Source organism: Oryza sativa, chromosome 2, assembly GCF_034140825.1.
Source record: "Oryza sativa Japonica Group chromosome 2, ASM3414082v1".
NCBI classification, from domain to species: domain Eukaryota; kingdom Viridiplantae; phylum Streptophyta; class Magnoliopsida; order Poales; family Poaceae; genus Oryza; species Oryza sativa.
This window is the reverse complement of record NC_089036.1, coordinates 18318715-18379662: the sequence shown is the minus strand read 5'-3', so window position 1 is coordinate 18379662 and position 60948 is coordinate 18318715. Positions and strand designations below refer to the sequence as shown.

At 47.4% G+C, this 60948-nt stretch overlaps 4 protein-coding genes, 1 long non-coding RNA gene and 2 pseudogenes across 6 annotated transcripts; 1 reads left to right on the top strand and 6 right to left on the bottom strand.

Moving 5' to 3' along the window:
- Positions 1–3205: 3205 nt before the first annotated feature.
- On the bottom strand, positions 3206–8089 carry LOC107277447 (uncharacterized). The gene is made up of 2 exons (XM_015772146.3): positions 7634–8089; positions 3206–3419 (listed from the first exon to the last, which is right to left on the bottom strand). Exons 1-2 carry the CDS (start codon positions 7958–7960, stop codon positions 3378–3380), a joined length of 369 nt encoding a protein of 122 aa, XP_015627632.1. The 5' UTR covers positions 7961–8089; the 3' UTR covers positions 3206–3377.
- A 1348-nt stretch (positions 8090–9437) lies between these two features.
- Positions 9438–13477, bottom strand: LOC4329429 (uncharacterized). The gene is made up of 6 exons (XM_015772147.3): positions 12897–13477; positions 12588–12780; positions 12420–12500; positions 10528–10635; positions 10181–10450; positions 9438–9920 (listed from the first exon to the last, which is right to left on the bottom strand). Exons 1-6 carry the CDS (start codon positions 13397–13399, stop codon positions 9825–9827), a joined length of 1251 nt encoding a protein of 416 aa, XP_015627633.1. The 5' UTR covers positions 13400–13477; the 3' UTR covers positions 9438–9824.
- A 15313-nt stretch (positions 13478–28790) lies between these two features.
- LOC9268274 (uncharacterized) lies at positions 28791–32088 on the top strand. Of its 2 annotated transcripts, XR_010739532.1 has the most exons (7): positions 28791–28906; positions 29009–29300; positions 29377–29460; positions 29653–29715; positions 29879–29956; positions 30525–30627; positions 31828–32088. It is a non-coding gene; the product is annotated as an uncharacterized lncRNA (long non-coding RNA). The 2 variants fall into 2 exon arrangements; XR_010739533.1 differs by lacking the exon at positions 30525–30627 and having other exon boundaries at positions 31828–32053.
- A 76-nt stretch (positions 32089–32164) lies between these two features.
- LOC9272472 (cytochrome P450 81Q32-like) lies at positions 32165–37804 on the bottom strand (annotated as a pseudogene).
- Positions 37805–42701: 4897 nt separating this feature from the next.
- Positions 42702–45210, bottom strand: LOC4329427 (cytochrome P450 81Q32). The gene is made up of 4 exons (XM_015767699.3): positions 44244–45210; positions 43838–44168; positions 43390–43751; positions 42702–43061 (listed from the first exon to the last, which is right to left on the bottom strand). Exons 1-4 carry the CDS (start codon positions 44864–44866, stop codon positions 42803–42805), a joined length of 1575 nt encoding a protein of 524 aa, XP_015623185.1. The 5' UTR covers positions 44867–45210; the 3' UTR covers positions 42702–42802.
- Positions 45211–47309: 2099 nt separating this feature from the next.
- Positions 47310–50705, bottom strand: LOC4329426 (cytochrome P450 81Q32-like; annotated as a pseudogene).
- A 775-nt stretch (positions 50706–51480) lies between these two features.
- On the bottom strand, positions 51481–56566 carry LOC4329425 (cytochrome P450 81Q32). The gene is made up of 4 exons (XM_015768740.3): positions 55778–56566; positions 55359–55704; positions 52084–52442; positions 51481–51991 (listed from the first exon to the last, which is right to left on the bottom strand). The coding sequence occupies exons 1-4, from the start codon at positions 56395–56397 to the stop codon at positions 51739–51741; spliced, it is 1578 nt and encodes a 525-aa protein (XP_015624226.1). The 5' UTR covers positions 56398–56566; the 3' UTR covers positions 51481–51738.
- Between the last annotated feature and the right edge of the window lie 4382 nt (positions 56567–60948).

The window sequence follows — 60948 nt, the reverse complement described above, 5'->3', positions numbered from 1 at the left end:
AGGTCACGGTCTGACCGGTCGTCAGGCCCGGTCGGACCGACCGTGTGCGCCGCTCCATCGGTTCTACTACCCGTTTGATCTATAGGAGGTTGGTTAGCAGTGGTAGAGGCTTTATCTTTTGACATGTAATCGGCCATAAGAGGGCCGAATTTAACCCTTAAAAATTCATCAAATTTACCCTCAAAAGTTGCATCTAACTTATCTTTAAAAGCAATTATAGATGAATCTATTGTAGATGCTACTTGTTGTTGGATAGATTGTGTTATCTCACCATTACTTACCAAATCGGGGGCGAGCTTAGGACGTGGCCCGGGCTTGATGATCACGCCTTGACGAGTCCTAGTGCTTGCCCTCATCAACGCCTCCCGTGTGAGTTCGTTGATGTATTCCTCCATAGCTTTGCGGTCTTCTCCTTCGAAATCATCCAATGTGACCGGTATCATATTGGATGGCTCCACCTCCGTCTTGGATGGCGGCTTCGTCATGGCGAAGTCGAAGTTGAGTTGACGATGAACGGATCTCGTCCCTAGTGGAGTCGCCAAAAATCGTGTTGGCAACTTTTTTGACAAGTTGACAAGCACGATCACAGCACCTTAAGCCTTGCGGTGATCCTAGAGTCGCCAACCACCTCGATCTAGCAAAGAGCTAAACCTAGATGGTTTTGATAACTAAACCGGCTAGCGGAGCCGATTTCTAGATAACTACCCGTCTCGTGGGCAAAACGGAAGGTTTTCAGGACAAACCTACAAAGAGATGTCGCACTCTTGCAACGGCGGCAGACGGTTTACAGCGCAAACCGACAAAGATGGACAAACTAAGAGAAAACTAAAAGCAATATGAAAAACGATTCGATTGATTGATTGTATATTGATTTTTACAATGAACCGGCCATGTCCCTTATATAGGGGTTGGTCTTGCCCTCTACAGGCCCTTCTCCACGTCCAACTCGAGGTAGAAACTAAAGGAAACCCGAAACATGCCTTCCCGAGCAAGGAAACCTCGAGACCCGACGAAACACAGTCGGACTCGGACCTGCCAGTCAGACCGGCCACACACCGCCGATCTGACCGGCCCTGAACCGGCGGTCTGACTGCCCAACACACGGCGGTCAGACCGGCCCACTAAAAGAAAACCGGCAGACTTCCAAATTTTGGCAATCTTTCCTATTTTAATCCTAGGTGCTAAATTTGGGTGTAAACACCCTGCTTACCACTCTAACGGTGAAGAACTTTGCCACAATTCCTTCAATCTTTTTCCCAACTTATGTGGGCTTATTCGGATTACCAGATTTGCACAGGATTTTGGGGAGAATACTATTCACTAAGAAATTTTCATTTCCTCCCATTCGGATCGCACTAACCGGCCATAGGAAAATCGAAGGAAAGTTTCCCTCACGACCGATTTCACAGGAAAAACACAGGAAAGCCACCCAGATCTTAGCTTCACGATGGATTTTTGGTTGGACCAATTTTTTTCTAGTTTGATTCCCCTGTAAATTTTTCATTCCCACGGCCATTTTGTGATTCAGATTAGCAATACTCTGTCAAAATAATTAGTATCAGTTTTTACTCCTATAATGTGTATTGAACACATTAGTAAATACATTACTACATGGTGGCTACGAGAACATGGGCTATATTGACAGGAAGGTGGCAATTGGTTTACTCATAGACTACAAAGTCTAAACAATATTTATAACACTGGTTAAAGACTTACTAGTGTTGTAAGCTGGTAGTAATTTTTCGGCCATCTAAGAACAGTGTCGAATGATGTGGGAGAATTCATACAAGTAAGTACTTTTGAAGGGGGGCATCCATGTAAGTAAATTTATTACTTTTCAAGGTGCAGAGTGGGAAGCTGGGAGCAAATAGAAAACTCAGTAAATTTGTTACTTTTAAAATATGGGGAGACACTAGGAAAACAAAAAATTCAAAAGAAAAACTAGATGGTAAATATTTTACTGAAATAGGAAAAAAAATCTAGAGAGAAGGAACCAGAAAACATGAAAAATTTAGATGGTTAATATTTTATCGGGCCCTTTGATGAAACACAAATGAGAAAAAAGAAACACATAAAGTAGGGTGGTAAAAAACGAAAAAAACCAGACGGAGAAAATGTGGGGTGGTAAAAAAAAAGAAAAACTAGATGAAGGGAACATTTTGTGGTGCTCGAACTACTGTTTCACGCGCTAAATAGGAGTTTATTAGCGCGTGTCAATTAATAAACTCCTATTTAGTCCAAGTAATACTATATTTCTTTCTAATTGAACAAGTATGTGATTTTAAAATTTAAGGGAGCCAATGTGAAATGGATGAGGACTTTCAAAGTGGTGTAATAATATACATTATGTGGCCCAAATGTCAGTGGTAAGGGATGGTGTGAGACAGTGAGAATGGACATCACCACTACTACATTTTAAGTTGTCTAAATTTCCATCTCTTTTTATACAACACCAACAAATTGCCATGGCCTTTCAAGAAAAAAAAAACATTGTTGTTGCTAATGAAAACCGTCCTTATGTGGAGTACATTGTAGTATAAAATTGAAGATGTTCCCGCTGATACTTTGGTACGCCATTTGTATTTGAGTCGGCTTTTAAGTTTGTTCACTTTTGAAAATACATAAGGAGTTGTATAAGAAATCTTTTTTAAAAAAAACTCACATGTTAACTTGGGATGAGAGTCGGACTCCTAATTGCTTCAGAATTCTTGCATGACCACAAGAAAACAATGTACATGATATGGCTATCATTCCAATAAAAGTTCCAAATTAGATATCAATACTATCATTATAAAAATCCCATATAATTTTTAGACAAAAAAAATCTAACAATAATTAATATGATTAAAATAGCTTTCACCCGTTGCAACGGATATTTTATCTAGTTAACTATAACAAATGCAATGCTTCGTAGTCACTTTTCCATGCACACATAGAATTGTTGTCACCGTGACTGCAAGTCTGAAACCCTTAGTTCATCAGGCAAACCGCAATACCTCCCGGTCATATTTACAAGGTTATGCAGCAAGAAACATTAGCTGAGTGAACTGAGCGAAGAACCATTACCTACTCAAGACCAAATTTTAAATAAAATGACCAAACTCATGCAGTTAAGATACAAATATTTACAAGAAAACCTTTTATAACAGGAATGTGTCAAACCACAAGGTAAACTCATGCAAACAAAAAATGTGAATACGATGAATGCAAGGGTAGAAATATTGAGCAGAATGGTATTTATCATAGAGTGAACTATACCAAAACCATGGCAGAGTGCCAAATTAACTGCTGGTTTATGAAATTGACATTACAGTCCGTGAAATGAAGTACACAGTGGATTATGAAGATTAAGAATTAATAGCTTCTCCGTGTTACTGTCACCAGGCAACTGAACTCAAGCTGTGGTTCCAATGGAATTCCTACAAGAGATGTAAGGAATGCATTAGGGAGTACAGAATGAACTGTCATCACCTTCGGAAAATACTGCTTGAGGTAACCTAGTGATCCAGTCAAGAGAGAAAATAAATGGCACCACAGATGGAATCAACTTAAACTGTTAGACTAAATTTTAGCTATTAATCTATGAACCATCTTCATGGTAAACATATAATTTTCACAATATGCACCTGCAACTTAGGTGAAACAATCTTGTCTAGCTAACCTTATCCGGAAAGCCACTAAGCCAGTATTACTCTTACTGTTTTTAAAGTGTGACGTACTCTTATAATGATTCACTACTTTACCTTTTCATTTTTGTCCTTTTCAATTTTATTAGGATATTTTCTTAAGAAAAAAATCATTATAAATAGGTACTTATCTTACATTGTCATGTAGAGTACTGGTTGAAATTTAACATAGAAGTGAGTTCCGAGATGGTTATATTTGATATTAAAATTCTAATCCATATGTAGCTTTGCCAGAACTGAGAATGCAAAGTACATTCCTAGCAATTTAGGCTAACAAAATGTTAGTAACAATCACAAAGGTAAGCTGTAATGATGACAGAGAACTGAAAAGTTTGAGAAAACTCCATGCATTGTTCACATATGCTCTGCTGTACCAAATCCCATTCCATGTCATGTATCATATCTCAACGAATGTCGGCATCACTGATATGTGCAATCTTAACCCAATCATGGCCTACATGTTTTTGGCATCTCTTCTTGAGCTCAGAGCTGCAGCCATAGATGTGCAGGCTGGTAAGAGATGCTGGCATATCTGGAAGTGTCTGAATCTTAACTGCATTGTTTATATGCATGGACTGCAGGGAGGTCAAGGTTGTCACTGCTTGTGGTAAACATTGCAGATGAGAAGCATTAGTCAGAACTAGTTCTTCAAGGGCATGACAGTTATGCAACAGATATTCCTCAGGTAAGAGTGCTAGGTTAGGTCCACCAGAAATTTGAAGCCTCTTGATGGTAGTGACGCTTCTCAATGGCTCTCTAAGTAAGATTGATGGGTGGTCAATATCAAGTTCACTGAGATTCAGAGATAGGCCAGATGAATCAGCATCCTCTGGTGACAGAATAGATGAATCTTCAACAAGCTTGTCACAGCTAGCGATTGTCAATGACATGAGCGATGCGAGACCTTGGATCCCGATAAGTGAAACCAGCTCTTTGCAGTCCCAAATGAAAAGGTATTCAAGATTTATCAATCTTGCAAAGGCTTCCACTGTTGGAAGGTGTGCGATTGAGCAAGCATTTAACACCATATGAGTTAGCCCTATCAAACCTGCAAACAGTTGTAAAGGGAGTTTTGACATTGCACAACCATCTAAAAAGATCCGTTTCAGATATTTAAGACCTGTCAATGAGTCTAGTAACGCAAGTTCAGCATTAGCACACAATCCAAAAGTGATGGTTCTCATAGTATGGGGCAACATGATCTGTCGTGCGATCAGATTTGGGCACTTCACAATTTCAAGGGTTTTCAGGGAGGAACATGAACTGAATGAATCTTCTGGTAGACATGATAAACTTGCACATTGTTGGATGGACAATTCCTCGAGAGCATAAAGAGAACACCCATGCCATAAAGTTGTTATATACGGGCAGTTGGATATCATTAGCTTAGACAGAGAGAGGTTGAACATTGATGATGAACTTCCATCACTGCTCACAAAAAATGTCGGCATAGCCTGTAAACCAGCATGATCAATTTCAATTTGTCGAATGCTAGTAGGTAAAGTCGGTAGTCTTCTCAGCTCCTGACAATCACGCACTGCTAGTGTCTCAAGCCGAGGAAATAAGTTTTCACCCTCCAATCCAACCCATTCCGTGCAAACTGGCATGTTCTCAATCTCTAGTACCTTAAGGGATTGCAATCCAGAAGGCTTCTCACCACTTCCATAAAATGATGAATCCACACACTCTACCGACTTCATGTTAACTATGTACAGATATTGAAGAGAAGGTAAATGCCCAAGATATGGAAGGCACTGCATGCTTTGACAATCACGTAGATAGATGTATGTCAAGTTAATGAGTATGAGATCTTGCAGCCAAAATGGAGGTCGAGAACCAGGATATCCTTCAAGTTGCAATTTAGAAGTGTTGGAGTGTGGTTGAAGCTTATCGAGAATTGCATCAGCTTTGCTTGGATCACATGAGTCAGATGATCCTGGAGCCCAAACTAATGTTACTGCAGATAGATGCTCTTTCTGGTCCAACATGATTTCAGCAGCCTCTTCTATGTTGCAAACATTCTCAAGACCTGAAACATGTAAATGATGAATGTCTCTCAGATTCTTCAGTTCGACAATAGTGTAACCAACCTTTTGTTGGATGCTGAAACCATATAGCTCATGAAGAGAAGTCAGCTTTCCTATAAAAGGAATCATGGGCCTTATTACAAGAGTTAGATGCAAATGGCGCAGATTAACCAGCTTGCACATTCCTTCCATTTGTCCTTCCATAGGGACTGCGGGTCTCGGATTATTGAACTTCATTGTTTGCAAGTGATATAGATTGTATACAACTTGTGGGAACCAACAGGAATGTGTCGTGTTTCCTTCGCCCCACATGAGAGAGAGAGACAAATAGCGAAGGTGCACTAGATCACCCACTGCATCAGGCAGCTTAAAGGGATAATTTGCGGTTAGGGATAATACCCTCAAGCTTTTTGTGACAGCCAACACTTTTTTGAGCATGTGTTCTTGTTCTGCCTGATCTTGCTCTTGAAAATGCATGATAAGTGTGCGTAATTTCTTTGACTGGGAGATCTGTTCAACAACAGTGAGACTTATCACATCAAGGCATAAATGGCGAATAGTATTTGGAATCTTTTCAGAACTTATACTAACTCTGGCACATTCGTTCACTGAAGCTGACCGTGCCAATTCATGCAAAAGATCATGCACAACAAACCGTTCCTCGTAATATTCTTCAAATAAACGACATTTTATATCACGACTAGACCGAGGTCTTGATTTAATCTCAAAAAAAGACTTTCTGGTTAGTGCATCTAAATATCCCATTCCAACATCCTCTGGTGTCATGCCATCTACCGATTGTTGGATTAGTCCTGAGCCCATCCATAAATACACTAATTCTTTCTTTGTGAATTCATAGTCTTTATGAAATAAGCTGCAATACCTGAAACATGACTGCAAATGGGTTGGTAAATGCTGATAGCTCAACTTTAACACTGTCATAATCCCTTCCTTGCCCTGTTGTATATTATGAACACTTGATGCCAATATTCTGTTCCAAGTGTTACTATCCCTTTTGTTGTTCAACAATCCACCTAGAACCTTTGCTGCCAATGGAGAACCACTGAGTTTGCTTACCATTTTCTTGCTGATGTGTTGCAAGTTTCTATAATCATCAGGATTAACTCCAAAAAAGGCATGTCTTTCTAACAGAAGAAGAAGTTCAGTTTCTTTTAGCCCACTCAATGATAAAGACTGGCATTCTCCTTGCATCGCTCTTGCAGCAAGATTAGCTACTGATTCCATTCGAGTTGTCAGCAAGATCTTGCTTCCGGTCTTCCCATATCTTAATGGACTTACTAAAGTCTCCCAACCACGCAGACTCTCATCATTCCACACATCATCCAGTACCAAGAGAAAGGTTCTGGAACTCAGTTTCTCCTGAAGTGCCTTGTGGAGAGCATCTAGGCCAATCATACCTATTTCTGTTCTAGTCACACCTTGGAGGATCTTTCTCGTTAGTGTTTCAACATCGAAAATGTGAGAAACACAAACCCAGACGAACAAATCAAAATAATCTTTTACCTTGTTATCGTTGCATATAACTTGAGCTAGTGTTGTCTTCCCAATACCCCCTAAACCAACTATACAAAATATGGGGATGTTGCCAACAATCTGTTCAGATGCACTGTTTTCACGCTTGGTCAGCCACTGAACTACAATATTGCTCTCCTCTTCTCTTCCAAGTACTAGGCTATGAGGCAATGAGCTTGTCTCACGCAAATTCTTGAATTCCACCTCTTGTTTAAAGTTAACCTTATTGCCAAACTGATTCAGAACTTGGATAAATCGCTCAACACCAGAGGCAACATCAGCTAAAGCCTTGACAGCATTTTTCAACCTCTTCAGTGACCCAGTGTTAAATGTGTGATTAAAACGCTGAACAATCTTGCCCTTATACTGATGCAGAGAGCCACTCACCTTGCTACCCGCTTGTATTTTTTTGGCCTCCCTCTCAAGCTTGTAGTACTCCAGTTCATCAAGCGCATCCTTAGCCAATTCAACAGCATCTCTGAGCTGCCACAACCACGCATCCAGTGCATCACTTTGGTCTCCGATATGCTCCATGTCCACAGCATCCAAGACCACCTTGATCTGAGGGAGGAGTTTCTCCAGCCTCTCTCTAGTAGGCTTCAGCCCTCCAGCTTCCTTGTTATCCTTCAAGTAGTCGAATGCCTTGTTGATGACATAGGTGATGACTGATGTTGCAATAGCTTTCCCTGCAAAAACCGCAGCAACACCAGCCATGTTTGAGTCCTTGAGAGATCAAAGAAAGAAAGCTTTGGCACACAAGCTGAAGGCCTTTTTGGGCAGAAATGGAGAAATCTACTTAGAAACGCATGTGGATCCTGCTAACAAACTAGAGGATAACGCTGCTAAACCACACAGGTGGTGAGCTTGACTAGTACTCCTACCACAACTAATAGTACTTGATTAGTGACAGGAGTATTGACTAAATCGACACATTCGTGACCCACCAAACAAACAGTTCTTTAACTTTGGATGAAAAAGAAAGAATCACACTTTTCGCAACAGAATCCTTCTATTCTAGTCGAGTTGGGTAAATTTTCCACCCTGTGAATTCGACTGTGGCTGGTGTTAAAGATTGCATTACGGCACTGCAGGTCTGATTATCCCATCCCGTTGTATATTTGTTGCAACAACGCAACATCCCAAACCCTATTCCTATTTCCCAATCATACAAGAGTATCGCAGAAGGAGGAATTAAGCTCAACCGTACCAGACTGGCGTGGCGGCGCAAGTTATCCGGCACGGAAGATTCACCATATGTCGGCGGTGGCTTGGTTGATCCGGCCGAGCTCGAGCAACACCCGACGGTCGCCGCCTCGCCGGCGTGGTGGTGAGCGAGCGGCATGAAGCCCGCTCCGGCATTTCGCCGAACACCTGGTAGGTTTGAGGCGAAGAGAAGCACGCGCCGTGCGGTCCGTCGCTACGGGCTACGGGGCTACGGCTGCAATCGATCAGCGTCATGTCCATCTCTGCATAAGTTTTGCTGACAGTGTATTTGTAAAATCTTAAAAAAGGACCAGGATGTACAAAGCCGATCGATCCATAGACTGGAGGCCAGGGCGATGCGACGACGAGGGTTGCAGGCTTGCAGCATGACTCATCATTTGTTGACGACGCCGCGACGGCAATGACGGTCCAGTGTTTATATATACTTAATGCTCCCGCCGCCCCCATCAACCAATATACTGGTATTTACTCAATTTAGGCCATATTTTCGCACCAAACTTCCCCCAAACTCTCAATTTTCCGTCGCATCACATCACATCCAAAACTTTCCTACTCACGTAAACTCCCAATTTTTTTTGTCCAAACTACCAACTGTCCAAACTACCAACTTTCCTCAAACTTCTTCCCAATTTCAGGAACTAAACGCAGCCTTAATCCGAATATCTTGTTTCACAAATTCACACCCCTATTTGAAAAAGGCTTCAACAAGTTATTACAACAAGAGTATGTTGCAGTTTCAGTATAAGACTCGACCTGCCTTTAGCAGAATCTAAGCCTTGTGCAACAGTAAAAAACAATGAGTTGTATTCTGATCTAAAACTGGCACCTAGGATTTTTTTTTTCGATGGAATGGGTAGGAGTTTTTACATATTTTTTAAGCACCACCTAGAATTTGGTTGGTTGTTCTTTGATCTAAACATAACACAGAGATTTTTAACAGATATTTGTTTGTAGGTTCAATTGTATCTTGAGTGCAATTTACTCAAAGTTATATTATAAAATATGCCATTCTCGTTTAACAGAAGAATGCATAATTGCATAGTCATTTCAACTTCACTTGAATTTAGCGTCTCATGTAGGTGGTTCGATCAACCTATGACGCCAAGGAGCAAGGAAGTAAGTGGAAAACCTACCATACCATGCGACCATGCCCATAGACTACTCACTACTACTTAACCTGCTAACCAGAATGACACACTGACACTACAGTAGAGACAGGCTAACTGAAACTGTACATGATGGGGTGGGCTGAGATCAACGCCCGTTAGCTCCAGGGTAGAAGGTAGTCAGACGGTAACATCGGCAAGAAGCTCTTGTAGCATTGTCTACTTGTCGCCACTCGGCATAACTGTGCTCAGGGCGCCTTCTTGTAGCTCAAACCGCTCTCCCAGATCATTCCTACCACAGACTCCAGCATCTCCTGCAGAGAATTCGCCTCCTGATCAACAGCCTGGAAAACAACAAGACTTACAAAGGTCATTAACTCATAATGCCGTTTGCTGCACAGTTGACCAGAAATTATTAGCCACATATTCCAATTCTGGTTGACCCCATGTCGGTAAAATGGGATCTTAGATATTAACATGATAATTGATATGCAGTACACAGCGGAGGCGGACTTTGGATCATAGCCTTATTAGGAATGTAAACTGAAGTGTAAATGCTGAAGAACAGCACATACGCATTAACTTACGAGCAGATTTTACTTACCTCCAGACTTGCAGATATGCCAATTAGTTTAAAGGTAACTTCATTAGAAACCTCTCCAGTTGAGCTTCGATGGTCAAACCGGTCAGCATGCCTTAGCTTGAGCCTCAACTTCTCATTTCTGAAAGCTTTGTAGTTTGTATGCCACACTCCAACTATGCTGAACCTCTCATCAATCGATTCTTTCCCAAGAGGCCATCTAAGTCCACCTTTGACATCAGGATCAATAACAGCAGAAGATACCAAGCAATTTATTGCATTTTTCACTTCAGCCTGCAAAAACCAAATAACTTTGCCAAAAATGTCTCATAACATAAAGGATCAGAATTTTCAAACAAAACCCAACTCACATCTAAGTTCTTAAGGATTCTTTTGGTAGACAACATCAGCCTCAGGTCCAGATCCTTGAACAGACAGGATATATCTTCCACCAAGTGGCGTACCTGGTTCAACTGAACCTGCATGGAAAAGTATGACAGTGTAAAACAAACATGTTAAGCCAAAGAGTTCGTTCTTCTATTGAATAATATATATTTTAAGGATATAGCAACGCACACAAAGTTTTATTTATCCTACACGGGTAAAATTTGCATTTAACAAACTTACCAATTAATTATATGAGATGCTTTTAACATAAAATTTGCAGTTCATAAAAACTGAAGAAACAAAAACCACTGTCATGAAATTTCTTCAGTAGAATAGACATAGGACATGATCACATTAACACAGGCCTGATTTGATTGCTGTCAATTCAATCGTCATCTAAACAAAATATAATGTAACCTGGTAATAGTTCAAGGCTGAATCAAGAACGGATTACATTAGAACTCAGATACAACCATCCAAGGAAAGATATGCTAGGTCTACTGTACTCCTAGCAAAGGACACAAAAGATGACTCTTTCAATGAAGGAAAAAAGGCACCAGACCTTTTCTACTAATAGATACAAATTTCTTACAATTGACAACCAAAATATTCCCTCCGTCCCCAAATGAAGGGGCCAGAATCTCTTAAGGATGGAGGGAGTATAGTGTTTGGCATTGGCTGTGTACCATAGGCTATCGAATTCAACAAAACATGGAAAATTGAATATTACTGTGCAATGTGGCCCATAATTAGGACTTGCTAGTTACTGGTTATATTTCAGCTTTTCAAAATAAAAATTTAAGTTCAGAAAGTTGGTGATGATTAGATAGATTTTATGGCACGAACATTTCAGAAATCCCTTCAAATATACATACTTCAAGTGTATGTACAGATAGCCTCATTCAAATCTAAACCTCTTCAACTGTACATACTTTGTAAGTGCACATACAGATGTATTGTAAGTACACTGTACACAAACTTCCTAAGTATCCCTGTACTGATACACTCCAGAATATGTACTCTCCTTCTCACATGTATGCATTGTAAATGGGCCTCCAACCTTTTGGAACGTTCAAAGCCCACTTGAGCAACTCCTTGGCATCTACAGGGCACTTATTCTCAATGAACCAAACAAAACCACATATTGCATCACAGAATTATAGTTAGCATGAAAGAGTTGCATAGTGCTACTGCGAACTGACAATGTAAGGTTCAATTGTGAGAAGTTACTATCCTAAAGAAGTTCCACTACAGGAAAAAAAAAAGGCTATGAGTAAGTGCTAGATGACAAATCATTGGAATTTTGAGAGGCACATAGTATATTATCTTGCTTACTGATAGTGTAGGCTTCCAGTCTATAGTATTGGAAGTTTGTAGCTAATCGAGCTAATCCATCATTAGTAGATTTACTATAATGTTGCATCCACAAGACCAATCAGTAAGAACTAGCGACCTCAAAAATGATTAAAGGCATATATTTTGGGAATCACAACACCTGGAAGGACAAAGTAGCTAATAGGCTTCATCTAGTACCACAAATGAAGTAGACAAGTTTATATGAGCCAGCTTCTCACTTTATCAAAAAACTCATACGAATCAAGATCCCTATGATAGACCGGTAGCTATGATTTATGCCATACATCTCACAAAGATGAAGCCTCATTGTTCCTATTTCTCATGGGTACAAGTCAAAATGCTAACAATCCCAACACTCTATTTTCGGGCATTCAGCAATCATACTCAGAAAAATAATCTACACAAGTAGAGCCAAAATTAAAATACAATGTGCAAACTACTCATATGAATCTATGATGCAGAACATTAATAAGACAAAAGGTAAGAGGCTAAGGTTAGAACGATAAGCAGTTAAGCACACCTTATGGATAGCAAGCTTTCCATCTTCTTGCACGGTGCATTTGCACGTTATTGTAGAATCACTTTGACGCTTGTCAAAGACCTACAATTCATTTACAGGCCCCAAAGTTAATTTCACCCAACTATAAACCCAAAACATCGTAATTGACATGCTACCAGACGCGCAAACCTTCACATGGTAGTGCTCTTTGGAGGAATCAAACTCCAGCCCCATCTTCTCCGCAGCGGATCGCTCCATATCATCCAAGCACTCACTAGGCACATTGGTATAGAACGATTTATGAAGATTGCTCCTCGAGCCCTCTTCTCCTGCTTTCACGGCTTCGCGGAGCGAGTTCATGGAGACGGGTGATCCGCCGCCGCTACACAAAATCAATCAATAATAACAGCAGCAACTCTTTGTGATCAACACCCAATCATTCTTCCACGAATCCAACGAGAAATGGTAGATGGGATGGGAGAAATTAAGGAGACTCACGACGATTCGAAGAGCACCTTCCCCACCCTGGCCACGACGCTCAGCTTCACCTCCTCCTCCTCCTCAGGCACATCGCCCGCCTTCGCCCTCCAAGCCGCGGCGAGGAGGTCCGGCAAGAACCTCTCGGTGACGGTGGATGCGGCGGCCGCCGCGGAGCAGGGGGAGGAGGCTTCGGCGGCGGAGGAGGAGACGAGGGCGAGGGGCTTGGCGCCGGTCCTGCGCTCGATGGGGTCGCAGGGGAAGGGCTCGAGGCGGAGCGACCCGTCGTCGTCGCCGTCGTCGTCGGGGAAGGGCGGGAGCGTGGACCAGCGGGAGACGCAGCCGGCGGCGTGGACGATCTTGCTGGAAGGGCGGGTGGTGGCGCCGCGGTGGTGGCGGCCGCGTGGGGAGGAGGAGAGGGAGAGCGAGCGGAGGGAGGAGGAGAGGGAGGGAGGAGGAGGGGCCGGGGTCGGGGCGGGCGTGGAGGCGTTGGAGTGGCGCTTGTGCGGCGGGAGGTAGGCCATGGCCGCCGGCGACGAGGTTTTGGAAAGTTGGTCAGTGGCGACTGCCAATCAAGTGGAGAAGTGGAGACGGCTGAAGGCAGGAGAATAAACAATTCCGTAGGGTTTTATTTAGGATTTTTTTCCCCTACTTTAAAATAGAGAAACAATTAGATACATATTTTTGGAATAAATTTCACAAAACCTACGTATATATCGTATATATTTTGACTAAACTATCACGAAACTACATATTTAATACTCCCTCCGTTTCAGGATATAACACGAAACTACATATTTAATACTCCCTCCGTTTCAGGATATAAGACTTTCTAGCATTGCTCATATTCATATAGATGTTATGTCTGAATTCATTAACATAAACTCTCTCCGTTTCTAAATATTTGACGTCATTGACTTTTTTAAATATATTTGACAGTTCATCTTATTCAAAAAATTTAAGTAATTATTAATTCTTTTTCTATCATTTGATTCATTGTTAAATATACTTTTATGTATACATGTAGTTTTACATATTTCACAAAAGTTTTTAAATAAGACGAATGGTCAAACATGAGCTAAAAAGTCAACGGTGTTAAATATTTAGAAACGGAGGGTGTCGGTGACATGGGATCGGGGGTATCATGACTAGAGGCTTGGGCAGCCGCAGTCACCCACGTGGCCTGACCCCCTCGGGGGGGGGGGGGGGTCGGGCCCGAGGGAGACGTGGCCACCCCCTCCTCTGTCTTCCCGAGGGGTCGGGCCGCTCCTGCTTCGGCCCCGAGGGCTGGGGCGCCCCGACCCCCTGTGGTATTGGCGCCATGTTTGTAAGTTAGGTGGGCACAGCGGCGCTCACCAAACCACATTTATTGCGGAATGGACAAGCGCGCCACGCCGCATTTAATGCAGCACGGCGCACGCATATTCGGTCCGTGACCGGTCGCAGTGTGTGATCGGTCACAGACCGGTCAGATCGCGGGTTAGGTGGCAGCAGGCGGACTGTCACACGCCTCGCCCCGTCCCGTCGGAATGATGAGAGCCTCTTGGCACTCGTCCCTAGCTGGAGCCGGCGTGGTAACTCCTGGAGTTAGCACGTCAGTCCCGGCTCGATTCATGCCAGGCTTCATCGCAACCATTGCAAGGAAGTCACTGTATGAAGAAGGGCAGATGTGTGGCATGCTAAACTGACACGTGGTGGACAAGAATGACCGGTCTGTCACTGGTCCGACGCCGGTCACGTCATCGGCAGACAACCGTGCTCTCATGTTGCATCAGCTTCCGGCGGAGTGAAGGCAGGTATGACCCATCCCATCGGAGGGTCATTCGGACAGCGGCCATTGCAAAACTCCGCCCATTAATGAAGAAATGACAGGGTGATCCCCTGTGTCTGACGAGTGACGGCGCTGGGCATCACTCAAGGACAGGCGTTGATTTAGCTTCCAGGCGGAGGCGCGTGTCAAGATTTGGTCAAGATAGGGTGGGTCCCCACCCAAAAGAAGAGTAGGTAGAAGTGGTACATGTGGTATCCCCTTGAGATATAAAAGGAGGACCTTGCCCACAAAGAAAAGGGGGGACGACTCTGAGAAGACTTGAGCTGGGGGAGGAGATCGAGAGAAAAAAGAACCAGAAGAGAAGGAAAAAGAGGGGTTCTAGAGCTTGAACTCTCTTGCTCCCCGACTCTCTGTAACTCTTCCTCACACATATCCACCAGAACACAGGAGTAGGGTATTACGCTTCTCAGCGGCCCGAACCTGTCTACATCGCCCGTGTCTCGTGCGTTTGCTCTCTCGCGTACATTCCACAGATCGAGGGTGAAGAACCTCACTTAGCGCCCCTGGCCGAACCGGCAAAGGGGGGCCTGCGCGGTCTCCCGGTGAGGAGCCCCACGCTCCGTCATCTGGCGCGCCAGGTAGGGGGCGCGTGCGCTTTTCTAAGCCCTTATCCTCTTTCGTGTGCGCCAAGTTTCTCCCGCTCAGCCCAATGGCCGAACGGGCAGTGGCGCACAACCTCTCTCCGAGCGCTAGCGGTGACGACAGGGAGCAGAACCCGCGCCGTCGAGCTCGTACTCCACCGTCCCCCTTTCGCCGAAGTCTTGGGCGGGAGGAGGCGCTCGAGGGGATCGAAAGATCCGCGACTTCGTCACCCACGGGTGATGGAGAAGGACGGCGAGACGGGGAGCGTCGCCTCCTCGTCTACGGCGATGGCAGCACGCCCCAGGGCGCGCTCCAGGCTGCGGGCGCGCTTCTGCGTCACCCGCCCGTCGTCCCCGATCCAGAGACTCCAGCTCGACGTTGGCTGGATGATGTGGCCAACTTGGTCATGACGGCGCAGCAGCGCCTAGGCGCCGGCGGGCGGTCCTTCGCCCCCAAGGCCTCTGGCACTGCTACCACCGGCTTCATGTCGTCGAGGCGGAGGGCGCGGCGAGCGGCGGCCGTTACCCGCCGTTCGTCCGCTATTCCCTCGTCGACGCCTCCGACCAAAGAAGATGTGCGTGGGGGGCCGGATGCCCGCCTCAATATTGAGCGCCGACGCAATGGTCGTCGTGCTGCCCACGCAACGAAGGGCGCTTCCTCGTCCGGAGCGCCACTTCAGTCCGGGCATGGGGGCCAGCCTCCCATGTCCCCGGTTGGCGGTGCCGGCTGTCGAGCCTTTGTGGCGAGCCTTCGGAACGTCCGTTGGCCCCCAAGGTTCCGGCCCACCATCACCGAAAAATACGACGGAAGCGTCAACCCTGCCGAGTTTCTCCAGATCTATACGACCGGGATTGAGGCCGCCGGGGGTGACGACAGGGTCATGGCGAATTTCTTCCCCATGGTCCTGAAAGGTCAGGCGCGGGGTTGGCTGATGAACTTGCCACCCGCGTCGGTACACTCTTGGGAGGATTTGTGCCAGCAGTTCACCATGAACTTCCAGGGCACATATCCGCGCCCAGGTGAAGAAGCGGACTTGCACGCGGTACAGCGAGGGGACGATGAGTCTCTTCGCTCGTACATTCAGCGGTTCTGTCAAGTCCGCAACACTATACCGTGCATCCCCGCACACGTGGTGATCTACGCGTTCAGGGGGGGCGTGCGGCACAATCGCATGCTCGAAAAGATCGCCTCCAAGGAGCCCCAGACCACCGCGGAGCTTTTTCAGCTTGCGGACCGTGTGGCTCGCAAGGAGGAGGCCTGGACCTGGAACTCCTCCGGTTCCGGTGTGGCAGCTCCGGCCGTCCCCGGGTCCGCCGCTCGGTCAGGGCGGCAGGACAGGAGGAGGAAGAAGAGGTTGGCCTTTTCCGACGACGAGGGGCACGTCCTCACCGTCGAGGGCGCTTCGCGGGCCACCCGAAAGGGGAGGCCTGCGAGCGACAGAAAGAAGGAGGCCGAAGCTCCCAGCAGGGAGCGCCCGACCGGCAAGTGGTGCTCCGTGCACAACACCTCCCTCCACGACCTCGCGGACTGCCGCGCGGTCAAAAGTTTGGCTGAGCGGACGAGGAAGTGGGAGGAGGAGAGGAGGCAGGAGCGCCGTGAGGGCAAGGCCCCGGCGGCCCCCGCCGGCAACCGGCGAGGTGAGGCCAAGCAGAAGGCCCCCGCCGAGGATGTCGACGATGGCGACGATAACCTGGGGTTCCAGGAGCCTCAGGCCACAGTTGCCACTGTCGATGGGGGAGCGTGTGCTCATGCTTCTCGCCGGAGCCTCAAGGCCATGAAGCGAGAGCTTCTGGCCGCGGCCCCTACCCATGAGGCGACGCGGCGGGCGCGATGGTCGGAGGTGGCCCTCACCTTCGACCAGACCGACCACCCGCCGTGCGTTGCCCGGGGAGGACAGATCGCGATGGTGGTTTCCCCCACTATTTGCAATGTGAAGTTGGGGCATGTCCTCATATACGGGGGTGCAGCTCTCAACATCCTTTCCCCCGCAGCCTTTGACGCCATCAAGGCCCCAGGGATGGTGCTCCAGCCATCCCAGCCGATCATCGGTGTGACGCCGGGGCACACTTGGCCGCTAGGTCATATCGACCTCCCGGTCACCTTCGGTGGTTCCGCCAACTTCCGCACGGAGCGGGTGAACTTCGATGTGGCGGATCTCAGTCTGCCCTACAACGCGGTCCTGGGGAGACCCGCGTTGGTGAAGTTCATGGCGGCAGTCCACTACGCCTATCTCCAGATGAAGATGCCGGGCCCTGGTGGCCCCATCACCGTCCATGGCGACCTCCAAGTCGCGCTTGCTTGTATGGAGCAGCGCGCGAACCAGCTCGCCGCGGCGTCCAAGCCCGAGGGTGGCGACGAGAGGCTCAGCGCCTCCGTCCCGGCCGCCCCGAGGCAACGGATGATCACGTGCGACGAGGTCCCGGTCAAGAAGGTTGCCCTGGGTGACGGCCTGTCTAAGACCACATGAATCGGTGGTCTTCTGAACGACAAATAGGAAGACGCGCTCGTCTCCTTCCTGCGGGCAAACGCCGACGTCTTCGCCTGGAGACCGGCGGACATGCCCGGGGTCCCCAGGGAGGTGATTGAGCACCGTCTCGCCGTGCGGCCGGGCGCAAGGCCGGTCCGGCAGAAAGTACGGCGGCAGGCCCCGGAACGTCAAGCCTTCATCCGCGAGGAGGTGGCGCGACTTCTGGAAGCCGGATTCATCCGTGAGGTCATCCATCCGGAGTGGCTGGCGAACCCGGTCGTCGTTCCCAAGGCGAACGGCAAGCTTCGGATGTGCATTGACTACACCGACCTTAACAAGGCATGTCCTAAGGACCCTTATCCCTTGCCACGTATAGATCAGATTGTCGACTCCACCGCGGGGTGCGACCTTTTGTGTTTTCTAGATGCATACTCTGGTTATCATCAGATTCGCATGGCTAGGGAGGATGAGGAAAAAACTGCATTCATCACCCCCATAGGAACTTATTGTTATACGACAATGCCGTTCGGGTTAAAGTATGCAGGTCCTACTTTTCAACATACTACTCGAATTTCTTTGGGTAGCCAGTTAGGACGCAACGTTGAGGCTTATGTTGATGACTTGGTTGTGAAGACGCGCAACCAAGAGACCTTACTCTCGGATCTAGCGGAAACTTTCGAAAGTCTCCGCTCCGCCCGCATAAAGCTGAACCCCGACAAGTGCGTGTTCGGCGTGCCTGCGGGCAAGCTTCTCGGGTTCTTGGTCACTGCCCGAGGCATCGAGGCCAACCCCGAGAAGATACAAGCTATAGAGCGGATGCGCCCCCCCCAGCAAACTTAGGGATGTGCAATGCGTCACTGGTTGCATGGCCGCCCTAATTCGGTTCATATCGAGGCTGGGAGAGAAGGCGCTACCCCTATTTAAGCTCCTCAAACGTTCCGGGCCGTTTACTTGGACGGAGGAGGCTGAACGGGCCCTCACTCAGTTGAAGGCGTACCTCAGTTCTCCCCCGGTCCTAGTCGCCCCGAAACCAGATGAACCGTTGCTACTTTACCTGGCGGCAACCCCGCAGGTGGTCAGCTCGGCGTTGGTCGTGGAGCGCGACGAGGACGACCCTCGCTCCGCACACCCCCACCCTGTGTCGACTCGACCCGGGAGAGAGCAGGGAGGAGAGGCCTCCGAGCCGAACGGCGGCCCGAGGCCCCCGACGACCGGAGCTGGCACTCTGCCCGCTTGTCCGACGGTACCAGGCGCCCCCGACCCCCAGGATGGCCCCGGGGCCACTGCGGGAAGGCCGCGTTTGTCGCCCTCTAACCCCGAGGTCGTCGGCACAGAAGCCGAGTGTGCCCCGCGCGGCCTCTCGGACAAAGAGCGCCCTGTGTCGACTCGACCCGGGAGAGAGCAGGGAGGAGAGGCCCCCGAGCCGAACGGCGGCCCGAGGCCCCCGACGACCGGAGCTGGCCCTCTGCCCGCTTGTCCGACGGTGACAGGCGCCCCCGACCCCCAGGATGGCCCCGGGGCCACTGCGGGAAGGCCGCGCCTGTCGCCCTCCGACCCCGAGGTCGTCGACACAGAAGCCGAGTACGCCCCGCGCGGCCTCTCGGACGAAAAGCGCCCTGGAGATACGGCTGGCGAAGAGGATCGGCCCCGCCGAAAGGTGCAGCGGCCCGTCTACTTCGTTAGTGAGGCCCTCTGGGACGCCAAGACCCGATACCCTCAGGCCCAGAAGATGCTTTACGCTATCCTGATGGCCTCGAGGAAGTTGCGCCATTATTTCCAGGCGCATCGGGTCACAGTGGTTACGTCTTACCCCCTCGGCCAAATCTTGCATAACCGAGAGGGTATTGGACGGGCGGTGAAATGGGCAATCGAACTCTCTGAGTTCGATTTGCACTTTGAACCACGCCACGCGATCAAGAGCCAGGCCCTCGCCGACTTTGTGGTAGAGTGGACCCCAGCTCCCGAGCCCGTCTCCGTCCCTGAGGCCAGCTCGGGCCCCTCGCAGCTGCCTCACACCGCCTTCTGGGTGATGCAGTTCGACGGGTCCCTGTCTCTTCAGGGTGCCGGTGCGGGGGTCACATTGACCTCGCCGAGCGGAGACGTCCTCAGATACCTGGTCCGCCTCGACTTTCGGGCGACCAACAATATGGCAGAGTACGAGGGACTCCTTGCGGGACTCAGGGTGGCAGCTGGACTGGGGATCCGCCGCCTCCTGGTGTTAGGCGACTCCCAACTGGTCGTTAACCAGGTCTGTAAGGAGTACCGGTGCTCTGACCCGCAGATGGACGCTTACGTGCGCCAGGTGCGGCGTATGGAGCGCCATTTCGACGGGATAGAGCTTCGGCACGTGCCCAGACGGGATAACGCGGTCGCCGACGAGCTCTCAAGGCTCGCTTCCTCGCGAGCCCAGACCCCACCGGGCGCCTTTGAAGAAAGGCTTGCCCAGCCGTCGGCGCGACCCGACCCCCTAGGGGAGACGGACGAGCCTGAACGGCCCCCGAGGCCCGTCGGAGTCCAGGCCTCGGGACCTGAAGGGAGCGCTCCCAGCTCCCTTAGATCGATTGCTTGGATCACTGAGATCCAGGTGTACCTCATAGATAAGACTCTACCCGAGGACCGCGAAGGGAGTGAACGCTTCCAGCGCATCTCCAAGCGCTATGTGCTGGTAGAAGGGACCCTCTATCAGCGCGCGGCTAACGGAGTCCTCCTGAAGTGCATTCCTCGGGAACAAGGCGTCGAGCTTCTTGCCGATATCCATGAAGGCGAGTGCGGAGCCCACTCCGCCTCACGCACCTTGGTTGGGAAGGCCTTTCGCCAGGGTTTCTATTGGCCAACGGCTCTCAACGATGCGGTCGACTTGGTTCGGCGGTGCAGGACGTGCCAGTTCCACGCCAGGCAAACCCATCAGCCGGCCCAGGCCCTGCAGATCATACCTCTTTCGTGGCCATTTGCTGTCTGGGGGCTCGATATCTTGGGTCCGTTTAGGCGGGCCCCGGGCGGGTTCGAGTATCTGTATGTCGCTGTCGACAAATTCACTAAGTGGCCCGAGGCTTATCCGGTCATCAAGATCGATAAGCACTCCGCGCTTAAATTCATCAGGGGCATCACTGCTCGGTTTGGGGTGCCTAACCGTATCATTACGGATAACGGCACCCAGTTCACTAGTGAACTCTTCGGTGACTACTGCGAAGACATGGGCATCAATCTCTGCTTCGCCTCACCCGCCCATCCCAGAAGCAACGGCCAAGTGGAACGCGCCAACGCGGAAATCCTTAAGGGCCTCAAAACCAAGACCTTCAACATCCTCAAGAAGCACGACGACTCGTGGATCGAGGAGTTGCCAGCGGTGCTCTGGGCAAACCGAACCACGCCAAGCCGAGCAACTGGGGAAACGCCTTTCTTCCTCGTCTACGGCGCGGAGGCGGTTCTCCCATCTGAGCTCACCCTGAGGTCCCCTCGGGCCACCATGTATTGCGAGGCTGATCAAGATCAGCTTCGCAGAGATGACCTCGACTACTTGGAAGAGCGAAGGCGGCGCGCGGCCCTCCGAGCCGCGCGCTACCAGCAGAGCCTGCGGCGCTACCATCAGCGCCACGTCCGGGCCCGATCACTCTGCGTCGACGACCTCGTCCTACGCCGCGTCCAAACGCGTGCTGGATTGAGCAAGCTCTCACCAATGTGGGAGGGTCCGTATCGAGTGATCGGCGTCCCCCGGCCGGGCTCAGTTCGGCTGGCCACGGGCGACGGCACAGAGCTGCCTAACTCGTGGAACATCGAACACCTTCGTCGCTTCTACCCCTAGTGGGGGTCGGGTGTCAGGTCTCGGGCTCGGGCCAACCCCGCACCCCCCTCAGGCGTGCAGAGTTGGCCGGGGGCTACCACATACAGATAATTGTCTTTTTTCTCTTCTGTATTTCAATAAAAGCATTTTTGATTTCCTAAGGACTGTGTCTGTGCCATTGTTTCCTTTTGCTGAATCTTGACTTGAATTAGCACGCTCGTGCTCGATCCTGCCCTCGGTGGCCCGGGCCGGCTAAAATCGCCAAAAGGGGCCCAGAACCGAGCCGTGCCCCGGGGCGTGGTGAACTCCGGGGGGGAATCGGCAAAGGCCCACAATCGGGTCACCCATAACCCTCGGTCACCACGCTCCCGGCCTGGCCAGTCTCGACATGTGGATCTCCCCAGGCACTAGCCCCGACCCGCGCCGTTTGAGGCTGGGACCTGGGCACGAGCCCTTGTTCAAGCCAAGACACAGAAGGACCGCGGCACAGACCATCCTCGTCTCATACACACAACAAATAGAATTGACGCAAAAAATTTCCTCTTTATTTGATTGCAGATTAAGTTAGTCTACACAAGAAGGGGGCCCGAAGGCCTCGGAAGAAGAAAGAAAAAACTATATAAAGATTGGCAGGGGCCTGGGAGCTCATTCCGACACGCCCGGGTCGCCGGCCTCGTCACCGCCGTCACCGCCCTCTTCATCGGAGTCGAGGGCGAACGCGAGCCGGGGGGCCGTACCCTCGAAGCTGTGGACGATGTGGTCAGCGGCGTCCCGGACCTGCACGCGCGCGTCGTCCTCGGTCCCGGGAGGAAACTCGTCCAGCGCTGCCCACGGGGAGAAGTCCGGGTCCCTGGCCTGGTAGCTTGCCAGTACGAGCTCCACCGCCCCCCGGGCGAGGTCCCTCGAGGATGACTTGATCGTCTCCTCGAGCTCCTCGGGGAGCCGCTGGAGGGTCCCGGCCATCTCTGAAAGGCGTTGGGCGAGGCCCCCCTGGTTGGCGGCATACTTCGCGGTCCGCTCGCCCCAGAGGCCCGCCTGTCGCCCGGCGCGGTCTAGACGGGAGACGGCGTCCCGAAGCATGCTGGGCCCTACCTCGCCTGCCAAGCGGAGGGCCTCGACCTCCCCGGCGGACGAGTCCAACGCGCCCTGCAGATCGGCGATGGTGTGTTCGGCAGCTGCGAGGCGGGCGGCTAGGTCGCTGTCGCCCGCGGCCGCCCCGCCGCTACGCGCCCTTGCGTCCAGCTCCTTTACCCGCGCCTCGAGCTCAGCGGCCCGCTGATCCAGTGCGGCCCTCTCGGCGCGGGCGCTTTCCAGATTGCGGCGCACCTGCTCCTCCCGCGCTGTCTCGCGGAGGGACAGGTTGTCCGCCAGTCGCTGCGCCGCGGCCTCGGCCTCCTCGAGAGCTTGCTCTCGCTCGGTGAGCACGTCCTCGCGGAGGCGGAGTGCTGACTCCTCTTCGGCGCAGGCGGCCTCATGCGCCGCCAGCGTTGCCTCCCGGATGGCGATGGCGGCCTCGCGGTCCGCCAGGTCCTTCTCCCTCGCGCGTGCGCGCTATTCCAGCGCTTTGGCACGAGCCTCAAGGGCCTCTTCGCGCCGCCGGGACGCCGTCTCGTTCTCCGCCGCCCGCCGTTCCCGTGCAGCGGCGGCGTCAAGGACTCCCCGGGCGGCATCGAGTTTCTTCTTTAGCTCCGCCGCCCGGCTCCCGTATTGGAGGTGGAGATCGTCCCGCGCCTCGTTGAGCACGGCGGTGGCGATGAGGGCAGTCTCCCGCTCCTCCTCCACCTCCCTGGCGATCTCTGCCAGCTCCCTCCGACGGGCCTTGAGCTCTGAGGCGTGTCGGCGGTGTGCCTTGCGGCCCGCTTCCACCATGGCTTCCACCGAGCGCCGCCCCTCCTCGACGCGTGCCCACGCCGCGTTGAGCTATGTCCACTCTGCCTGCAGGACCTCCATCTGGGCACCTAGCCCGTCCAGCACCGTGGTGTTTGCGGCGGCTAAGGCCTGCAGGAGGGGCTCCGCGTTCAGTGGGGCAGCGGAAGGCATAGGGGAGAGCCGCCTCGGTGCGGGCGCCGCGTGGCACGGCCCGCCAATCGACGTGCCGGACTCGGGGGCGTCCCCCGAAGCTGGCACGTCCCGTGCGTCGCCCGAGGGGTCGGGCCCGAGCAGTGCGCCCGCGGCCTCGTCGTGGGTGGCCTCGGAAGTCGTGGTCGCCTCGGGCGGAGTCGGGTCGGGGGCTTGGCAGGCCGCTTGGCGTGCGCGCGCCTTCTCCGCCTCCCGGACGGAATCCTCGGCCCGGCGGAGTTTGGCTTCCTCCCGAGCGGCTTCCTCAGCCCGGCGAACCCGGACGGCCTCCTGGGCAGCTTCCTCGGCTTCTCGGAGGCGGTCTGCGGCTTCTCGCCGTTCAGCCTCCCGCCTCCGGGCCTCCGCGGTCGCCGTCTCCACGGCCTCGGACTGGCCGGACTTGGAATGGCGGGGGGGGGGGCGTGATGGAATCTCGCTGAGGCAGAAGAAAAACCAGAAGACAAAAAGAAACGGGTGAGTGAAAACTTGCCTTGGGAGATGGGAGAATGAATACGGCCGCAGTGGGCGCGGGGACGAACCTGCGAGGAGGTCGGCTAAACGACCACCTTGGGGGGGAGATAAGGTTTCCCCGGCATGGTTCGGTCTCCCCCATCTTGCGGAGCCGCTTCTTCTTTCGCTCCCCCTCGGGCTGCGACGACGGCACGGCACCCTCCGGGCGCCTGCTGCTGGCACGCGCCGCCCCGCCCCCTCGGGGAGGAGATGGGGAAGGGGTTCCTTCCTGCTTTCTTTTCCCCCGGGCGTCGGCGGGGCGGCCGCTCCCCGGGCCCCCGTCGCGGGGCCCAGAAGCACGACCCCCTCCCGGGGTAGATTGTTCCCCCCTGCGGCTCCCGCCCGCGCCATCGTGGCCTCCAGGAGCCCGCTCCTCCGACGCCCCGACCGCCTGCATGATGGTCAGGATGGTGGCGCGATCTGGATCGCTGCAGAGGGGGAGGACTCCTTGGGGGATGAGGGATGCCTCCACGGAGCTGAGATTCAGCACCCGTTGGACCACTATCTTGAAGTCCTCAGGGGCCCAGTCCCATCTGACCCCCTGGTGGGTCCTCATGTAGTCTTCGGACCCGGTGTACTCCCAGGCGCCCCGGGCGCGCCGCTGGAGCGGCGCAATCCGGCGACGAAGGTAGTCGCCGTACACCATGGCCCCCATGAGCCCCTGGGATCGCAGACCCGCCAGGCGGTCAAGAACGGCGTCGTAGCCGTCTCCCAGATCTACCGGCGCCCGCCAGCTGGAGACCTGCGCTGGGGGCTGGCTCGGAAGTCGGAGGCGCGCTTCGTCGGCGAGGGGGGTGTAGAACCAGTCGCTCTTCCAGTCGTCCCACTTCTTGCGGAGGACGCAGGGAATGTAGTGGCTCAGCACCGGCCCCCGCGGCTGGAAGTAGCAGCCACCAACTACCGACGGCGGCGACACTAGCTGTACGGTGAAGAACCACCGGAACAGCCGAAGAGATGGGCGCACCCCGATAAACATCTCGCACAGGTGCGCGAAGATGGCCAACGTCATTACCGCGTTGGGGGTGAGGTGCGCCATTTGGAGATCATAAAACTCCAGAACATCCATGAAGAAAGAAGAGAATGGCGGGACCAGCCCTGCCATTGCGAAAGGGAGGAAGAAGACGGACCGCCCCGGGTAGTGTGGTGCCGGGCGTCCCTCGCCCAGCTCGACCACCTCCCGACCGGCGGTAGATTCCGGCATGAATCGGCGCGGCAGCCCGGCCTGCCTCTCGCTCACGATGCGGGAAGGCGGCAGCACGCTACCGTCGAGCGGTGCGGAGCCCCGTGCCATGACGCCGGCGGAGGAGGAACTTGAGAACGAGTGAGTGCGGCAAGGGTAGGGCACAGGAAACAAGGAGTTAGGGCGCAAGCGGCGAAGGCAAGGGGAATAATGGCGAGAGGAAGGAAACGAATCTCTTCCTTGGCGCCCTTATACCCTTGCCAACGCTATTCCCGGCTCCTCGTTTCCCGCGCCCACTATCTCGCCCCCTCGTTTCTCGCGCCCACGCCTCCACTAATCCCACTCGCCCTTTTGCGGCGCACGAGGCGGATGTGCGGCCGTGGCAGTCGAGATGAGACATATCGTGCGCGCGTTAACTACGCTCGCCGACCGAAGCGCCATCATCATATCTCCAGGCGAAATGAACCGGCTCGTCCCGATTCGCGCGCTATTTCGAGAAATGTAGCGGTCTTGAAGAGGCCACTCATTATTATCGGTCGTTTTTTCCCTAGCCGATGCGCGCGATTTGCGACCGCTGGGTTCCTGCCCACCTGTAGAGACCGGTCCCACCTGTCACCAGACCTAAGGAGTGGCGTCACGCCCGAGCGCTTCCCTCGAGGGGGGCGATCGCCCTGGCATAACGCCGGGGGCTACTGTCGGTGACATGGGATCGGGGGTATCATGACTAGAGGCTTGGGCAGCCGCAGTCACCCACGTGGCCTAACCCCCTCGGGGGGGGGGGGGTCGGGCCTGAGGGAGACGTGGCCACCCCTCCTCTGTCTTCCCGAGGGGTCGGGCCGCTCCTGCTTCGGCCCCGAGGGCTGGGGTGCCCCGACCCCCTGTGGTATTGGCGCCATGTTTGTGAGTTAGGTGGGCACAGCGGCGCTCACCAAACCACATTTATTGCGGAATGGACAAGCGCGCCACGCCGCATTTAATGCAGCACGGCGCACGCATATCCGGTCCGTGACCGGTCGCAGTGTGTGATCGGTCACAGACCGGTCAGATCGCGGGTTAGGTGGCAGCAGGCGGACTGTCACACGCCTCGCCCCGTCCCGTCGGAATGATGAGAGCCTCTTGGCACTCGTCCCTAGCTGGAGCCAGCGTGGTAACTCCTGGAGTTAGCACATCAGTCCCGGCTCGATTCATGCCAGGCTTCATCGCAACCATTGCAAGGAAGTCACTGTATGAAGAAGGGCAGATGTGTGGCATGCTAAACTGACACGTGGTGGACAAGAATGACCGGTCTGTCACTGGTCCGACGCCGGTCACGTCATCGGCAGACAACCGTGCTCTCATGTTGCATCAGCTTCCAGCGGAGTGGAGGCAGGTATGACCCATCCCATCGGAGGGTCATTCGGACAGCGGCCATTGCAAAACTCCGCCCATTAATGAAGAAATGACAGGGTGATCCCCTGTGTCTGACGAGTGACGGCGCTGGGCATCACTCAAGGACAGGCGTTGATTTAGCTTCCAGGCGGAGGTGCGTGTCAAGATTTGGTCAAGATAGGGTGGGTCCCCACCCAAAAGAAGAGTAGGTAGAAGTGGTGCATGTGGTATCCCCTTGAGATATAAAAGGAGGACCTTGCCCACAAAGAAAAGGGGGGACAACTCTGAGAAGACTTGAGCTGGGGGAGGAGATCGAGAGAAAAAAGAACCAGAAGAGAAGGAAAAAGAGGGGTTCTAGAGCTTGAACTCTCTTGCTCCCCGACTCTCTGTAACTCTTCCTCACACATATCCACCAGAACACAGGAGTAGGGTATTACGCTTCTCAGCGGCCCGAACCTGTCTACATCGCCCGTGTCTTGTGCGTTTGCTCTCTCGCGTACATTCCACAGATCGAGGGTGAAGAACCTCACTTAGCGCCCCCGGCCGAACTGGCAAAGGGGGGCCTGCGCGGTCTCCCGGTGAGGAGCCCCACGCTCCGTCAGAGGGAGTATATGAATATGGGCAATGCTAGAAAGTCTTATAATATGAAATGGAGGAAGTATCAAATTTCTCATATAATTACTGATTTAAGGCATCATATCCAAAACTACAGATTTACTGATGAAATTATAAAATATCTATAGATTTTAGAGTTTTTATCCATATCATATTTAAGGCTATAAAAGTTGTAGTTTTGTGATAAAACTAATGTTAAATTTGTATTTTTCTAATATGATACGATACTTTAAGTCTGTAGTTTTATGAAAAGTATTAGGTTAAACATATAGCATATAAGTATATGTAGCTTTATGAAATTTAATCAGTATTATGAATTGTTCTTACCGATTATATCTACCTATTATATTATATTATGTAAAGACGTAAATATTAAGAAATTACCTAATATCAAATAATTATAATGGATGAGCATTTGAATCCAAGTCGTCTAGCTCACCACCTTGTGTAGCTAACCGGAAGATCCCTCGGTGTTTCTTATTACGTTACGTGATATTAGTTTTATACGAAAGATGTAAAAGAGTTACAGTTTTCATCGCGGCATATAAATTACCACTTTCATCGAAAAAAAAGAAAAAAAATGCACCGGTGAAATATGGTGGGTACAAGTATAAGAACGATCTAAACTGATCTATATAATTTTACATAAAATAAATATACTTTTTCAGAAATAGAGCAATAGTTTGAGATAAAATATATTTGTATTTATCGAAATAGAAGTAACAATTGTGTGTTAGAACTAATTCTATTTTTAAAATCTAGCTCCTAACAAAATTGTCACTAATTGTCTTCGAAGTTTATCACCAACATTTGGTGGCTAAACAATTTAATCAGCGAAATTTTTTTATTGGGAAGAAGCGAAGGTATGCCAACGGACGAATTTTGATCAGAATTCATTTAACCTTTTGCACTATAGTTTAGGTCTTGTTTAGTTCACACCAAACTTCTCCTAAACTTCCAACTTTTCATCACATCACATCCAAAATTTTCCTACTCATATAAACTCTCAACTTTTTTTCCAAACTACCAACTTTCCCTAAACTTCTCCCCAATTTCAGAAACTAAACACAGTCATGTCATGATGTTGTCATGATGTAAAAGCCATAAATATGGTAGACAATGAGGCAAGGATAACCGTCAAGCCAGCGCGAGTACAAAATACTTGTTGTTGCTCCATTGCCAATCGAGTTTTAACTTATACTAATATTAGATTACTTAAACCCCGTGGGATCTTTGGAAGATTAGGGGCGCCACGTCATCAGTTTGGTTCGGATAATTAAAGCGCATATGCATTTAGCAATTAGCAGCGATAGTGCGCAGCGATATATTAGATTCTGTTTAATTGGTTTTAGTAGCACAGGATTAGATGCGTTCCTATTGGGCCATTTTCCTGTGCCGGCCCTTCCTTACACATGGGCTTTTACCTTTCTCATTGCTCAGCCCACGTTCTATTTCCGTGTTTCCGTGCTTCTGTTCCACACGGAGCGGCGCTAGAAACACCGCTTGCCGTGTAAGCGCACGCCGGATTGGCCACCGTCTCCTGCCGCCGTACGTGGTAGTGGAGGATGCTTGGTGAAGTCTCTTCTCGGCTGCTGCGCACATCCCTCCTCTCCCCATTCTCTCCTCTTCGGTTTTCTTGGTGAGGTCGCCGGCGATTTCTCCTCCTTTCTTTTTCCTCTTTCTTCCTGCTGAGTAGCAGTCTAATCCAGTGATTTCTCCCTTTTTTTTTCTTCTTCCCCAGGGTTTCCTTCACCGTTCGGCTGCGCATTGCCTTCCCGTCGGAGCTACTTGCCTCAACGGTTTGGTCGGCCGCGTGCGCTCGGTCGGGAGGCCCTAGGGCCTCCACTTTATCTGCGAAGGTGATCCAATGAAAGCCTTCTAGATTACCTCCGATCCCATCGCTCCAATCCCTATTTCCGTCCGACCTCTCTCATCTAGCCTTCGCCTCCTCCAAAATCCACAATATGGTGTGCCGCTGATATGATTTTCCCCTCCCTCCTCACTAGAAATCGTTTCTTCCATTGGTGACCATGGTAATCCTCACCTCCTCCACCCTTAGGTACCTTCCTAGACGCTATCCTCGCATCTTTGACCAATAGCCACAACCAGGGTCTGCATCACGGCACGGGGACCTAGCCTCACAATCTAAGGTGAAGCAACAGCCATGGCTGCTATTATGCGAGAGGACCATAGGTCAGTACGAGTGGGGCTTCTCTCCCTTCTGCTTGTGCCATGCTGATTAGGTCTCTGTTCTGTTTTGGTCGTATGCTACCCTCACCCATCCTACTTTTGTTGGCATCCTATTCTATCTCTTTGATAGTTATCTTTAATGTTCTATGTTTACTATGCTAATTTGTGTGTGCATGATTTTATTCTTAATTGCAGCTGTAACTGCTGAATACATTACTGCCTTGCCTTTTCTGGTATGGTAACTGCTCTGGTAATCAGGTATAATATTCAAATCAATGATTCTATAGTGTGTTCGCGTTTCCTGCTTTTTTCTGTCTCAGTTAGCCATATCTTTTAGTGAGATCTGCTTCCCCCTCCATTGTTTAGTTTGGCATGGAATACATTTGGTTCTAGCTTCTCATACACTATTTCCTTTTGTTAGAGAAAATAGGATGCAGACAGACTCAGAACGCCATCTTCTCGAGCACATGATCTACACAAGTAGCCAATTCTGCACAAAGTTAAGTAAACTCTAAACTATATACATTGAATTTTGCTTCCCAATAGCAGTGTAGAAGATAATAGATTTTCTAATTGCTTTTCTTTGTATATGCTCATTACTGTCCTTGGTTTGTCCTTATTCATAACAAGATTGTTTGCCCATCCTTTTTCTCTACAAGATGGGCACATTTAAATGAACTATTTATCATTAATCCATGATGGAGATAATGCGTTGAAAGCTCAGTTAGTCTGTTGCTTATTAATTTAAGTTAACCATTTTTCTTAGGTCAATTATTATCTTACATTAACACAATAGAGAAAAATTTTCACTTTTGAGAGGATTCAACACAATGTTTCATTCAAACAAGCGCCTTCAGCAACTGTTCATAGAAGTGCATTCTTCTTCCGGAGCAATGTACAATGATTTAGGATTTGACAAAGTAATTTTCAATTTATCAGAACTGATTTCTCATAATTACATCTTCATTTCATATTGGCCAGAGCATTGCCAATGAGCGCGCTATAACTGTGGTATCCCAATCAGTGGCACTAAGTTTTAGGTTGACTGCAATGCTTTTTCTCTGCAGTTGCTCCTAACTGCAATTTCTTTTTGTCAAGCCTCATTGATGTATTCAACAAGTATCAGTTGCTGAAGCAAGTTCTGCTGCAGCACAAATCTAACAGTGTCAGGTTCTCATGTTCTTCTGGTTATACTTAGCATTCTTTAATGTCAATTTATCACATTTCTGGTTATAGTTTCTTACTCTTTTTTTACAGCATCTGTATGAAACAACAACAGTCATTTCATCATTCTTTCCTGCTGGTAGGAAAAATGTGGACTCATAACAAATGTCCAAAATTGGTGTGTTTCATTTGACCTAAATAGTAAAAAGATAGGCATTAGTACAGTTAGACATGGCTTGTGGGTAATTAGGCTTACCTACATGGTCATTAACTTAGCTATAAAGTTGTTGTTACTTGACAAGATCAGTTAACAGTGAATTGCCAGAACTAAGGCTTACAACTGGTACATCACTTCAGAGAACATACTTACTTAAACCCGCAATTTGCATGTACCGTATTCTTCAAATACGTTATATAAAATAGGGTCTTAATTCCTTTACATGCAATAATTCATAAAGTCTGAATTCATCTTCATCAGTGCTTTGGTCACAACCAATTGAAGCAGTAGTTGTAGATATTTCTTACCACACACATTTTTTATTGTAGTGTTCAAATAAAATAAATTCACTCTAAATATTTGCTTGACTAAAACTCAGTTACCTTTATTGCATTTCAGGATTTTGTTATAACCTGAAACATATTTTTTCGACCCTTTATAAAGTTACATGTCCATATTATATATTCATATTAATATTAGTTTATTCCAAACTACAGTACAAATAAAGAATTTAACCGTTTGGTAGTAATCAGTTGTTGAGCAAAGCTCCCAAATAGCATGTGTAATCAAGTTCTATTGTGTTGTATTCATGCTCTCAAATGGTGGTTACATCTTTATGCCACATTAACTTAGCTAAGCATTGACATTTGACAAGTGAAGTCCTTACATGATTACATATGATTTAATCTTTGTATAGATAAGTTATATAGCATATCCATAGGTTTTAGTTTTGACTTACACAAAGAAACTGCTATATTTAGTCACTGATTAATTCATTTATTTGTTGAGTTATTTCTCTCCTGTTGACTGCACTAATAATTGGTGCTTTATTCACTAGGTCAACATCTTCTCTGTTTATATATACCTTACCTTACCCATCTTTACGGAATCAGTCACTGCACTTGCATCTTTCCCTTTTCTCCATTGATACTATCCTCAATATATTAGTGTGGTAACACCGGTATATGTTCTATCGAATTGTATGATAGGTGATGCCTTGCTGAATGATATTGGCACGATTGGAAGGATAATAGAGCAAAGATTTACCTTTTGTTTTTATGGTGTCCTGGCCATGGCCAAACACGGGAGCTCTCCATACATTAGTTAATTTTGCCTAATTCTAATACCAATGTAATTGCAAGTTGACATTGATTTCAGACACCACTTTGTGTAAAGATATTCTGTAGAAGTTCTTTTATCCTACTTCAACCATTACATGCCGAAGCAAACATGTTTATGTTCTTGTGCGATCGATGTGATTCGGGTGAATGAAATTCAGACATTTGTCAGACCCATTACTTATAATGGGTATTCCTTCAAAGTCAATGGCAACGTCAACCGGGCGCAGCGTAGCACGCCAATATTTCTAGTATATTCTTATCAAAACACATACCAGTTCTCAACTAGTTAGGTTCATAAAAAGTTTCATAGGATACATATATAGAGTAACAGAGGCACCAATTACTATGGGCAAATCACACCAAATTGAGCTACATCATTTCTTTCGATTACAGAGTTCAACAACCAATTATGTTTGGAAAACTGCTGATTAAATATTAGGACGAAAGAAGATGAACCATGCATGCTCTAGGTTGATAGAATGCCTCAAGAGGCAACTTCTTTGGCATTGTAATCCCAGAGGACTCACCCATGTCCTCGAGCTCTTCCCCCACCCTTTCCCAATCAAAGCACTGGATCAGCGTCCCTAGTGTAAGTCCGACCATTTGCATCGCCAAATTCTCTCCCGGGCACCCCCTTCTCCCCATACCAAACGGGATCACCATCTTCGCTTCGTTTTGTCCATCCGCAAACCTATTAAGATGCTCTTTTTTTAGTACTAGTAACAACTTACACACAAATATATTGACAATGGGTTACATGTAAAGAGTAAGATGAAACGAACATTTGTATATGCATATATTGATATATACTACTCTATCCATTACTCTATCCATTTCATATTATAAGTCATTTGACTTTTTTTCTTAGTATGACTTTTTTCTTAATTAAACTTTTTTAGTTTGACCAGGTTATAGGAAAAATTAGTAACATTTTCAACACTAAATTAGTTTAATTAAATTTAACATTGAATATATTTTGCAAATATATTTGTTTTATATTGAAAACTAGCTAGATGGCCCGCACAATTGCGCGGCTAGCACCATACAAAATTATACATTTTTTAATATGATTTTACTTAAAATTTCTTAAATAGCTATCTCATTGTACTAAGACTTTGAAAGTCCAAACCTTATCATCTTTATGCTTCTAATTTTATAGGTTTTAAAAGTCATACCAGTTACTACCCCTTACTTCCGTCATCTCATTCTTTATTTGCTTGCTCGATCTACCACTATTTCTATTCATTCTCCTTGGAACCTTTAAAAATTGGATCTTATAACTTTTAGAGTTTACCCATCAAACGCTAACATTATACTTCTCTACGGCCTATCCACTGTTTCTTCTCTTTATTATCATTGCCATTTTAAAAATCAAACATAGTGATTGTTTGAGTTCATTTTTTACTTTCTAAAAGTCCCACCAAACCGTCAGCGGCTTTGCCAGTGTACTCCTCTATGGCTCGTCCGCCACCTCCTTTATTTATTGTCATTGAGATTTAAAAATCGAATATGATTATCACTGGGTTTTTTTTTCATTTTTTGAAGTCCCGAATCTTTAAAAATTGGATACTATAGTTTTTAGAGTTTATTATCTTTTATTATCTTGTTGGGTTTCATTTTTTAGGATTTTTAGAAGTCCCATCAAACGCTGCCACTACACTCCTCTACGGCCCATCCGACGCCTACTCTTATTGTCATTGGGATTTTAAAAATCGAACATAACTATCATTGGAATTTATTTTTTATTTTCTAGAAATCCCGCCAACCGTCCGCGGCTATGCAACTATACTCCTATACACCCCGCCCGCTGGTTCTCCTTTTATTGTCATTGAGATTTTAAAAATCGAATATGATTATCAATGGGGTTTATTTTTTTACTTTCTAGAAGTCCCGGCAACCGCCTTGCACGTTTGCTTCACGGCATGCCTGTCGTCCCTCCTTTTAATCGTCATTAGGATTTTATTTGGTGTTTTATTAACAGTTTTTATATGTCGTATCAACCGCCACCACCCTACTCATTTATAGGCATGTTACTTAATTTATCTTATCATGTGTTTTAAATGGTTTTTTATTTCAATAATCTTTATTTTTATCACCAAAATTAGTTATTTATAAATCGTATTCCTAATTGAAATCTTATTTTTCTTTTTCTAATTTCATAATTTATTTTTTTTTCAAAAATTTTAATTAATACCGTATTGTGTTCTTTTAATATTTTTATTTTTTATTTTCAATTTCAGTTGTTTCAAAATTGTATTCCTACTTGAATTCTCTTTTAGTTTTTCTAGTTTTGGATATTATTTTATTTTTTATTCTAAATTTTAATTAATCTTGTATTGGGTTCTTATATGCATTCTTCGTTCAATATTGCTTATTTTTAATTCTGAATTTCAGCTAATTTTAAATTGTATTCCTACTTGAAATCTTCTTTTGTTTTTTTTTCTAATTTTGGGTTTTATTTTTATTCCGAATTTTAATTAATCTCGTATTGGGTTTTTATTTCGACTCTTCTTTCAATATTCCTTATTTTTAATTCCGAATTTAAGCTATTTTTAAATTGTATTTCTACTTGGACTCTCCTTTTTTCTTTTTCTCTGATTAATCTTGGAATTTCTAGCCCCCACAACGAACGTGGTGCCTCCTTTCAAGTATGCTTTAATAATATAATAGATGTTACTATATATTTTTAACAAACTTGGCTAAATTTAAAAAGTTTGACTTAGAAAAAAATCAAATGATTTAGGAAAAAGTACGAATTATCCCCCTGAAGTATTGAGTGAGTACGAATTACCCCCCTAAACCTAAAAACCAGTCATTTTTCACCCTCAACTATCTATACCGGACGAAACCCCCTCCCCCCCAAGTAGCTTTACAAGCGGTTTTGGTCTACGTGGCAGCCCAGTCAGCAATTCTTTTCTTTTTAAATCAGCGGGCCCCACATGTCAGTCTCTCACCCTCTCTTTTACCCCTCACCTCTCTATCTCTCTCCCAAATCCTCACTCTTCTCCCTCCCTCACCTCGAGGACGACGACGAGGGCGGTGGAGCTCGGGACGGCTAGAGGAGCTCAGGACGATGGCGGGCGGAGTGGGTGGCGACGAAGAGGGCTCCGGCAGCCACCGGCGCTCGGGACGGCGGTGTGGGCGGAGTGGGCGGCGGCGAAGAGGGCTCCGGCAGCCACTGTCGCTCGAGACGGCGGTGAGGGCGGAATGGGCGGCGGCGAAGAGGGCCGCTTGGCGAGGAGGCCGTTGACGTTCCCGTGCTCCGCCATCCGCCACACGCGGTACAACATCACGAGGCTGCTTGACTCGTCGTCCAGGGCATCGGGCTTGATGCGGTCATGGTCGACAACATCGTCATCGTCGCTGTCTTCCACGAACTGCGCCATGTAACCGGAGACAAGCCGAGCATTCATGCCGAAGGCGAACGTGCTGCTCGCTCGCCACGACGCGAACAAGCTTGAACAGGCCCGCCGCCTTCGTTTCCCGTGCCGAGCGACATGTGCCCATGCCCGAGAGAGAGGGAGTCCTGGTGAGGGGAAGCAGACCGCGAGCCACGGGCTGCTACCTCCGGCGACGCCGCCTCACCTCGCGCCCTCCCCGCGTTCCGCTGCTGCCCCCGCGCACCGACTGCTCATCTGCCACAGTGCACCGCCGCCAACCGCTCGTCCGCGCGCGCCACTGCCCATCGCTCGTCCCCGCCCCCACCTCTCATTGCGTGTGCCAGCCCGTCCGCCACCTGTCCACCCCGCGTGCCGCCGCGCACCGCCCATCCGCTGCCGCGCACCGCCGCCCACCGTCCGCCCCCGCACACTGTCCACCCGTCCGCCGCCGCTCACCACCAGCCGCGCCCTGCCGCTGCCGCTCGCGCCGCCGTCCGCTAGTCGCCAGCCGCTCGCGCCGCCGCCGCTCACGCCGCCGCCCAGGCGCCCACTTCCTGCCCCCTGCATCAGGTGCATATGTGTGTGAGAGAGAGAGAATAGAGAGAGGAAGAGGGGAAAGGGAGGTATGCATGTGGGTCCCACATTTTTTTAAAATAGGAATTGCTGACTGGATTGCCACATAGGACAAAACCGCTTTAGATTGGATCAAGGGGGTTATTCGTCCGGTTTTGAAAGTTCGGAGTGAGCAATGTCTGGTTTTTGAGTTCAAGGGTGTAATTCGGTAGACCGCAATAGTTCAGGGGGTAATTCGTACTTTTCCCAATTATTTATAATATGAACAGAGTAAGCACTAAGAAGATGGATACCTGTCTGGGAAGAAGGATTCTGGTTCATCCCAAACCTGTGGATCTCTGTGAATAGCAAACGTGTTCACCAGCAGCATCGTCCCCTTGCGGACGTGGAAGCCGGCGACGTCGCAGTCGGCGGACGACTCGTGCGCGAGGAGCGGCACCGGCGGGTACAGCCGGAGCGTCTCCATCACGACGCACCGGAGGTAGTGCAGCTTGGGGAGGTCGGCCGCCTCCAGCAGCCGCGCCGCCGGCTGCCCCACGCACGCGTCGATCTCGCCGCGAGCCCTCGCCATCGCGCCGGGGTTGTTCAGCAGCAGCGACATCGCCCACTCCACCACCGCCGCCGACGTCTCCGTCCCGGCTTGCAGGGATCCCTGGCCGGAGAAGAAGAAGAAGAAGAACGCACAGGTGTTCGTCCGTTAGAGGAGCAAACGTCGCGGCATGCAGCTGGTTGGTATACTCACGATGCAGAGGGCGCGGATGAGCTGGTCGGGGCACGCGTCGGGGTCCTTGCTCTGCAGGGAGAGGAGCACGCCGATCATGGTTCGCCGCCTCGGCGCCGGAGAGTGGTCGCCGGCGGCGGCGTTGTCGTCGTCCGTCTTCTCCTTCGTCCTGTGGTCGGTGATCAGCCGCTGGTAGAACCTCGTCCGGCTGTCTGACAGCTCCCGCATCCGCCGCGTCAACCTGCGCGCGAACAGCCAGCGCGCCGCCGCCGGCAGGAAGTCCCACGCCGTCGACGCGCCGCTCAGCTCCATCGTCTCCTTCACCACCGACCTGAACCACCGCGCCTCCTCGCTCACCTCGTCGTCGCCGTCGCCGTAGAAGGTCCTGTCGCAGATCATGGCCATCATGATGTTCATGAACAGCTCGAACAGCCGCGACTTGAGCTCCACCCGCGGAGGCGGCGGCGGCGGCCGCCCGCCGGTAGAGACGGCGCGCCATGGCGCGCACCTCGCGGGCGTTGACGCCGGCGAAGTGCTGCACCCGGTGCGCGGAGAGCAGCTCGGTGACGGTGATGCGGCGGATGTGGCGCCAGTACGGACCGTAGCTGGCGGTGCCCATGGTGGACCACTCGTACGACAGGATCTCCCCGGACGGCAGCCGCGGCTTGTCGGCGAACGCGAGGTCGTGCGGGCCGAGGCACTCCTCGGCAGCCGGCGCCGACGACACGACGGCGACGCGGCGGGACCCGAACCGCAGGCCCATCACGGCGGCGGCGCCATGGCGAGCCGCGAGCCGCGCCAGGGTGCGGTGCAGCGGCCTCCGCAGGAGGTGCAGGTGTCCCACGACCGGCAGCGCCACGGGCCCCGGCGGCGGCCGCCGGCGCCGCTCCAGCCGCGAGAGCAGCGCAGGCGCAGCCACCAGCAGCAACACCATGAGCGCGACGAGGACGCCGCCGGACATGGCGTCGACCATGACAGCTGGCGCAGAGTCGCCTCCTAGTAGCGGTAGCACTAGCACAGCTCGATCGCTAGCTGCCGGACCAATGTGCATTCATTATACCAGAAAGTACCGCATGCGGTCTACCAAGTACTCCTTCAGTAGATATTTATACACAAATATAATAATATTTATAATATCAAATTAGTTTTATTAAATCAATAATTGAATATATTTTTATAATAAATTTGTGTTGGGTTGAAAATATTTTTTTTCTATAAATTTAGTTAAACTTTAAGCAGTTTGACTTTAACCAAAGTTAAAACGTCTTATAATCTGAAATGGAGGGAGTAACTTATTATTATTTTTTTTATAAAATTTAACAAGATGGATTAAAATTGATATAAGCCAACTTGTAATTCCAAATTCTATATAAATGGTATGTTTAGATTATAGTTAATTTAAATCTTACCAAATTTTAAATTTTGGCGGTGTCAAAATTTTGACAATTTAACAATATTACCAAGTTTTAGCAGGATTTCTTATGTATTTAGCATAGTTTGGTAAAAAAAAACTAAATGGTGCACAAATTTGACATTTTAAAAAAAATGATATATGATTTAAAATGGCATTAATCTGAACAGCACTAGATATAAATATAATATTTTTTATTTGAACTGCATATGTAGTATTCGTTGCACGATTATTTGTTTTTCTCTCTAGTCGTATCGATCGTCTTGTATGTTTTTTTACATACTTATATCATCATTACCAATTTCTTTTAATATAGTATCTATTTAATTGTTATGGAAACAGCGGGCTGCTATGATTACACGTACGCTAGCAGGGTGTATAGAACAATAGTCAGACATCACATCCCCTAACACATCGCCACTAGAAATTTTTGTTGCGGAGCAGAGAAAGAAGTAGCAGACTGCGACTGATGCCGTGGTATATGTCACTCGGTGCGTAAGCTAACTAGCTTTTTCCCGATGGAAAAATGGAAGCTGCTACTAGTATACTCCCTCCGTCCTAAAATATAATAATTTTTAGCCTTCAGAATTTATCATAAAATATAGCAACTTCTTCACCAACATTCTCTTCCTAACCAATCATAACCCTCCACCATTCACTTTTTCCACCTACCTCCCATACTCATCCAATCGCAACCCTCAACCACTCACTTCTATCTACTTTCTTAGTAACCGTTTTCAACTCTAAAACTTATTATATTTTGGGACGGATGGAGTACTCTTTATGTCCCATAAAAACCAACTAATACTGATGTGACACATCATAATACTATTAATATTTATTATATCTAAATTCGTAATATTAGGATATATCACATCCGGTATTAGATTGTTTTTTATGGGATGGAACGAGTATTTGAGTAGTGATATTATTAGTATGATGTTACTTGTCGACATCAACAGTGCTATAGTCACAGCCACAGCCGTAGCCAGCATACCGAACAGGCCCACGGTATGTTTGCTCCCGAAGATTTCACCTGAATAGTGGGGTGCATGCATGCTTTTTGGTGTCAAATTGAGAGGACGCTAGGTCCAATGCAGCAAAACGACGTTCTCCCTAGCGGCGTCAAGTCAAACATTTTTAACTTTGACTATCAATAGTAAAAAAATAAAAAAAACTTAATCATGAAAAATTGATGTTACTAGCTTTAACATTAAACAAACTATCATAATATGTAACTTTTTTTATTTACAATATCTTATTTTATAGATATTGTTGATCAAAGTAGCATCTTAAAGACTGTGTCAAAAATCCAAAAATACTTATATTTTGGGATGGGGGAGTATTTCCCTAGTCGAGGCAGGGCTCACCTCTTCACCTCCCCCACCTAGTCTTTGGCCCTAGTGGTGGCCTCCCAGAGCCCAACCGATGGTGGCTGCCTCTCCTTTTAATGTAGATGAATTTTTACAATCCTAAAGAAGGTACCACGAGGTACCAGGTACCGATCGAATCTGGTCATTGATTTCATAGGGGTAAGATAGGGAAAAGTACATTCTGTAACCGATGCTATCCGCTCATCCTTAGAGCTTATTGATGGTCCTTAAATATCAAATTCGACTATCAATTCCTAAATAAAAACAATGAAAGAATACAATAAAATGACAAACTTAGAGGTAGTTATTATTACTAACCATTTCCACAAGTCTTGGTGAATATTTGTATGCAGGTGAAATATGGATGAAAATTACCCACCTTGCGATGGAATACACCTCCGTATAATAGGACGCGAGTATACATATTGGAGGGCCCACAAATCAGTGCATAACTGACATATTCAAGGGCTAATCACCGTGCACTGCCGCAAGGACCCACCAGGCAGCTTCCCGAACCACCTTTACGGCCGCTCATTCCCACCTCCACATGGAGTTTCCCACCGACTACAAGACTTCATCTGGGCCATGCATTGGTGAAGACGGTGAATCCAAGGGTCGCCCAAACTCCTAGTTCGGCCAAACTGTCATTGGCGCCCCTCACCATCTGCTTCCATGTGGAGGGCTAATGTTCACTCTCAATGACGGTTGTGGGTGAAACCGATGTCCACAACCACCATAACTGCCCTATAAAAGGATGTGTTCATCTAAATCTCAAATGGCACAACAAGTGAAGTACAACTGACTTACACATTTAGTCTACTCTATAGTAGAGTTCTAATATAGGAAGAGAGTGAGGGGAAGCTTCGGAAGGAGTGCCCGAATGGCGGCTTTCTCTCTGGGATGTTCTAGAGATGTTGGCCTACATTCGGGATAGTTCTGAAGGAGCGCCAGAGTTGTTGGTCCTCTCTCCAATCTTGTATCTCGAGAATGTTTCTTCGATATAAGTTATTTGTGATATCATTTTAGTATTTAGTTTACTTACTTAAGTCAGATATATTCTCATCGTTGTGGTTTCGCCGCTTAGTTTATACTGAGTGCTCTAGAACAAAGACTCTAGATAAGGAAGAAGATTTTTGCCCGAGGCTAGAGTAGTAATTAATTAATAACGTATACGTAGTGTCTAGGTTAAAGGTTACCTTCGTTTATTGTGTGCTCTATAGAAAGTGAGGTAGGCGGTAGATGGTGATAGCTCTGTCAGTCCCTTGTATCTCTCCACGTTTAGGTATATCATAGAGCTACATGGCGGACTCGTCTTGGTAGACCAAGGGAGAGCCGTTACCCGAAGCATTCGATAGGATTAACTCCTGTTAGAGTTAATTAATTCATATGAATCCTCTTTATCCTAAGCTTACTATTCATTGTTGTCTTTGGTTGAATTATTTCTTAAATATACACACATACATATCCTGTGATTCGATACCGTTGGCATACTTATAGTGGTGGTATAGTGGTATCCGTGCGCTTACAGATTAATTTATATGTGACCAAATACCAACAATGCTACATTCTCTCATGAGCAAGCGCTCCAAATTGGTGGCTTTCATCCAGAAAATTTATTCGGCATGTAGAAAGTAGAGCGATTAAAAAAATCCTCTTTCCTCGAAAAAAGAATCCTCGAGGTTTAGCCAAGAACAGCCTGACGAAGCATACCATTATCACGTAGCCTTTCAGCTACAGAAAATTGCTCTTACTAAAACTCCAAAGAGTCTGAACAAAAGGGAAAGATGAACAAAAGCCATGCATCTATCTAGTAGCAGCAACTTCTCATGTCTATATTAGTGTCAATCGTACTTCTACATACTGAATAATAATACTAATATGCATCTATTTGATGCTAGCTGTTGCTGTTCAATCAAAGGTTCAGTTGTAGCTTGCTTCTCAGCATATGTTGTGATCTGCTTTCTTCTTCGTGTATGCAACATCACTCCTTGGCACCAGAAGGTTGCTGAGCGTCCTCGCTATCTTATATACCTATATAGTTCATTCTCACTTAGTTTATGCTATTTTTTTTCTCTCATTAAGTTATATCACATTAATTATTTTTAGTCTTTAGATGATTAATCTATGGTTCGAATTATCTTTTTTTTCTCTCATTAAACCATATCATCTCAATTTTTTAGCCCTTAGATATATGGTCTAAATTATCTTTCTTCTTTTGTTCTTTCATAAAACCACATCATCTTACTTTCGGTGGCGGAGCCACCATGATTCCCGGGAATACCCAACACTTTTTATCAAAAAATAAGTATACTTCTAATATATACACATGTACACATATTTGTACACCTAAATCCTCAACTCTTTTATCCAAACACAGCCCAACTAGTCTCTTGCGATGCCTCCAACCAACCCGACCCACTCCATCATGACCCATCAGACATCAATTGACCCACTTAGCCACCACTTTTCCAGACAGCCCCCTCTCGCTCTCCCTCCATGACCCATCCCTCCCTAGCTCGGCTCCCTCGCGCCACTCCCCATTTGCAAACCCTAGGTGGCGGCGCGGCGAGACAGCAATCGGCGGCGGGAGCTAGACCGTGCTACCGTGGAGGGGGAGGCCATTGCCACGGCGGGCAGCGCCCGACACTCCGCCAAGCTAAGGCGGTCAGGTCGGTTGGGTGGCCGGCGGCCGCGAGAGGCAGGGACGGGCAACGGCTCAGCGCTTAGACGGGAATACCCAACTTTGAAATCCTAGCTCCGCCACTGCTTACTTTTCTATTTGAATCATCATCTTACATACTATTTAAATTTAAATCACATCGAATGATATAAACTTATGTTTTTATGTTTGTGTAAACTTATGTTGTTTAAGCAATCTTACATATTATTTTTACTTAATATTATAGTAAACTCCAGCCGGGGTTCCATCTTTACATAGAGTTCGTTTGCCCAGTTGACAAGCTGTTGCTCACTTGCTTGTCATTACAGTCCAAGCATCTGTGCGACCAAAGGTTGATGTCATCGGCGCAACACCGAAGAGCTTAGGAAGGTTCTCAAGCCTAGGAAGGGAGGCGAGCTGTAGTGATTCGATCTCAGTTTAATAATTCAACGTGCTTGACAGATTTAGATAAGTTCAGGACATATTCGGATTACCCCATCCCCCTTATAACACAGATTATCCATACTGTATGCAGCCAGCCAGCCACGATAATAGGATCCACTTAAGTACTTGCCAGAATTTTCTAGTTGACAAAGCCACAATTGGTAGAGGTGAATCTTGGAAATTTAAAGAAGATGAACAGCCCAATTATCTTTGAAACCGCACTTGCCCGATTATTCCTTACATTACAAAAGTTGAACAACAAATTATTTTTTATGGTGCTGACTAAATCTTCGTAAGAAGATCAACCATGGAAGCTCGAGGTTGATAGAGGGCCTCGAGAGGCAACTCCTTTGGCATTGTAAGGCCAGAGCACTCCCTCATGTCAACCAGCTCTTCCCCAACCCTTTCCCAATCAAAACACTGGATCAATGTCCCAAGGGCAAGTCCTACCATTTGCATCCCCAAATTCTCTCCTGGGCACCGCCGTCTCCCCATACCAAACGGGATCACCATCTTCCCTTCGTTTTTTCCATCCGCAAACCTGTTAAGATATATTCTTAGTAGTTCATAACAAGTTGTGAATGAATTTTAGTAAATGTAAAGAACATGATGAAACTTGAAAAGAACATTTATATGTGATATATATATATATATATATAGATTAATATCAAACTTTAAAATTTTTAAATATAAATAATTTCTAAAGTATTGTCTTAGAAATATAGATATCCTACTTCAATAAAAACCATAAATTTCTTTATATTTTCTATATATATTAGAATAGAAAATAGTGATTAAATTTGTTTTTAGATTATGTTATTTTTAAAAAAAACCAACGAGTATTATCGGAGGGGGAAATAGTACAGTACCTATCTGGGATGAAGGCTTCTGGTTCATCCCAAACCTGGGGATCCCTGTGAATGGCGAACGTGTTCACCAGCAGCATCGTCCCCTGGGGGACGTGGAACCCGGCGACGACGCAGTCGGCGGACGACTCGTGCGGCGCCAGCAGCGGCACCGGCGGGTACAGCCGGAGCGTCTCCATCACGACGCACCGGAGGTAGTGCAGCTTGGGGAGGTCGGCCGCCTCCAGTAGCCGCGCCGCCGGCTGCCCCACGCACGCGTCGATCTCGCCGCGAGCCCTCGCCATCGCGCCGGGGTTGTTCAGCAGCAGCGACATCGCCCACTCCACGGTCGCCGCCGACGTGTCCGTCCCGGCTTGCAGGGAGCCCTGGCCGGAGAGAGAGACGAAGTAGTTAAAGCAAGGTGTTCGTCCGGGGATGACGCGCGGCGGCGGCGGCGGCGGCCGGTACTCACGATGCAGAGGGAGCGGATGAGCTGGTCGGGGCACGAGTCGGGGTCCTTTCTCTGCAGGGAGAGGAGGACGCCGATCATGGTCCGCCGCTTCGCCGGCGCGTGATCGTCGGAGTCGGCGTCCATGTCCTTCCTCTGGTCGTCGATCAGCCTCTGCAAGAACCTCGTCCGGCTGTCGGACAGCTCCCGCATCCGCCGCGTCATCCTGCCGGCGTCCAGCCAGCGCGCCGGCGCTGGTAGGAAGTCCCACACCGTCGACGCGCCGCTCAGCTCCATCGTCTCCTTCACCACCGACCTGAACCACCGCGCCTCCTCGCTCACCTCGTCGTCGTCGCTACATAAAACAAAGGTTACGAATGCGTCACGCATGGTGTCATGATTAATCACTCCTAATCTTGCCCGATCTTACGCGCCGTAGAAGGTCCTCTCGCAGATCATGGACATCATGGTGTTCATGAGCAGCTCGAACAGCCGCGACTTGAGCTCCACACGCGTGCGCGCCCCCGCGGCGGCCGCGGCGGCGGCCCGCCTGTAGAGGCGGCGCGCCAGGGCGCGCACCTCGCGGACGTTGACGTCGGCGAAGTGCTGCACCCGGTGCGCGGACAGCAGCTCGGTGACGGCGATGCGGCGGATGTGGCGCCAGTAGGGCCCGTAGCTGGCCGTCCCCATGGTGGACCACTCGTACGCCAGGATCTCCCCCGACGGCAGCCGCGGCCGGTTGGCGAACGCGAGGTCGTGCGGGCCGAGGCACTCCTCGGCGGCGGGCGCCGACGACACGACGGCGACGCGGCGGGACCCGAAGCGCAGGCCCATCACGGCGGCGCCGTGGCGCGCCGCGAGGCGCGCCAGGGTGCGGTGCAGCGGCCTCCGGAACAGGTGCAGGTGCCCCACCACCGGCAGCGCCACGGGCCCCGGCAGCGGCCTCCCGCCTCCCCGCCGCCGCCGCCGCCTCCACCGCCGCAGCGCCGCAGCAGCCACCACCACCGCCAGCAGCGCGACGGCGACGCTGCCGAACATCGCGTCGACGGCCATGACCTAGCTGATCGGGCGCGCGGGATCGATATGGTTGGAGTGCATGCACTGCGGTGTGTGCTTCGTTTGCTCGCAGGGTGGGTGCATGAGTTTATACTGCTGCAATGGCGTAAAAAATAAATGAAGTCATCCGGCGGCATGTGCATGTGCCGCGCCGGTTTGGGCGGCGGCGACGAGCGGCTGACGTCGCCGGCGGTGGGCGAGCCGTGCGGGGCTCTCCGGTGTCCAGACACCGGCTCACCTCATCACTGTCGATAGGGCTAGCCAAGGACACATCTTGTCCGGTGGAGGCGGTGACACGTTGTCCCCAAGTGATTAATTATTTCTTTTTTTTTAGACACATGTGATTAAATTTGTTGCTGTGCAAGGGCATTCTATGACTGATATAGTGATGGCATTTTGCTTGCTTCGGTGCCTTAACTGGCTGTTTGCTAGTTGGAGTATGATATGCGATTTTTTTGGGGTATAAAATTGGTTCAGTAGGCCTACTGAATCAATAATGTTGGGTGTATTATTTGGCATAATGTTGGCTGTTCTGTGAAGGTATTGAGCAAACGTTATTTGTCCTTAAATTCAAAGGTTGATAGGAGTAGTAGCTGCTTAGAGCATCTTTCAGATCATGGAGTGCTATATGGATATGGCTATCCCAAGACACGCCGTTTTTGGCATGGATATGGTCTTTAAGGTGCAGTGACTTAACTTTGGAGTAGTTTATTACAAAATTTTTACAGAGCCCAATAAAATTATAATATTACTTTTTGAGACAAACATACAGATACTGTTTTCCATGTGTCTAATCTAAAACATTTTAAAACGTAGATAGGATAAGTACATACTGTGTGTTTAAGTCCGACCAAGTAGTCCATAATGGATCTCGTGTGTTTTTTTGCCTACTAGCTACTCTTAGCCAAATATAGTCAAGCACTGAAGAAACAGAGAAAAGAAACACCTGAACAATTCAGCATGGATATCCCTGTTATTCTGTCAAGTTTCAGTGTCATGATATATAATTTTTCTTTTAATTTATGGCTGGTGGGCTGCCGTTTTCATTCATTTGGAGTAGTGAATTACATGGATAAGAAAGTAAAAGGGATTGGGCCAAGAACCACAAGCTGAGCCCAGAGTCCGATAACAACAGGCCTCGTACATCAGTCACAAAGGACTAAGGGCATGTTTAGTTGGTGAAATGAAAATTTTGGGTGTCACATCAAACGTTTGACCGGATGTCTGAAGGGGTTTTCGAACATGAATGAAAAAACTAATTTCATAACTCGCCTGGAAACCGCGAAACGAATCTTTTGAGCCTAATTAATTCATCATTAGCACGTGTGTGTTACTATAGCATTTATGGCTAATCGTGGACTAATTAGGCTCAAATGATCTGTCTCGCGGTTTACATGCAAACTGTGCAATTAGTTTTTCTTTTTATCTATATTTAATGTTTCATACATGTGTCCAAAAATTCGATGTGATGTTTTTGGAACTAAACAGCCCCTAAGAAAAAAAAGTTCGAGATGGAATGCCACCAAATTCCGCGGATCTTCTCCCTCCATATTATTTATTAGGCTATATAATCCTTCCAACATCACATACTATTTATTACTATCATGTTTGAAAGTTTGCTCTCTCTTCTTACTTAGGCTGTGTTCGCTAGAACAAGTTACCATCTGGAATGTGATCATGGAAAACAGAGCGGTTTATTAGCACGTGATTAATTAAGTTTTTTTTAAAAAATGGATTAATTTGATTTTTTAAGCAACTTTCGTATATAAACTTTTTGCAAAAAAACACACCATTTAGAAAAAGCATGCGCGTGAAAAACGAGGGAGAGGGGTTGGGAAAAGGGGCATCCGAACACAGCCTTAGTAGTCCACCAAGTGTTCTTACATATGGCTTTTGAGATGAAGAGATGCACTTATTTTCATTTTTTTAACAAAAACAATTCCATGATTTCTAAAGTGATACCTTATCATGCCAATTCGATCAACTATCCAAAAGTTTGATATAGTATTGTGTAATTAATTAAAGCTAGAGTAAAATGCACTAGCGGTACTTAAATTTGTCATGAGGTTTCATTTAGGTACACGAACTTGTAAAACACACATCGAGGTCCCTAAACTTAGTTTATTGTATCATCCTGGTCCAAAGCGTTGTTTGATCGTGGTCTTATCTACATGGCATGCCACGTGGACGATGACATGATGTTTTTTTTTCATTTCCCCTTTTCTTTTTCCTCATATTCTTTTATCTTCTTCCTCCACAAGAGCCACCTCGAGCTCCCCCGCGTCGAAGAGGCCGAAGAAGAGAAAAATGAAAGAGGAAGAAGGGAGGAAAAAAAGAAATAATAGTAATAATGTGCCATGTCGTTGTCTACATGTCATGCCATGTAGGCAAGATCACGATCAAATGAGACTTTAGACCGGAATGATACAATAAACCAAGTTTAGAGACTTCAATACACACTTTGCAAGTTCGTGGACCTAGATGAAACCTGCTTACCAGTTTAAGAACCGTCAATGTAATTTACTCTTAAAGCTAATAAAGGAGATGCATCAGTGACGCACGAGGTTGATAGAAGGCTTGCAGAGGCACCTCCTTGGGCATGGTAAGACCAGATCCCTCGGTCATGTCTACTAGCTCCTCTCCAACTCTTTCCCACTCAAAGCACTGAATCATTGTCCCAAGGGCAAGACCTACCATTTGCATGCCCAAGTTCTCTGCAGGGCATTTGCACCTCCCCATGCCAAATGGGATTGCCATCTTCCCTTCACTTCTTCCATTCTCAAATCTATAGAAACATAATATGCTATAATTTAATACGCCCGTACATATATATAGCATTTTTGAAAGAAATTGATACCGATACCTTTCAGGGATGAAGCTTGTTGGTTCATTCCATACTTGAGGATCTCTGTGAATGGCAAATGTGTTTACAAGAAGCATTGTCCCACGGGTAATATGAAAACCAGCAATTGAACAATCAGTAGACGCTTCATGAGGCACAAGAAGTGGCGCTGGCGGGTATAAGCGGAGTGTCTCCATGATAATGCACTGGAGGTATTGTAGTTTTGTGAGGTCACTCGCCTCTAGTAGCCTACTGGTTGTCCTATGAATGCATCAATTTCGTCACGAGCTTTTCTCATCACATTCGGGTTGTTTAGTAGGAGAGACATTGCCCACTCAATTGTATCAGCTGAAGTATCTGTTCCGGCTTCAAGGGAACTCTGGAGAAATAAAAAACATGACAATATTATCATTTTGATATATTTATCATGGAAATATTTTTCATAAAAAGATTAAAAATAAGATGCATGGGAATATTTTTCATATAAATCTAACATTATCATTTTGATATATCACTATTTTAGAATGAAGGAAGTATGTTTTGGGGAATATTATATACAATTGGAGTTTTCTTCTAATATTGTAGATGCAATTTAGTTATATATATGTGTTTGTGGAATGATATGTGATGATATAATTTATATTGTTTACTTTTTTCACAATTGTCCATCTATTTCGATATGGGTCTTGAACTATTAATTTAATCATAATGAACACAATTATGCAAATGGATTAAAAACTGGATACTTATGCAAAATTCAAAAGTAATGGTTTGTTTAAAACCCATCATGCAAATCATGGTTTATGCATGGGTGCTGCTTGTCTAGGTGCTCAAGGAGGGGAGAAATTAAAGGGATGTGGCTTTGCAACCCCCTTTTGAGATAAATTTCAATGATCCGTTCAATGATTTAAGTGGAAACTGAAGTTTGAATTATTTTTTTTCATTTCTAGATTTTCTTTATTAGAAGCGCCAATACAAGTCATACAAATGGTTTAGTAGATCATAGTTTATTTACTCCATCTATTTCATATTACAAGTATCTTTGATTTTTTTTCCTTAGTTAAACTTCTTTAGATTTGATTATTTTTTTAAAAAAAATAGCAACATCTACAATATCAAATTAATTTCATTAAATAGAATATTGAGTATATTTTGATAAAATGTTTATTTTATATTAGAAATATTGCTATTTTTTGTAAGCTTTAATCAAACTCTGACTTAGAAAAAAAAATCCAAACGACTTATAATATGAAATGGATTATGAAATGGAGGGAGTAGATACGAGGGGAAGAAGGTGGCGAGCGCGGCGTGCACACGTGTATGGGTGGTGTGTATGCGGTGGTATGGGAGTGGAGAGGGGCGTACGTAATCTATGTGTGCTTGTGTGTGTATTAGCAGCTCACGTGACATCATACACTCGTTTGATTGCAATCACTTTTTTTCCACTATATGATTGGTACTCCCTCCATCCAAAGAAAAAAAAAGCCAACCATGTGTCCTCTTCTATTTACTACGAATCTAGACAAAGGGCTGTCTAGATTCATTGTATTAGTAGGGATCTCCTCCTAGGTTGGTTTTTTTTGAACGGAGGGAGTAACTCTCTATTTATATCTCTTCCTTATTAACTTTTGTTTCTTTTCTTATCTACTTGTATGTCTTAATTTGGCCGGTATTTTTTTCAAAGATTTAAGTACATAATCAGTCCTCTTGACCTAGTTACTATGTACTAGAAAGATTATAGTGTAAGATTTAAAATTAATAGTATAAGTTTTCAAAATTATACCATACATATTTGAAATAACAATATATATATAAGGTACAAATTATACAATGTGAACACATGTTGCAAAATTTTGATCCCGACCCTTTTGTGAAACATATAATTTGGCATGTGAATATATATGTAGAAAAACAATTACGATGCACAATGAGCGGATGAGCTGGTCGGGGCACGCGTCGGGGTCCTGCCTCTGCACCGAGAGGAGCACGCCGATCATGGTCCGCCGCCTCGCCGCCGGCTGCGCACGGTCGCCGCCCTGCTCCTGCTCCATCTCCTTCCTCTCGTCGTTGATCAGCCCCTGCAGGAACCTCGTCCGGCTCTCGCGCAGCCGCCACAGCCGCCGCCCCACCCCTCCCACGTCCACCCACCGGAGCGCCGCCGGCAGGAAGTCCCACACCGTCGACGCGCCGCTCAGCGCCATCGTCTCCTCCACCATCTCCCTGAACCACCTCGCCTCCTTGCTCACCTTGCCGTCGTCGTCGCTACACAAGGCTTACAAATAAGTGACAGGTAGAATAAGATAGCCATGGTGACCATGGTGATCATGGCGATCGCCGATCGATCTTTAGCTTACTCGCCGTAGTACGTCTTGTCGCAGATCATGGCCATCATGGTGTTCATGAGCAGCTCGAACAGCCGCGACTTGAGCTCCACTCGTACGCGCGCCGCCCCGCCGACGCCATGGCGGACCGCCGCGCGGTGAAGGTGGCGCGCCATGGCGCGCGCCTCCCGGACATGGACGTCGGCGAAGTGCTGCACCCGTCGCGCGGACAGGATCTCGGTGACGGCGACGCGGCGGACGTGGCGCCAGTAGGGCCCGTAGCTGGCGGTGCCCATGGTGGACCAGTCGTACGACAGGATCCTGCCCGACGGCAGCCGCGGCCGGTCAGCGAACGCGACGTCGTGCGCGCCGAGGCACTCCTCCGCGGCGGGCGCCGAGGACACGACGGCGACGCGGCGGGACCCGAGGCGGAGGCCGAACACGGCGCCGCCGTGGCGCGCGGCGAGGCGCGCCAGGGTGCGGTGGAGCGGCTTCCTGAAGAGGTGCAGGTGGCCGACGAGCGGGAGGCCCGCGGGCTCCGGCGGCGGCGGCGGCACGTTCCCGGCGCGACGCTGCGTCCCGCTTCGTCGTACTCGGGCGGTCTCCATAAGCGCGATCAGCAGAAGGAGGAAGAGGGCAATGAGGAGGGCGTCCATGGCGGCGAGGTGAACTCGACGAGCATGTCAGTGACAGTGTACATATATATGCTTCCGCCACTGGTGTATATCGCTTTGCTGAAATGCAGGCTTCTGGAAATCTCAAGTATAATCAAGTGGTACTAGCAAGTTGGATCACCAAACTACTAATTCGTCAAACATAACACGGGACGCCCAATTGCCCAATTGCAATTGTGCAAGTGCCAAAGCGTGTGTCTTGGTTTTCTCGAAAATGCTATACGTCCAACCGACGCGTACGACCAGCGTACGGCTACGTCGGCCAAGCGTACGGCTACGTCATTGGCCGTCTGCCGTCCGTAACTTCTGCAACGATCGCTAATTCAATTGGGTTTACACCGTGTATTTCGCCGTTGAGTCGTACGCTGGTCGTACACGTCCGTCGGATGTATAGCAGAGTTGTTGTTTTCTTCGCTAATCAAAAGGTGTCGTGCACAATGTGTGCCATAACAAATTTTTTTTGTTTTATTACTTAGTTAATTACAGGGCAGCTTGCATTGTGATTCAGTACTCTCTCCAATCACAAATGCAACACGTTTTTTGCATGATAAAATCTTTGAAACTTTCATTTATTATTCCTACTCCCTCCATTTCATATTATTAATTGTTTGGCTTTTTTCCTAGTTAAGTTTGACAAAGTTTATAGAACAATTTAGCAATATTTAAAATACCGAGCTAGTTTCAAAAAATTTATCATTGAATATATTTTGATAATATATTTGTTTTGTGTTGAAAATACTTATATATTTTTCTATAGACTTGGTTAAACTTGACTAGGAAAAAAGTCAAATGACTTATAATATGAAACAAAGAGAGTACATGTTTTTGAAAGTTTGTTCTCTGTTCTTATGTTCTTATGAGTAGTCCACCACAAGAGTGTTCTTATTTATGGCTTTTGAGACGAAGAGATGGACTTACTTTCATTCTTGTTTGTAACAAAAACAATCCTATCATTTGTGAAGCAATACCTTATCATGCCAGTTGGATCAACGATCACAACACATTTCGATATTGCGCTATAACTAACAAAGCCTAAGAAAGAAGATGCATCACTGAAGCACGAGGTTGATAGAAGGCCTCCAAAGGCACCTTCTTGGGCATGGTAAGGCCAGATCCTTCAGTCATGTCCACCAGCTCCTCTCCAACTCTTTCCCACTCAAAGCACTGAATCATTGTCCCAAGGCCAAGGCCTACCATTTGCATGCCCAAGTTCTCTGCAGGGCATTTGCGTCTCCCCATGCCAAATGGGATTGCCATCTTTCCTTCACTTCGCCCATCCTCAAATCTGTAGAAACATAAATGTACGTAATTACACTTTATATAACATGGACATTCATGCAATAGTATAAAATTTTTGGAAGAATCCATATGTAGTACCTTTCTGGGATGAAGCTTGTTGGTTCATCCCATATATGAGGATCCCTGTGAATATCAAATGTGTTCACAAGAAGCATTGTCCCCCGTGGAATATGGAAACCAGCAACAGTGCAATCAGAGGATGATTCATGAGGGACAAGAAGTGGCGCCGGTGGGTATAGGCGAAGCGTCTCCATGATGATGCATCGAAGGTATTGTAGCTTCGGGAGGTCATCTGCCTCTAGTAATCGTACTGGCTGCCCGATGAATGCATCGATTTCATCACGAGCTTTTCTCATCACATCGGGATTGTTTAGTAGCAGAGACATTGCCCACTCAATTGTATCGGTTGAGGTACCCGTTCCGGCTTCAAGCGAACTCTTGAGAAAATAAAAAAAGGGGAAAGTATAATTATATGTAAACAAAACATGGATTGTGGGTTCACATAAATCTCATTCCTAAGTAGGGTTCACAATTTCCCCGCAAAAAAAAAGTAGGGTTCACAATTTTGGTTCAAAATTTGTGAATTTTAGTTTGTGTCTACACGTGGGTTGTGGGTCCCAATATGATGTTCTTCGGGCCAAAGAAAGTATTGTCAAATATAGCAAAAAAGACCTATTCAAAGTCAGGAAAAAAGATGTGTTCAAAATTCAAAATGTTTTCTTTAAAATTTCTGAGAGTTTTCCTAAATAACAATAATTGTTTGTGTGATGCATCAGTACAAGCTCGTGAAGAGAAGAACCCTATCACAAGTCCATTTGCAAGTCTGATTGGTAGACGAACACAACGAGCGGCGACTGGTGCGGGTGATCTCGGCGTTAGCCACATGCGCAGTCAACCTCCTCCTGCCACCCTCTCTCACACTGAGCCGGCCTCATGCCTCTTTCACTGATAGCCTCGCCTGCTCCTTCACTCGGCTACAGAGGATAATGGGATGGGAGAGAGGAAGAGGGTCGTGGGAGAGGGAAGGAGAAAGAACTTGATAAAGGATGACATGTGGATCTTATGGGATATCTTTTATCTTAATGACTAGGAGACCACGTAAGCGAGAGGTGACTAAAACTGTCCGAGGTTATGTTGAGAGATCTAAAATAAACTATTTGAATAGTTGATGGGATGTGTAGTGTTCTGTTTTGGGTGGATCTAGCTTTGGGCCAGAGGAAGGGCTCATTGCCTTCTTCCTAGCTCCTCCAACCCCCTACTCTCATTTCTCTCCCCGGGGTAGGAGGAACTCGAGTCCCCCTACATCCACACTGGATCCAACCCTGGTTTGAAGTGTGTGGTGGTTTTAGACTTTCTCTAAAGCTTAGGGTGTGAAATAGACTTCTACCATTAAAAACGATATAAAAGTTTGAATTCATGAGTTGGAAATTAGGGTTCCCATGGAAATTCAAAATTTTTACTAGAAAAGTTTAGAAAGTTCGAGCTGAAAGTTTGAGTGGTATTGTTGAAAGTTTTACAGTAGATTGCTAAAGGTAAAAAACTCACTGCTCAATTATCCACAGAAAATAAAAAAACAATCCCTCTATTTATGTGTTAGCGATGCTAAAAATTAAGGCTGTCAAAAGAGAAACTCTAGGCTCGTGAGCCACTTGAGCTCAGCTCATTCAGGCCCAGTTCGGGCTCAGCTAAAACTTCAAACAAGCTTAACTTTATATGACTTACGCTATTTATTTAGCTTGTTTATTTGTTAATTAAACTAATAGGTAAAATATGTATTAGTACTCCCTCCGTTTCTAAATATTTAACACCATTGACTTTTTTAAATATGTTTGACCATACGTCTTATTCAAAAAATAATTAATTATTAATTTTTTTCCTATCATTTGATTCATTGTTAAATATAATTTATGTATACATATAGTTTTACATATTTCACAAAATTTTTTTTAATAAGACGAACAGTTAAACATGTGCTAAAAAGTCAACGGTGTCAAATATTTAGAAACGGAGGAAGTATATATGTACATAATGATTCAGTTTGTGTTTGTACCATTTTTTTATTGATATGATTAGAAAAATAATTAATTTTATGAAAAGCATTCTTAAAATATATGTTATACACTTATATACTATATACTACTTACTGCCCAGCTCGACTGCATGAGCTCAAATTGAGCCTGCTTAATAGGGAAGTGGATTTTTTTTCCCTTGAGACAACATCCCCTTGTTTTGTGCATGGCGTTTAAAAAGTTATAAAAAATTTTAAAAAATTATCAAGATGGATCAATATGTGATATATCTTTTCGCAAACATGCGAGTTAAAATTAGGCTTATACAATTCAAAACAAAAATGACAAATTTGACCGTGAATTACATGTTCTATTAATAGTTAAATTTGTTATTTTTGTTTCTATTTGTATAAGTTAAATTTGAATTTGCATGTTTATAAAATGACATATCACATTTTGATCTATCTTATTAATTTTTTTTATGAGGAGATATCTTTTTTAAGGGATGAATTGAGTTTTAATAGCTCCAATGCGGAAATAGGCCGGACCTAGAACTAGGGTTTAATATTTCGTTTTTTTCTCCATTTGTATCGAAGGTGACAATATTCCAAAATTATTTTTTTAACAAAATTTGGTGAAATGTGAACAAATACCGCCAAATTAAAAAAATCGGTTAAAATAATATCATTTTTTATGGGGGTGGGGTTGGGGGGAATTTTTTTGAAAATAATACGATTTTAATGGAAAATCGCACAAATATATATCAGTCAGACAAAATCGCAAGTTTAGCATCCTATCGAACAACCGTGGTTCGACATGGCACCTATCGAATAACCACAGTTCGACAGGTGATAAAATAATTTTTATGAAAGGAAAAACACTGTAGCATCACACCTATCGAACACTACCTGTTCCCTTGTTCGATAGGTCCCTACCGAGTACTGTAGCACGTACTTTTTTTTTTTGACCACTAACCCGTCAAACTGCAACAGTTCATGAGGTAAGTTCGACAGGTTCCCTGTCAAACCACGGTTGTTCGACAGTGTATTAAACTTGTAATTTCGTCCGACCGATCTATATTTGTGCGATTTTCCATTAGAATCGTATTATTTTCAAAAAAAATTCGGGGTTGGGGGGGGGGGGGGGTTTGCGGTGTGTGGGGTGGTGAACTTGCTGACGAGCTGGATCGAGGGCGCCACGTGGACAGCCCTACCATCAACAAGGCATCAGCGGCGTCACGTCATGCTGAAAAAAACTTGTGAGCCCCATCCCCGGAAGCGACATTTCACTCGTAGTACTCCGCACCAACACGCGCAAGCATGACCAAAGCATTTTTGTACTCACTATGCACAAGGAGCTGATGAGCTGGTCGGGGCACTCCTCGGGGTCCTGCCTCTGCACCGACAGCAGCACGCCGATCATGCTCCTCGGCCTCGCCGCCGCCGCCGGCAGCTCACGCCCGTCGCCGTCGTGCTCCATCTCCTTCCTCTGGTCGTCGATCAGCCCCTGCAGGAACCTCGTCCGGCTCTCGCGCAGCCGCCACAGCCGCCGCCCCACCCCTCCCACGTCCACCCACCGCAGCGCCGCCGGCAGGAAGTCCCACACCGTCGACGCCCCGCTCAGCGCCATCGTCTCCTCCACCATCTCCCTGAACCACCTCGCCTCCTCGCTCACCTCGCCGTCGTCGTCGCTGCACAGAGTTATACCAGATCCATGGTGGTTAACCAAAAGAACTTACGAGTCATGCATCATGGTGATCTTACGCGCCGTAGTAGGTCTTGTCGCAGATCATGGCCATCATGGTGTTCATGAGCAGCTCGAACAGCCGCGACTTGAGCTCCACCCGCACGCGCCCTGCAGCCGCCCCGGCGCCGTGGCGCTGGCGCGACGCCGCGCGGCAGAGGCGTCGCGCCGTGGCGCGCGCCTCGCGGGCGTGGGCGCCGGCGAACTGCCGCACCCGGTGCGCGGAGAGGATCTCGGCGACGGCGACGCGGCGGACGTGGCGCCAGTAGGGCCCGTAGGCGGCGGTGCCCATGGTGGACCAGCCGTAGGACAGGATCCCGGCCGACGGCAGGCGGGGGCGGCCGGCGAACGCGACGTCGTGCGCGCCGAGGCACTCCTCGGCGGCGGGCGCGGACGACACGACGACGGCGACGCGGCGGGATCCCAGGCGGAGGCGGAACACGGCGCCGTGGCGGGCGGCGAGGCGCGCCAGGGTGCGGTGGAGCGGCTTCCTGAAGAGGTGCAGGTGGCCGACGAGCGGGAGGCCCGGTGGCTCCGGCGGCAGCCGCAGCCGCAGCCTCCCGCTTCGCCGGCGTCGTGCGGTCAGCAGCAGCAGGAGGAGGACGAGCGTGAGAGCGATGAGGAGAGTGGAGGTGTCCATGGATCTGGGAACTGACGATTATTGTAGCAGTTGCAGTTGCAGATGCGGCAATTTTTTCAGCCATGCAGACACATCGTGCACAACCCGCCAGACGACCCCATGTGGTGACCTGCCACTACCGGCTTGATTAGACCAGCCAAGCAGCAAGGCCCAATGTCCAATGTCCAATGTGGACCATGTTCTGGTTCTAATTTTGTTTATTTCTATTTTTTTTTAATTTAAATAGAAAAAATATCCGTGCGTTGCAACGGGTGAAGACTATTTTAATTGTATTATTGTTAGATTTTTTTTTGTCTAAAAAGTATATGGGATTTTTATTTTGATATGATATCCAATTCGAAACCCTTGTATTTTTAAAAGCAAACGAATTTTAAAACCAACTTAAATACGGACAACATACTAAAACTATCAGCGGAAACAACTTCACAGCGGAAACAACTTCAGTTTTAATAATAAATCACTTAATCCTAAATGGCCGAACGGAATCATATGTTGAAAAAATTATGTTAAAAAGAATCATGTGTAGATGAATCCTTCACAAAATAAACGGACATGCATGCAAGCCACCCATACAAAAATTAGTATGTTTTTCATTTGCATGTGTACAAAATTATTGAAATAACACAAACAAATCTGTAATAAATAGTATGTAACATATGCTTAGAAGATAGGCAATATTTTTCACTGAGACAGCTCGAAATAGGAAGACAGATTGTGATAGACGTTGGGCCCTTTTACAATTTTAGGCCCATATGTGCAAAAACGTATTGGATGTGCAGAGAAAAAAAAAAAGGAAACGTGAATATGGTCAAAATGCTAAAAACATATATGAATCGGAACAAGACGGCTTGTTGGAATGAAGGGACGGCGGACGAAAATTCGATGAGTATAAAATTATCTTCAATTTTTATAATAGGTAAAGGTTACGACGGAAACATTTTGTTCTCTTTTGAAGCATTTTTTTGTTTTTTTTTGCCTTTTATTATTTTGGATGGATTTTTTTCACGGACTGGTGGACTGCCTTTTTTATTGTTGCATACAAAACAAATCTTTATTTTTTGTTTTTTTGAAGGAACGAACTTTTTTTCGCCGCTCTGGGGGAATCAGACTTTTCTTCTGGGGGACTTTTTCACTCTTTTTTAATTTTTTTTACGGATGGTTTTTCACCTTTCTTAGTTCTTACGAGGAATCGGACACGTTTTCTTTTTAAGGCGGCCCAATTAATTCGCTCAGATGGAAACATTAAATTAAAACCTATTTAAACACGGGTGACCTACTAAAATCTCGATAAAAACACCTTAAATTTTTATAATAGTAGAGATAGAGATAAAGAAGAGATAGAGATATATGGTTTAGTTAAGATGAAACACATTGTGTTAAATTCGTTTGGATATATATTTTGTTAGAAAATTATGAGTTGTAATTAGAGTCCAATCATCTCAAGTTAACCTGCGAGTTTTTTAAACAGATTTCTTTTACGATTCCTTATATATTTACAAAAGCAAACGAACTTAAAATCAACTCAAATATGAATTTGTATTTATAAAGGCAAACGAATTTAAAACCGACTCATACACGGATGACGTACCAAAGTACCGGCAAAAACCTCTTTAATTTTTATAATAGTAGAGATTTAGAGTTTTTTCATCTCATCTCTGAAATTTCTTTTCCCTAACATTTATTTCCTTGTTCATTTTTCCTTTTAGCGTTCACTCCTACGCTTGGATATATAATCCTCATGTACCTTGAGATATTACGTACTCCATCTATCCCAAAATATGAGCAGTTTTAGCTCTAAATTTAAACAATAATATATTTATAGGTAAAAGTTATTATATTTTAGGACGGGCTTAGTAGTCATGGTCGATCATAATTGATAAGAAGTACTATCATTAAAAATTTACACATATCATCATTGGTATCTAACAGATATCATTGTTGATAAATTGATATTTATCATCACCGGTACCTCACGTGTATCATCAGTAGTACGTACATGTATCATCGTATATTCATTGGTGTTTACATGTATCATTACCAGTACTTCGCAAGAATCATTACTGATTCCTACATTTAGAGCGTCCCCAGCAGATCTTTCATCCGGTACTCCATCCGAAATATAGCGCATGAGAGGAGAAAACGGCGCTCCAGCAGATACGGTATCAAGGCCTCAAAAAATAGAGGATGCACCAAATCAGGGAGAGTTCGGCCAAATATGGCGATTCTCTCTCCTCACGCCAAACCTCATCGCCCGCGCTCCTGCCCACATCCGGAGTTCCGGATCAACTTTCCTCCATCGCAACCTCCCTTTCGTCGTCGCCCGGAGGTATGGAAGTAGAGAGGAGAGACTTACTGGATCTGGCGGCGGAGGCTCGGAGTAGAGGCGGAGGCCCGCCCGCCCGCTCGCCGCCGGCTGCCGTTCCTCTGTCGCGACACCGCCGCCCGCGCCCGTCACTCCTCCGCCCGCAAACCCGCCGCCCGCGCCTGCAGCCATGCGGCCGCCGCCCGTCGCTCCTCCGCCCGCAAGGCCGCCGCCCACGCCCATCGCTCCTCCACCCGCGACCCCGCCGCCTGCGCCCACGACCCCACGGCCGCCGCCCGTCGCTCCTCTGCCCGCTCCGCCACCGCCCGCGCCCGTCGCTCCTCCGCCCGCGACCCCGCCGCCGCGCCTCGCCGCCCGAAACCCTCGCCCGTGACCCCGCTGCCTCCGGTTGTCCGCTGAGGGAAGAGAAGAGGAGAGCAGTAGTAGAGAAGACAAGAGGAGAGCAGAAGAAAAGAGTAGTAGTAGCTGTACACGCGGCTGCTATATTGATTTTGGAACGTTTACAAACAAATAACGATTTTACAGTGTCCCATATCATTTTATTTGTGTTGCTATGATTTTTTTTTTGCTATGATTCACTCAATTCAAATATACCAATTAAAAATTACCAGTTAAAATTATCACTGTTAAAATTATCGTGATAAATAGCACCGCGTTAAAATTTAGTTGTTCAAAATATATCCCTTAAAAATAGAAATGTAAAGTTAGTTAAAAGATATTATAAAAAATTGGATATGGTATAGATGATCTGCTGGAGTAGGAAAGGATACGAGTGAGGAATCTTTTTTGGATGGCTATCCATATGGGCATATGGAGGATGAGATTTGGATGAGCTGCTGGAGATGCTCTTATGGTCATTGGTACCTGCATGTATCATTACTCCTACCTACATGTACTATCTGTTATCCGATACTACTCTGTCAAAAAAAAAACGAATTCCTAGCTATGAACCTTGACACATATAGGATTGGTCTTTTTTTTAGGACGGAGGGGTAAGCATCATCACTCGTATTTATATCTATCAGAATGGATGTTACGGTATCATATAGGTGTCACCACCGGTACCTACAAACATCATCATTGGTATCCGCAAGTATGATCTTCTATATCTATTTATATCATCACCGATATTTGACATACATTATTAGACGACATTGTTAGTGTATAGAAGTGCAAATTTTAGGGTCATATGTATCATCACTTTATATAAGCAAATGCCATGATGTAGGATTGAATAGTAAGAACTAAGCCAACCAGAGGGGTGGATGAATGGATGTAGTACCTAAAAACCGAAACTTTTAGCAGAAATAAAAGTTACCATCGAATTCAATGGAGAGCTCGACGTAATCGGTCTAACCGCCAGATCTACTCCAATCTGACTGCAGTGCCGCCGCTGGTCTGACTGCCGCATTGTCGCCGATTGGATTGCCTTCCTGCCGCCGCCTCCTCGCTGGTTAGACCGCCTGTATTACTTCAGTCAAACCGTCGGGACCTAGGAAAGCACGTATCGATGAAATACTTAAAAGTAGATCAACTTTATTGCATCAATATGTGTTTACGAAGTACACCAACAACACTCATCACCAAAATCTCGACTAAACTCGAAACCCTAACTTTTCTCTCAACTCAACTCTCTCAAAAACCAATCCCAAGAGGCCACACCCTCCGTCTCTATTTATATCCAATATAGGCAGCCTAAAGCTACGAACCAACCTTGTACAAGACATCCTAATCCACTAGAAAACATGTCCGTAAAAAAAAATTAAACTTTACTAACTCGAATTGTATCAAATTTGGACACCCTCCAAATTCAACTCCGCTTTCCATACGCACACAACACCACATGTATTCCATATGGAAACCTTCACCTCCACGTGCATTCTTCTCTAGATTGAACATTCCGCGTGATATCCTTGACCGCCCGGACCTCAACCTCCCGATCCTCCCCCAAGCCTAGTCCCGATCCATCACCGACTATACTCCCATGGCCTCAAGCAACACTTGCACATGAACAACAACTAAACTCCATATCCGAGTACAAGTTCGCACTACTTGACTCACATCAGCACATAATAGCATCACATACAAAAAGAAACCAACTAGAAATCATATCCATGAAGCAATCTAGAAATCCCACGAGAACAACCCGAAATTGATTCCCACCTAGAGTCTGCCGGTCTAACCGTCGGGCAACACGATCAGATCGCTCCAACACTACCGGTCTAACC

Coding starts and splice junctions, on each gene's coding strand:
- LOC4329427 (XM_015767699.3), bottom strand. CDS start 44,866: ATGGCCGTCGACGCGATGTTCGGCAGCGTCGCCGTCGCGCTGCTGGCG. Junction 44,169..44,243: donor GAGAGGACCTTCTACGGCGC/GTAAGATCGGGC, acceptor TGTTTTATGTAG/CGACGACGACGAGGTGAGCG. Junction 43,062..43,389: donor GAAGCCTTCATCCCAGATAG/GTACTGTACTAT, acceptor ATATCTTAACAG/GTTTGCGGATGGAAAAAACG.
- LOC4329425 (XM_015768740.3), bottom strand. CDS start 56,397: ATGGACACCTCCACTCTCCTCATCGCTCTCACGCTCGTCCTCCTCCTG. Junction 55,705..55,777: donor GACAAGACCTACTACGGCGC/GTAAGATCACCA, acceptor AACTCTGTGCAG/CGACGACGACGGCGAGGTGA. Junction 51,992..52,083: donor ACAAGCTTCATCCCAGAAAG/GTACTACATATG, acceptor ATGTTTCTACAG/ATTTGAGGATGGGCGAAGTG.
- LOC4329429 (XM_015772147.3), bottom strand. CDS start 13,399: ATGGCCTACCTCCCGCCGCACAAGCGCCACTCCAACGCCTCCACGCCC. Junction 10,451..10,527: donor GAATCCTTAAGAACTTAGAT/GTGAGTTGGGTT, acceptor TGGTTTTTGCAG/GCTGAAGTGAAAAATGCAAT. Junction 9,921..10,180: donor GCATATCTGCAAGTCTGGAG/GTAAGTAAAATC, acceptor GTTGTTTTCCAG/GCTGTTGATCAGGAGGCGAA.
- LOC107277447 (XM_015772146.3), bottom strand. CDS start 7,960: ATGGCTGGTGTTGCTGCGGTTTTTGCAGGGAAAGCTATTGCAACATCA. Junction 3,420..7,633: donor AAATACAAGCGGGTAGCAAG/GTGAGTGGCTCT, acceptor CATCTCTTGTAG/GAATTCCATTGGAACCACAG.